General features: G+C 40.3%; 1 protein-coding gene across 1 annotated transcript; it reads left to right on the top strand.

The window, feature by feature from the left end:
* The first annotated feature begins 18502 nt into the window (after positions 1-18502).
* VGLL1 (vestigial like family member 1) lies at positions 18503-43066 on the top strand. Its single transcript, XM_004064938.3, has 5 exons — positions 18503-18584; positions 22252-22490; positions 34859-35278; positions 37035-37088; positions 42718-43066. Exons 2-5 carry the CDS (start codon positions 22277-22279, stop codon positions 42804-42806), a joined length of 777 nt encoding a protein of 258 aa, XP_004064986.1. The 5' UTR covers positions 18503-18584; positions 22252-22276; the 3' UTR covers positions 42807-43066.
* The last annotated feature ends 29023 nt before the right edge of the window (positions 43067-72089 follow it).

Below are 72089 nucleotides of genomic sequence, written 5' to 3' on the forward strand. Positions count from 1 at the left end.
TGGCCAGGGCAATCAGGCAGGAGAAGGAAATAAAGGGTATTCAATTAGGAAAAGAGGATGTCAAATTGTCCCTGTTTGCAGATGACATGATTGTATATCTAGAAAACCCCATTGTCTCAGCCCAAAATCTCCTTAAGCTGATAAGCAACTTCAGCAAAGTCTCAGGATACAAAATCAATGTACAAAAATCACAAGCATTCTTATACACCAACAACAGACAAACAGAGAGCCAAATCATGAGTGAACTCCCATTCACAATTGCTTCAAAGAGAATAAAATACCTAGGAATCCAACTTACAAGGGATGTGAAGGACCTCTTCAAGGAGAACTACAAACCACTGCTCAAGGAAATAAAAGAGGATACAAACAAATGGAAGAACATTCCATGCTCATGGGTAGGAAGAATCAATATCGTGAAAATAGCCATACTGCCCAAGGTAATTTACAGATTCAATGCCATCCCCATCAAGCTACCAATGACTTTCTTCACAGAATTGGAAAAAACTACTTTAAAGTTCATATGGAACCAAAAAAGAGCCCGCATCGCCAAGTCAATCCTAAGCCAAAAGAACAAAGCTGGAGGCATCACACTACCTGACTTCAAACTATACTACAAGGCTACAGTAACAAAAACAGCATGGTACTGGTACCAAAACAGAGATATAGATCAATGGAACAGAACAGAGCCCTCAGAAATAATGCCGCATACCTACAACTATCTGATCTTTGACAAACCTGAGAAAAACAAGCAATGGGGAAAGGATTCCCTATTTAATAAATGGTGCTGGGAAAACTGGCTAGCCATATGTAGAAAGCTGAAACTGGATCCCTTCCTTACATCTTATACAAAAATCAATTCAAGATGTCAGTTTTCTTATAGATTTTTCCTTATTGAGTCTCTTTCAGATACAAGCTGTATGCCTTTCTTTGGATGGTAACTTCATTTAAAATGAGTTTGCTTAAACGATTTTTGCCTCTTATCACACCTCGTTTACATGATGGGCTTTGTGTATATCTTCCTAGTACTTCCCTGATGGAAGAAAAAAATGTTAAAATTATTCCCTTCTAAAATCACAAATTGATACTGCAGATAGCCTAAATTCCTGGATGCCAGTTATTACAGGGGACGATTGCTTGAGAAAAAGACTCCATAGTATAAAGTTGACTTTTAGCTATTCAGAGCCCCACAGGTCTGTTTTACTTTCCATTCAAAACCAAGAAGATACTGCTCTTATGGTATGCCAGATGTGTTACACTCAAGTATCACAAACAGATTGGCTTATAAACATATTTGAGTTATCTGTGAAACTTCAAGTCTGTGCTATTAAGATGCGCCGGTCGTCCCAGGCTAAAGAAAGCTAGGCCAGCAGTGGAGCACAAAGGTGGCTTTTTTGCTTCCAGTGTTCTACTTTTTGCACCACTTCTTACTGTTAAATAGCAGTGAGAATTAGAAGAGTCAAGCTCTAAGAATAAAAGACCTTTTGATTTGCCTTCTTCCAGGTTTATAATAGAAATTAGGCTTAAATAATGATAAACCTGCAACATATTCATGTAAACATTTCTAGACTCAACTATGTGTCTGACTTTAAAGTTTGAAAATGTGATTATCTTGACCCCTTCTTTCTTTTTTCTTATTTTTATAATACCTTTTAAATAAACAGCATAAACTTTGTTTTTTTAGGTGATTCTTAAGAAATTAGAGAATAGGTTAATAAAAATGTATACAGCACTTGGATGCTTTTAATGTCACGTTTCACTGGGAATATATTGATTATCATATTGAAATACTAGTAGTGTTAGGCTATTGATTTATTATATTTACACTTACTATAGCATCTATTTAATGTGGTTCAATTAGCAAGTTATGTATTTGGCTAGTATGTACCCAATAATATGCTAGATGAAATGGGGCAGTGAAGAAAACGTGGGCCCTCCTCAAATGGCAGTTGTAATGTCTAGATTGAGACAGCCCAAAAAAAAAAAAACCAAAACAAAAGCCATCAATCCAGCAATAGTGCTTCTATAGCCTAGAACAGTGCCTGGCACATAGTGGGGGCTCAATAAATATTTGTTAAATGAATTAATTTATCCCATGGATAGACTTACACACTCATTCATTTGACGAGGTTCATTTATGTCACTACCACCTTGTCATTATTCTTGTTGATTTCAATATCAAGGTAATTGATTCTATTCTTCCACTAGTCTTTCTACCTCAGCAGCCCAACTCTTCAAACCAGAAATCTAGGAATCATCTTAGATTTTTTTCTCTCTCTTTCACCTCCCCCGCCCCACATTCATTTCCTTTTGGCTCAAACTCCAAATATATCCCACATCTGAATACTTCCCATGTCTACTCCCACCACATTAGTACGAACCACCATCATCTCTCACCTGCTTGCCTAAAAAAGCCTCCAAGATGGACTCCCCATTTGTTCTCTTGTCCTCTTCCAAATAATTTATACAACAGCCAGGGAGATTTAAAAAAATCACTGCCCCAAATGCCCTGATGTTTTTCTATTACAATGCTTTAATAGTACTTGAAATCCAAACTCCCTCCTATGGCCGGGCAACAAGGCCTTGAATGGTTTTGGCCTTGCCTGCCTCTCCAGACTCATCTCAAAACTTTGCCTAGTCTACCACTCTTCAATCATACAGGCATTATTTCAGTCTCTCATGCCTACTTCAGGACCTTTGCACATACCTCCACCTGGGATGCTCTTTTCCCAGCCAAGCTGGGCCTTTCTCATCTTTCAGACTGCTGAATTATTACTTACTTAGAAATCCTCACTATGGTAACCCATCACTCCTCCCCACCCAAATCTCCCTTGATGCTGTTACTGATGAACCTTCTCAGAGTAATTATTACACTCTCAGATTATCTTGTTTGTTTACTTGTCTTTCTCTTGCTCCTCCTTCCACCACCCTAGCGGCATGCCAGTTCAAACAGCAGGGCTTTGTCCCAGTCTCTGCTGTAACTCCAGTGCCTGGAATAGTGACTGACACATAATCGACAACCATTTTTTTAAAAAGGTTGAGAATAATCATCATGAATGTGTTGTATTCTTTTAGGAGCTCCACGTTCTTAGAAGAATGTGAATAACTTTGAGTAGGTCAAGGAAAAGGGAACAGTAACAGTTATTTCTAACATAAAACCAATGAGATAAGATTTTGAAAACACAAGGCTCACAAGTAGAGTTAGTCACTGAGGACAAAAAATTATATTATTACAGTTTTATTCTTCCTAGGGAACTGGATTTGAATAATAGCAAAATGTCTTGGCAAGATGTATTAAGCTTTTGAATAGCTAATCACTAGGGCTTCTCAGTGGGGAGCTTATGGAATTCCTCATTTCTCTTACTAGTTGTAAAAATGTCTTTCTTAAATGAACTATGTGAAATTTCTTTTGGAAAACCCCTTGGTTTGATTTCTAAAATGATTTGATTCTCTGATTTCCCCACACTCTTCTTCCCTGCCATTTTATTCTCTCTATCTGCTCTGTAGATGACAAGAAATTTTACCAAAATCATGTTATTTACAAATTTGTTTAGATCCCTTTCAGCCTGACAACATTTATTATCTCTAATCATTAGAAAAGTATCTACATGTTTGATTAAAATGAAGAAATAGGAGCTCAATTCAAATGCAAATGTTTTATTACTGCAGGAGAGTAGGGAGTTGGGCCAATTGGCAATAAGACTATATTTCACTTATTTATTTACCAATATTTCTGTTACAAACTTGGTGTTCTCAGTACCAAGGTACTGAGCTTCATTCTCCATTCCACTTGATATTGAAATCACCAAGAATGATGACAACAATGGTGAAGTCAACAAGCCACTTCCAATGAATGACTAGGAGTGCACATGAATATCCGTGTAGTACAAAAACAGACCTGCGAATCTTAGAACTGTAGCCTGTTTATATCTGAGTTTTTGGGAGTTTGCTTATGAAACTTTCAGAAGTGCTAGTTAGACTGTTCATTGATACAATGAATACAGGCTGTGAGCCAGGCATTGTTCTAGGTCTGGGCATACAAGAATCAATAAGGGGGAATTGAGAAAAGATAGACAATATGCATATATTTTTAAAAAGATAAATTCAGATGGTAAATTCTGGGAACAAATTCAATCAGAATGATGCACTAGAGACAACTTGTGGGGAGAAAATTCTTAAGCTGGGGAGATAGAGTGAAGGTTGCTGAGGAGGTGATATTTAAGCCAATACCCAAATGATAAGAAAGAACTTGCCTGGTGAAGAGCTGGGAGAAAATGATTCTAGGCAGAGAAAGCAAATGAAAAGACACTGAGGCAGGAAGAAGCTTGGTGTGTCCAAGATCCAAAACAGGCCAGTGTGGCTGGAGCAGAGTGAGTGATGGATAGAGCGGTGGAAGATGACGTTTAAGAGGTAATGCAGGCCAGACTGGGAAGAAGAGGGACTTGGAAGTCATAGAAAGAGGATGGTTTTTATTCGGAGTGTAATGGAAAGCCAACAGATGGTCTATTTTTAAACAAAGCAGTGATGCAATCTGATTTATGTTTTAAAGGGATCTTTTTAACTGCTGTGTGGAGAATGAACTGGAAGAAGGAGATTAGAAAGGAGGCTATTTCAGAAGTCCAGGCAAGCAAAGATGGTGGTTTCAATGAAGGTGGTAGCTATGGAAGTAGAGAGAAGGGATTGGATTCAGGACATATTTTGGAAGTAGATACAACATGAGGGGATGAGGATGTTAAGAAGTTTGGATTTTACAATAAGTACAGACGTTTCTATTATAATGATACCTCTGAAAAACTTTATAGTATGCAAAAGTGTGTGCTAAAAATAATAGGGCTTATAGGAAATGTAGGGTTAGGGCAAACCCTCAAAACCCATGGAAATTTGTAATAGAGCATTAAGAAGAACAATAGCAATTGCAATACTGTAAAAATGAAGTTTTCTCTCTGATGATGTTTGTACCCCACATCCCAGCCAGTTAATGCATCATAGACTTAAACTCTGGGTCAGCTTCCTCCTCCAAGATGTGAGTCCTAGAGGACATTCACTTCTAATAGAGACCATTTTCATCAAAGTTAAGAAAGTGATCTAGGACATCGCCTTTTTCATTTTTCATGGTTTAACAAGGGGTTTTAAATGTTAACATCATTTAACATTTATGGCTTTGCAGCATCTTCATCTGTACTCGCAGCCTTGTCAGATAGCTTAACATAGAAAAAACTATAGCCAATACTTAAACCATGTAATTAGCCACACTAGTACTAAAGAAAGGTCTCTTTGTAAATTTCCTGCTTTTTGCTCAAAGTCTCCATATATTACTAAGACCTTCTTTTTAATGGTGTGAAAGTTTGCCACAGATCATCTCAAAATGTTAACGTGCTAGAAAAATGATGTGTAAACCAACGCTTTCTATGTTATACCAATATTATTTCCCTAATGCTTATTAAGTAAAAAGAAAGCCTTTGGACCTGTTAAGCAGAGGAGTGATATGATCTGATTCGTGCTTCAGAAAGATCATTCTGACCGCTGAGAGGAGGACAAACAGTGAAGGGCTGGTGGGAAAAGGTGGCCGCAAGGGGTTGCTGCAGTAGTCCAGTTGAGAGGTGATGGTTAATAGATGGTTAGGCAAGGCTAACAGTGGAGATGGTGAGAAATGTCTGCATTCATTCTAGATATATTTTGGAGGTAGCAGTGATAGTATGTGCTAATGGAGTTAAAGTAGAAATTAAGGGAGACAGATTAAGGGAAAGGATTAAGGGTAAGAGATCAAGAATGACTTTCTAGGATTTTGTCCCGGGCAACTGAGTGACTGACGGGTGGTTTTAGTAACTGTGGTAGGGAAGACTGGGGAAGGAATAGGTTTGAGGAGTGGAGCAGCTGAAGGCTTCTGTCTTGGCTATGTGAAGTTTGGGATGTCTGTATGACATCTGAGGGAGATGCCAAATAGGCAATCAGACTTAGACTTGTAAGTCTAAAGCTCAAGGATGAAGTCAGAGCTGGAGATATAAACTTGGTGACATTAGCATGTTGCTCATATTTAAAGCAAGGGACTGAGGAGCTGTCCTCAGGAGAGAATATAGAGAGAGAAGAGGAGAGGACCAGACCACCCCTCTCACACTTGAGCATTTGGAGGTGAGACACAGGAGAAGGGGCCAGAAAAAGAGATCGAGAAGGAGTGCTCAGTGATGCAGGAGAAAAACATGAGAAGGTGAGTTTCTGGAAGGCTAGAGAAGAAAATATTTCAAGAAGGAATGGTCAAAAAAAAAAAAAAAGAAAAAAAAGGAAGGGTCAGCTGTGCCAAATGCTGCTAGAAGGTGAGACTGAGGACAGAAAGCTGGCCATTGCCTTTGTCAAGTGGGAGGTTGTTGGTGATCTTTGTTAAAAGTCATTTCAGATCAAGCGTGGTGGCTCATGCTTGTAATCCCAGCACTTTGGGAGGGCAAGGCGAGCGGATCACTTGAGGTCAGGAGTTCAAGACCAGCCTGGCCAACATGATGAAACCCAGTCTCTACTAAAAATACAAAAAACTAGCCAAGTATGGTGGCGTGTGCCTGTAATCCCAGCTACTCGGGAGGCTGAGGCAGGAGAATCACTTGAACCTGGGAGGCAAAGGTTGCAGTGAGCCAAGATTGCACCACTGCAGTCCATCCTAGGTGTCAGAGTGATTCCGTCTCAAAAAAATAAAAAAGAAAAAAAAGTCATTTCAGCAGAGTGCTGGGGATTCAACCCAAATGGAGGGAGTGGAGAAGAGAATGGGAGGCAAGGATGTAGAGGCAGCAAACATGGGCACCTATTTTGAGGAGTTTTGTTGTGAAAGAGAATAGACAATAGGGCAGATTCTGGAAGAGAATGTAAGGTTATGGGAAGGGTTTTTTTAAATGGGTATTTATTATTGAATCTGGTTGCATAATGATGGGATACTGCAGAATAGAGAAAGGGCTGTGCAAGAGAAGAGAGGACGATTACAGGGTTGGAGCCCTGGAGTAGACTGTTTCCATTGGAGAGATGCAACCAAATTGCTTTTGGTTGGGCAATTCAATTGATCAACGCAATTAGGGAGGCTAACATCATGTTTAGCCTTGCATTGTGTGCAGCAGTTTCTGCATCTCTCACTCCATCAAGCCATCAAACATTTTGTACTTCTGTTCAGTTGCAGAACTGGACTAAGTTTTAAGGGGATTCGTGCAGAACTATCTGCTTAAGTCACCTGTTGAACAGCAGTGGAGACTAGGCACGGCAGAGGTGAGCAGCAACCCTCATCAATTCAGGAGCATGTGTGAACACACCCTAGGGACTTCTAAAAATACTTTTCAGGAAGAAAATAGACCTTGAAAGGATTTGGAAGTCTTACAAATGTAGGTGATTAAGGGATCTAGTGGAATTTGCACACTGATATAGAGGTGACCTCACTTGTACCCAGAGATTCAGAGGCTCTGGTAAAGTGAAGTACCCTTAGGTCGGTGCTTCCTAAACTTTAGCATGCAAAATCCAAGGGGCTGTTAAAACACTGGGCTCAACCCCAGAAGTTTCGACTTAGTAGGTTTGAGGTGGGGCCTGAGAATCTGTATTTCTCACAATCTCCCAGGTGGTGCTGCTGCTGCAGCGCCAGAGACCACACTTTAAGAGCCACTGGCACAAAGAAGGGACTGATCCCTTCTTGATGGGGGAAGTGAGGAAAAGCTTCATAAGAAAGGCAAATGAGCTGCAAAGATGCATATATGTTGGACAAGCCAAGAACAGGAGGAGAGGAGGCTCTTATTTGTTCACTTTGGTGGCAGCTTAAGCTAAATTGATCATGTGGCAATCAACGTTGATTGTTAGCAAAACTAATGAACACATCTGCTGTGCTACCAACCATCACCTCCCGAAATTTCCTCTTGTCCCTTTTATTATTATTATTTGTTGTAGGAACACTTAACATCTACTCTCTTAGTGGATAGAACATGAGCTAAATTTTCTCAGCACACACTCACAGGTAACTTTGTAGATGTTAATAGATATGTTAATTAGTTTGATTGTGGTGATCATATCTACCTATATCAAAACACCAAGTTGTTGGCCGGGCACGGTGGCTCACGCCTGTAATCCCAGCACTTTGTGAGGCCGAGGCAGGCGGATCACCTGAGGTCAGGAGTTCGAGACCAGCCTGGCCAACGTGGTGAAATCCCATCTCTACTTAAAATACAAAAAATTAGCTGGGTGTGGTGGTACGCACCTGTAATCCCAGCTACTCGGGAGGCTGAGGCAGGAGAATTGCTTGAACCTGGGAGGCGGAGATTGCAGTGAGCCGAGATCACACCATTGCACTCCAGACTGGGGGACAAGAGCGAGACTTCATCTCAAAAAAAAGCAAAAAAACAAAACAAAACAAAAAACAACAACAACAAAACACCAAGTTGTACACCTTTTAAAAAAAATCTTATTTTAACAGAGATAGCTTATTACTTTCAACACATCACGAAGAGCCACACCAACCTCTCAATACCAAAAACTAAAGGGAGATGTCCTCCCTAAACAAGGAAATAATAGATTTGATGTTCTAAATTAGAAAATGAAAATGAAACAAAACTTCAGAGGACTCCATCTTCTTCTCCTAGCCATTACCAACTCAGGGTTATAAATATCCTCTTTAAATAAAACTCAAAACTGCAACTTTAAAAAAAGATCTACCCTTTTAGCAGATTTTAAGTATACAGTACAGTATCATTAGCTATGGGCACTATGCTGTATAATAGATCTCCAGAACTTATTTATCTTACATAACTGAAATTGTCTACTCTTTAATCATTAATGCTCAGGGGTTCTTAACCAAAGATTTGCCTTAATCTCTCTTGAGTGTGCAGCTTGGTATTTGCCCATTATTATGAGGAGTGAAGATTATGAAATACTGATTTTAAGTAATGCAGTCTTAATGGAGATGTTAGTTTTACCAATTAACTATGACGTAAAAAGATTTGGATGATGCTCGGCTATTTCTGCAAATTTAGATTCTGTGAATCTCAATTGATTTATAAAGGAGGAAAGAAGTGGGGATAGCCGGGCACGGTGGCTCATGCCTGTAATCCCAGCACTTTGGAAGGCCGAGGCGGGCGGATCACGAGGTCAGGAGATCGAGACCATCCTGGCTAACACAGTGAAACCCCCGTCTCCACTAAAAATACAAAAAAATTAGCCGGGCGTGGTGGTGGGCGCCTGTAGTCCCACGGCTACTCGGGAGGCTGAGGCAGGAGAATGGCATAAACCCGGGAGGCTGAGCTTGCTAGTGAGCCGAGATTGCGCCACTGCACTTGAGCCTGGGCAACAGGGCGAGACTCCGTCTCAAAAAAAAAAAAAAAAGAAAGAAAGAAAGAATAAAAGAAAAGGGGGACACATGTGTTTCATTTCCTACCATAAAATATAATAGATGATTAATAAACATTTCAGAAAAATAACCACTGTTCCCTTCCTCTTATTCCAGAAAACCTTTGCTTATTTAATAGCTTAAGGGTCTACCCATTCTATGAAGACACAGTTTTACTGTCCCTTGCTATAGACTGATATTCTTTTGTTTGGTTTAGTTAAGTTTAGTTTTTAAATTAAGCAAAGACCAGTAGCATTATTAGTGTCTTTGGAGGTTTGCACAGATGAACACTGTTCATGCTGAAACATCCTAGTTGACTTGCAGTTATCTTATTACAAATTAGAATTTTTTTATTAAATGCGAGTTTCTCTTAAAATATCTTTTAATATATTTAAAGAAATGGTATTTCTTTAAATTAGATTTCATAGAGTGGGTTTGCCGCATCATAACTCAAAATTTATGTATTTATGTAAAATTTATGTAAACAAACTTTAAATTATTTTAAATTTTGATAGATTTTGCCAAATTGCCCTCCAGAAATGTTGAATTAATTTACACTCACAAGTGTATGAGAGTGTTCTATTCCCATATTTTTGTTAATACTAGGTATTACTGACCTTCTAAGCTTTTGCCAATCTAATAGTTGAAAATGGTATCTTATTTTAATTTGTACTTTCCTGATAAGAAAGTTAAGTATTGTTTTAAATGTTTGTTGACTCTGTATTTCTTCCTTTTTGATTTGGTTGTTCATATCTTTTGCTCAGTTTTTTGATTTGGTTGTTCATATCTTTTGCTCAGTTTCCTGTTGGCTTATTTGCCTTTTTTAATGATTCATAGAAGCTTTTTATATTATGGATAGAAACCATATGGATAGGTACTGCAAGTAGATTCTCTCAGTCCGCTCTTTGTCTTGTAACTTTATATTGGTTTTAGGTACACAGAAGCTCACCTTGTGTCAACTGGTAAATCTTTCTCTTCATGACTCCTGAGCTTCATGTCAGAGTTGGAAAGACCTTCCCCACTTCAATATTACATTTATTGTGATATATTTCCCATACATACATTTCTATATATTATTTTAGCAGTTTAATAGTTTAATTTTTTATGTTTACATCTTTAACCTTATGGTATTTCCTTTCATGTGATGAGAAACAAATTTGGGTGTGGAGAATTAAGAGCTCAGTTTTAGACATATTAAATTTGAGATGCCTGGGCTGGGCGCAGTGGCTCACTCCTGTAATCCCAGCACTTTGGGACGCCAAGGCGGGCGGATCGCCTGAGGTTGGGAGTTCGAGACCAGCCTGACCAACGTGGAGAAACCCCGTCTCTACTAAAAATACAAAATTAGCTGGGTGTGGTGGCGCATGCCTGTAATCCCAGCTACTCGGGAGGCTGAGGCAGGAGAATCACTTGAACCCAGGAGGCAGAGGTTGCGGTGAGCCCAGATCGCGCCATTGCACTCCAGCCTGGGCAAAAAGAGCGAAACTCCATCTCAAAAAAAAAAAAAAAACAGTTTGAGATGCCTATTAGAGGAGATGTCTGGGCTGGAGATGTAAATTTGTGAGCCATAGTTACATAGAAGATACTTAAAACTTTGGGCTCGGATTGTCAAAAGAGAGATTACAGAATCAGAGGAGAGATCCCAGAACCAATCAATCCCTGAGGTAATCTGAGATTTAGGGTTTGAACAAAGGAGACTGAGAAGAAAGCTAGTGAGGTCAGAGAAAAACAGTACAAGGTGGTGCCATAAAGTGAATAAGAGAATGTTTGAAGAAGAAAGAAAACTGATCAACTCTGTTGAATGCCTCTAAGAGACTGAGTAGGATAAAGACAAAGAAGTAGGAATGGATTTAGTAACAGTGAGATGATTGGTGACTTTGACAAAAGTAGATACATTGGAAAATGGAAGTTTAATGGAGTGGGTTTAGGAGTGAATGGAAGTGAGAAGTAGAGATAGTGACCAACCATGGACAAGTTCAAGAAGTTTTGCTACAAAGGGGATCAGAAAAATGAAAATAGAGATGTGGGAGGGGTGTAAGAAGCGGGAGATACATGGGCATATTTGAATGAAGATGGGAATGATCCAATAGAGATGGAAAAATTGAGGGAGGAGAGAAAGGGGATAATCGAGTTTTAAGATAGGCCTTAAACCTGATGCTTTTCCCCAATGAATAGCCAGTTGTCTCGATATCATCATTTGATTAATCCATCTGTTCCTCGGTAATTTGAAACCTCTAAAAATATGAAATTCCCATATATATTTGTACTCTATATTCTGTTCCACTGATCTTCCATGACTTGGTCTTCCAAACTGCTAAGACAGTTTTCAAGTTATTTCCATTGCTATTTATCTATTTTATTGAGTTATTTTATTTCAGCAATTATGTTTTTAATTTGTAAGAACTCTGTCTTATTCTCTGATTACTTCTTTTTCATAGCACACCAATTTTGCCCTATGAATGCAATATTATCTTTGACATCTCTCAAGATACTAATTAGGATTTTTCAAACATATTTGCTTCTGTGTTCCACATTCACTTTTCCCTCAGAAGTCCACTGTTTTGCCTTGTCATCTTAGTGTTTCTGTATCATGCTGTCGGTTTTTCTTAAATGTCTGGTGACTGGCCATTGACACAGAGGTCTAGATTGCTATATTTTGGTAACTGGTTTGGGGTCCTCAGCAGTTATGGAGGTTACCATTCACCTGACAGGCCTCCTCTCTGAATGTGACAGAGTTGTGCAGGTGAATGGTTGGGGGTGAGCCAACAGGAGGGCTCCTATTTATGAAATGTGGATTGGATAGGCACATTTGTGTTGCAGTTTGGGTAGCTAGTAGCTTAGAGGTTGGGAAAGCCTCTTATTGGGTGTACACTGCTTTAGAGGACTTAACTGCTAGACCTAGATGGCTTTTGTCTCCATATCCTTATGATGGCCTCTAAATTACCTGGGCAGTCCCACTTCACTCTCCAACCACAAAGTCCCTGCTAGGCTCCCTCTCTATGCAAAAGAAGAGCTTTATTTAGAAAGCTATTCTCACTGGCTATAGCCAGGGGTGAATACTACAGCAAGACACTGTGCACAGAGTTGGAACATGGCCCAGAAGCTTTGGCAGACCTTCGACTCACTTCTCTGCTTTCTGCTCCATGACTCACTCTAGCTTCTAGCCCCTGCAAACTCTGAGCTTTTTCTGGTGCTTCATTTGGAAGATACATGATCATTTCTCCAATATGCTTCTCCTATTTCTATGTTAGCAGGGCACGGGTTCCACATTATAATTTTCAGACATTTCCTACTATTTCAGTGAGGTCACGTAACATAGCACAGACCCTGGAGGCCAGACTGCCTGGCTTGGACAAGCTATGTAACTTCTCTGTGGCTCTGTATACTCAATTTTTAAAAATGAGATAATAATAGTACCTGCCTTATAGAACTATCTAAATGCTTTAATACATGTCAATTGCTTAGTGTATTACCTAGCCCACTGTATTTTTCTGGTCTGCTGGTGATACCTTTTCTGGCTTTCCAGCACTGCTCTAGATTATTTTCTTCTTATTTTTATATTTATTTTGGCATTTTAGTGAGATTTTGGAACGAACATGAGATCAAATACAGTGGCTTCATTTATCTCCTTAAACTGGAAGCAAGCGCTTGTATTTGAAAACATAATGGAATGAACATTCTAAGTTAGTTTTCTAACATTTTGGACTTTACCCTCTCTTGATTTACTTAGAGTAGCTGTAAGAAACCTTAGAGATCATCTAACAGAGCACCCTCACTTAAAAAAATGGGCAAAGGAATGAGAAATAACTTTCCCAAGGTTGAAAATCTATTTAGGAAAAGATCTCAGACTAGAGTCAAGATCTCTTGCCTCCTAGTGCAATTTCCCTACCACTAAAAATAAGTAAATAAATAATGGCTAACACATTTGCCAAGATTAGAAACTCCATTATATCTGCGTGTGTCCTATGTCTTTCCTCCTCTTAGAACAGTGCCTCCTTCTATTGAAAGCCAATCCTTCCACCTGAACTTTGATCCCATCCTCTCCACCTGCTTTCTCCAGAATTTTATATTATTAATAACACCTTATTTCTGTGGTATATTCAACCTCTTGCTCTAACTGGATCCTTTCCATTGGCCTTTAATGATGTCAATACCTATCCCTTTAAGAAAAAGAAACAAAAAACTCATTTAGCCCCCCCAATCCCATCCCCAGATTCTCTTCTGTCTCTCCACTCTTCCACCTCCAAACTCCTACAAAGTACTCTCCGTATTGTCATTACTAGCTCTTCCTCTCCACTTCTCTCATCCCACTTCAATCTGCCTTTGGCCTCAACACTCCAGCAAAGACTTCTCACTAAGGTCACTTATGACCTCCATGCTGCTAAATCCAACAGACATTTTTATTAGACTGTTCTACTTCTCAGCAGCATTTGGTACAGGTGATCAGTTCCTCCATCTTCAAATACATTCTTCTTTAGGCTTTAGGATTCTAGCATCCCTCTGGTTTTTTTCCTACCTCCTTGCCCATTCTTTATCAGTAATGTTTGCTGGCTCATCACTTCCATGTGGCCAGTAAATGTTGGAGTTACACAAAGCTTGGTCTTATCCCTGTTTATGTTTCACCGTCTGCTCTCTCTGGGTAAGTTATAGCCCAAGGCTTTAACAGCCATCTATATACGGCTGGCCCCTAAATGTGTATCTCTAACTCAGATCCCTCTCCTGAATAACTGACTTCTGTTATCACTCAAAATCAACATGCTCAAAATGGAAGTCTTTATTCCCTCTCCTAAACATGACACTCTTCCAGTGTTTCATATCTCCGTGAAAGGCACACCCATCAATCAACTTATGTAACCCCCAAACCTAGGGATTATCCTGATACCCCTCCTTCCTTATGTCAAATTCAGTACCAAATGTGTCAATTTTCTCTTTTCTTTTATTATTTTCTTTTCTTTTTCCTTCCTTCCTTTCTTCCTTCCTTCCGTTCTCCTTCCCTCCCTCCCTCTCTCTCTCTCTCTCTTTCTTTCTTTCTTTCTTTTTTTGAGATAGGGTATGACTTTGTCACCCAGGCTAGAGTGCAGTGGCGTGATCATGGCTCACTACAGCCTCAAACTCCTGGGCTCAAGCAATCCTCCCACCTCAGTCTCCTGAGTAGCTGGGATTACAGGCATAAGCCACCATGCTCAGCTAATTTTTTAATTTTATATTTTGTAGAGATTGAAATCTCACTATGTTGCCCAGGCTGGTCTCAAACTCCTTATCTGAAGCCATTCTCCTGCCTTGGCCTCCCAAAGTGCTGGGATTACAGGTGTGAGCCACTGCATCCAGCCAATTTTATTTTCTAAATGTCTCTTGAATCCATCCACTTCTCTCTACTTCCAACTCCTTTTCCCCAACCTCCAGATGCAGCTACTGTCGTCTCTTCCCTTGACAATGAGAACAGTTCTCTAACTGGCCTACTCACATTCACTGACTCCTTCAATCTTTTCTGCCCACTGCAGCCAGACTGGTGTTTTTCAAAATGCACATCTGATTATTTCATTCCCACTCCCACCGCTTCCCCACACTCCTCAGCACATATATCTTTAAACCCCTTTAAAGGCTTCGTATTATTATTAGGAATAAGACAAAACTCTTCAACATGGCCTGCAAGGCCCTGCTTGCTCTGGCTCCTGCCTGCCTTCCCAGCTCTTCTCCCACTGGTTCCCTCTCATTGCCTCCACTCCAATCACATAGCTTCCTCTGCTCCTGTCACTCGGGTTTGCCACGCCCCTCCCATTACACTCCTCCCTCCCCTCTTTGCTTGGCTAACTCCTTGTCTTATCAGATCTGAGCTCAAGCATTACTTCCACAGAGAGGGTACCCTGTCTTCCCTGATGAAGTCAGGGATCCTTATCACAGGCTCTTCTTTTACCAGGCATTGAGTCCTCACCTTTGCAGTTGTACATTTACTTGTGTGAATACTGGGATAATTTTTCTCCCACTGCCACTTCTCATGTGTCCATTCAACAAATATTTACTGAGTCCTCACTACTTACCAGGCATTATTTTGGAAAGGGTGACAAACCGTAAACAAATAAATGTGTAATATGATACCAAGAGGTGAAAAGTGCTATGAAGAAACACGAAGTGGAGCAACAGGCCAGAGACGTTGAAAGGCTGCTACTTTGCATAGGATAGTTAGAGAAGGGGAGCTAAACACTGAGTACACATGGACACAAAGAAGGCGACAACAGGCCGGGCATGGTGGCTCACACCTATAATCCCAGCACTTTGGGAGGCTGAGGCAGGCAGATCACGAGGTCAGGAGTTCGAGACCAGCCTAGCCAATATGGTGGAATCTTGTCTCTACTAAAAATACAAAAATTAGCTGGGCGTGGTGGCACACACCTGTAGTCCCAGCTACTCGGGCATGGTGGCACACACCTGTAGTCCCAGCTACTCAGGAGGCTGAGGCAGAGGACTCGCTTGAACCCAGGAGGTGGAGGTTGCAGTGAGCCGAGATCATGCCACTGCACTCCAGCCTGGGTGACAGAGCAAGACTCTGTCTCAAAAAAAAAAAAAAAAAAAAAAAAGAAGGGGACAACAGACACCGGGACCTATTTGAAGGTGGAAGGAGGGAGAGGATAGAAAAACTACCTATCAGGTACTCTGCTGATTACCTGGGTGGTGAAATAATCTGTACACCAAACCCCCATGACACGCAGTTTACCTATATAACAAACCTGTACATGTACCTAAAGTAAAAGTTTTAAAAGAAAGGATAATTAAAGAAGGAAGACATGACTGAGCACAGATTTGAATGGAGTGAGAGAACTCATCACAGGGATGCCTGGGGGGTGGGCATTCTGGGAAGAGCAAATGGTGAGGGTAAAGACTAGAGGGTGTTTAGCCTGTTCAAGGAGGAGCCAGGAAGTCAGCGAAGGGGAGTGGAGTGAAGGGGAGAGTGGTAAAAGGTAAGAACAGAGATGGAGGCAGGGACCGGGTCAGGGAGGGCCTTGTAGGCCATGCTGTGGGAAGAGAAGCAACTAGAAGCTTTTTCTAATTGATACATAATATTTGTATGTATTTATGGTGTATATGTGATATTTTGCTACATGTATAGACTGTGTAATGGTCAAGTCAGGATATTTGGGATGTCAATCACTTCGAGCATTTTTGTTTGTTTGCTTTGTTTTGTTTTGTGTGTGTGTGTGTGTGTGTGTGTGTGTGTGTGTGTGTGTGTGTGTTTGAGACAGGATCTTGCTCTGTCACCCAGGCTGGAGTGCAGTGGCGTGATCTAGGCTCACTGCAGCCTTGACCACCTGAACTCAAGCGATCCTCACCCTCCCCAATAGCTGGGACAACAGGTGTGTGCCACCACACCCAGCTAATTTTTTTTATTATTTGTAGAAACGAGGTTTTGCCATGTCGCCCACGCTTGTCTCAAACTCCTGGGCTCATGCGATCCTCCCACCTCAGCCTCCCAAAGTGCTGGAATTATAGGCGGGAGCCACTGCACCCAGCCTCCACCTTGAGTATTTAGGTGTTGGGAACATTTCAAGTCTTCTCTTCTAGCTATTTTGAAATACATAATACATTGTTGCTAACTATAGACACTCTATTCTGCTACCAAACAGTAGAAGGTTTGTTTGAATATAGAAGAATACCTTCTATTTAACTGTAGTTTAGAGCCTCTGTTCTTCTTCCTGCTCCCACCCACACACCCTTCCCAGTGTTTGGTATCTATTCTCTACCCCCATGAGACAAACTTTTTTCATTATAATATTTTAAACAAGGAGTGACTGCATTCCATGTTCTAAAATGGTCACTATGGCTGTCTTGGGATGAATGGTTTAGAAAGGGATAAAGGTGGAGGTCAGGAGTCCAGTTAGGAGGCTGTGGTGGTGGTGGTCCTGGGGAAAAATGATGAGGGCTTGGACTACAGTGAATGTTGGAGAGGTAGTGAGAAAGCACAGATTGGAAAGCATCTGGAAGGTAGAACTTTCAGGATATGTGGATGTGTTCCTCCAACCCCTCTAGTGGGTTTCCTTCTCACTTACAGGAAAAGCCAAAAGCTGTAGCGTGGCCAATGAGGTCCTATGTTACCTGGTCCTCATCTTCTTTTCCCCTCACTCCCTCTCCTCTAGCCACACTGGCCTGCCTTTCTGTGAACAGATTAAGCACTATCTCACCTTTTGAATTTGATGTTCCCTCAGGTATCAGGAAAGCAGGTGTCCATGTGGTTTTTCCCCCTCAGGGTTCTGCTGAAGTGTCACCTTATCAGAAAATCCTTTTTTGGCCACCCTCTATAAATTAGCACCTAGCCTATCACTCCCTGTTCTTCTACCCTGCTTAATATCTCTTTATAGTACTTATCACCATCTGGCATTGTAGATATAACGTACATATGTGTATATATACACAAAAACATATAACATGTGTATGTATTTATTCCATGAGGACAGGGATTTGGTATGTTTTGTTCACTATAGAACACAACCCCCAGAACAGTGCCTGGCACACAGTTGGCATTCAATAAATATTTGTTGAATTAATATTGATGAAGTAGACAGAGGAGCAAACAATGGTTCCAGGATTTGGGGCCTGAATAATGGTGCCACTTACTGAGGTAATATTGAGGGGTTTTTAAAATGAGGATTAGGATCCCCTCCTCCAAACCTCCTGCCCTGAATTGCTTTGCGTATTGCAGATTGAGAGAAGTCCTTTCTCCCTCTTTGGCCAATGGAAGCCTGTGACAAGTCCAGACTCCTAGGGGTCTGAGCTCTCTTTTTCTTCCTATGGAGAGAGAGGGAAAAACTAGAGATAAACCAAACTGACTTTCAGTTCCTGAGACTGATGTGACATCGGCTTGATCTAAACCCCAAAGCTGATGTTTTATTTGTTGTTGACTCTGTGTATGGTTTTGGACAAACAATTGGCCTCCCATTTTAAGAGACAATCTCACAAAATGCTTTTTTTAAACCAAAAAGAAAGAAATGAAAAAAAAAAAAAAGAGCTACCATGTTCCTCATTCCTGCAGGTGCCCAACCAGGTTGACTTGTTGGAGTACATTTTCTGCATTCTTAATAGATAGCTAGCAGGAAACGCCTTGTACAGTCCCAGCTAGAGGGGCGGAAAGTAACAAGGAGGTGGGGGTACAAATCCTCAGCTCCTGCTTCCGCAAGCACTAACCTGCTCTGAAGTGAGCCAGGCAGCTCTGGCCATCTTTTCCCAGCCATAGAATCAGGTGATGGTCCAGAATTAAGAGGTAAGAGAATCTGGGGATTTTTTTTCTGGGGAGAAGGAAAGAAACTTAACTGGGAAGAAATGGGGGTAGTCATCAAATACTTTGCTCAATGAGATACAATCTGGTCCCCTTGGGGATTTCGTTCCAAGTGATTGGTTTGACAAACTAACCCCTCTGACTTCCCACCCTACCCCAGACTGCTAGGTACCATTTTGGAGAAGTGCGGTAAGTGCGTCCATGCAGGCAGATTGTGGTAGAGTTCTGGCCAAAATGCTGGTTTGGGATTCTGTGCTCAAATCTTTCTTTCTTTCTTTCTTTCTTTCTTTCTTTCTTTCTTTCTTTCTTTCTTTCTTTCTTTCTTTCTTTCTTTTTCTTTCTTTCTTTCACTTTTTGTTCTTTCTTTTTTTTTTCAGAAGTGTGGGCAATATTTGAGGGAGCACTTTCTGTCTTTGTATCTTGTGAGATGGGGAAGTTGCAAACTGCCTGTTGTTTAGTAATTATGCCGTTCTGGCGGTACCACTGGTAAAACTTGGCCTTGGGGTTTTGTCTAGTACGAGAGGCTTTTGCTATAAGCCAGGCACTGATATGGAAACATCTTCTCTGGGAGACAGCCACCCTTTCTTTAGCCTCACTGACATCCCCTTCTATCCAGCTTTGCAGCATCTCTTTCTCTTAGGCGAGACACACCCCAGCAATTAATTCATGAATGAAGAGACCTCTTATGGAGGGCTCATTTGAGGATGAAGCTCCTCATGTTTCTCCAGAGGTAGAGTGAGATGCAGTTCTTCATAGGACTAAGCCAATGACAGTTCTCAGAATTTTAATATTCCTCAAATACAGTTTCTCTCCACTTTGGTCCAAGTGCAGCCCAGGGAGTTGCTTGTGAGCCGATCCAGAGAAGTAGCCTATGGCTTTCCTTTTGATTATGTGCGGTGTGGTTGGGGAGGAAAAGAAGGGCATAGGTAGTACTTATTCAGTGAATACTGAATTTATTATTCAGGATGCCCAATTGCCCACGGACTGAGCTCTCTAAGGTGAAGGGGCTGAAACACCACCTCTGACTTTCTCCATCTCTAATATTTCCTGACTGTAGCCAGTTGGCCTGGGGCATCTGTGGATTCTACCCAAGGACACTAGGCACATGCTTCAGGGCCCTAATGTCTTCAGGGTCCTACCAGCTCCTTCCCTTGTGGCTTCAAGGGGAGTTAGCAAAGAGAGATTGCAAGCTGTGTCAAGCCTGAACCTTGAGCAGTGGCCACTGGAAATTCTGAGAATGAGAGGGTGAGTCCTCCAAAGTTGTTCACTGGCCCCTCCAGCAGCAGGCAGAGGCTTCAAGGAGAAGCCCTGAGGGAGCAGACAGAGTTGGGAGTTGCTGCCTGCGTTATCTGAAGGAAACCAGATGGCTGGTTTAGGGTTCTGGCTTGAGGCCCCCTAGGGATTAGGAGATAGATGGAGAGACTGAGGCCCATAGAGGAGAAGGGACTATTAGACCCAATGGGTAGTCCATAAGGAATGGTGAAGGTAGGACAGAAGTTAACGCCAGAAAGACCTAGGTTGAAATCCCAGCTCTGCCACTCCCCAGTTGTGTAGCCTAGGCAGTCTATTTCACCTTCTTTAAGACCCAAATTGCTCATCTGTAAAATGGGGATAACAATACCTAATTTGAGGGTTATGAAGATTGGAGAAGATAGGTGTGTAGTTTCTGGCACACAGTAGGTGTTCTGTAAACTGCAGCTTTAAAAAAGTACTGCCTCCATGCTTCTCATTGCTTTATAATTCATAACACCTTGGTTTTTATTTCTGTCCCTTCAAATATCAGAATAGATCATGAGCTTTTTCTCTAAATAAAGGAATAATTTACCTACAGTGAAATGCATAGGTCTTACGTGTAAAATTTGATGAGTTTTAACAAATTTATCCATTCATGTAGTAACCATCTCCCTCATCAAGATGTAGAACCTTTCCAACACCCCTGAGGGCTCCCTCATGCCCTTTCCTAGTCAATCTCTCAATCTCTACCCTACAGGCAACCACAGTTCTGAATTTCATCACCGCAGATTATTTGTGCTTGTTTCATGTATGTGAAATTGTATAATATGTGGCCTTTAGTGTCTGGATTCTTTCACTCAACATGTTTTTGAGATTCATACATGCTGTTGTGTAGATTGGTAGTTTGTTTGTTTGTTCTTTTGCTGAGTAACATTCCATTGTGTAAATATGTCACAGCTAATTTATTTATTCTCCTGGTGATAAACATGTGGGTACTTTCCATTTTTGGTTACTATGAAGAAAGCTGCTGTGAACATTCACGTACATGTCTTTGTGTGGACATAGTTTTTATTTCTCTTGGCTATGTGTACCTAGAAGTGAGATTGCTGGGTCACAAGATAAGAATATGTTTAACTTTATAAGAAACTACCAGTTTTTCAAAGCATTTGTTCACATGTTTTTGGAAAGTAAGCGTGAAATGGATTCGTTTTTGAGCTAGTACCTGGTTACGCTTAGCATGACTGTCAACCAGAGGAAACATTGGTTACTTAACACCTACATTATGCTAGGTGCTAGGAATAAAGAAATGAATATGAAATGCTGTTCTCAAGGATCTCATAAACTAGAGAGAGAGACAGTCTATTAAACTCTAGTCATTTTCACTAAATTGACAAGAATGAATAGGTCAAACCCATCTTTAGCCAGAGCACATGGCAAGTCAGATTCGGTGATCAAAGGTAAAGAAGCATCCTGACAGGCTACTTCCCTAGTAAAGAAAGGCCACAGCATGTCTTGAGGGCCCACTGTGTGCCAGGACCTGGTCTGAATGCAAATAGCCAGCCTCTGCCCACAAGGAACTCCCAAGGTGGGATATGATGATACCAATGATGGAACCCAAGCTTAGGGCAGTTCAATACACAGCTATTGAGCATCTACTCTATTCCAGGCACTGTTCTAGATACAAAAGATGTGCTGGGGAACAGAGCTGACAATCTTACAATCTTTCAGGAGGTTTCCACCAATGGTGACAACATTGGTATGAAAATGTTTTTTTGTACATCTGCATTTTGTTCAGAATATATCTGTTGGAGTCCTTAGAGATGGTGTTGTTTGTAATTGCTAGTTTCTAAGATGGGATGTGGGTAGGTGCAGGACACAGTCTTACATAGATTAAGGCGTCAGGGGAGTAGGAGAATTTGATGTGTTTACTCCTCTGCGTGCAAGTGGTCAAGATGGAAAGCAATGCCTACTATTGAAATTGTCAAGCACCAACTGGATTGCCTGGTCAAGCTCTCCATGGGAGCCCATGGTAGTTCTCGGCCAACCTTGGCTCATTCGTTTAGGAGAAAGGCACTTCCCCAGGAGGCAAGTTACTCTGCTATTTGGCCTCAATGTCCTCCCACCTCCCCATTTCCTGATGCTCTCTCTAGTCAGGTTGCCTGATCATTCTCATTTGTAAGAGAAGGCCCCTTCTCAGCACTTCATGGAGATTTGTCGTGTTGTCCCTTGAAGACTGATTAGACAAGGCTTCTCAACAGCATCGTCATTGACCTTTAGGAGCTATGTGGCTCCCTGGGGCCCCAGTGAGCACGTGTACCTGGTGGGAGCAAATTGCTTGCCCCCAAGGACACTGCTCACCCAAACCACAGCCAAGCCACTCGGTAAATAGTGCCAGTGACATTTTGCCTTTGGTCCACAGCTATCACCTGTGTCATTCACTCACAATGGAAGAAATGAAGAGGACTGCCATCCGGCTGCCCAAAGGCAAGCAGAAGCCTATAAAGACGGAATGGAATTCCCGGTGTGTCCTTTTCACCTACTTCCAAGGGGACATCAGCAGCGTAGTGGATGAACACTTCTCCAGAGCCCTGAGCAATATCAAGAGCCCCCAGGAATTGACCCCCTCAAGTCAGAGTGAAGGTGTGATGCTGAAAAACGGTGAGCATGTGGGGAGGGAGGGAGCTGGGATTCCCTATCAAGGCTGCCACGGATACACCAGTTCTTTGATGTACTTGACACACTTGGACACTTATATGTTTGCTAAAGGCAAGTTGCTCTGACTAGTGAGAAGCCACACCCCTTCCTAGAAGTTTAATGTCAAAATGGGGCTGCCATCTACTGCTCCAACCTCACCTCCCCAGCCCTGTCCTCCAGAAACTGGCTTCCTTCTGTCCTTCATGTTCGCTTTGATTTCTTCCTGGCCTTTGCACAAACTGTTCTTTGTCTGCAAAGCTCTTCCCTCCCTTCTCCTAATTAACCCACATTCATCCCAAGATCACTTCTTTAGGGCAGCTTTCCCTGACCACCCACACCCCCAAGCATTCAAATATCCTATTACAGATTCTCCTACCGTTCTTTAACTCTCCTTCACAGCCCTTGTCACAGTTGCAGTTTTTACACTTTTATAATTATTTGACTATTGCATACTCCTCCATTAAATGAAAGTTCTGTGAGGGCAAGGACCATTGCTGATTTTGCTTAATATTGTATTTCTAGCATCTAGAAACAGTGACTGTGACATAGGGGACAACCAACAAGGATTTGTTGAATGAGTAAATGAACATACAAATATGCAAATTTGTGAGCACTATATCTAGGTACAAAGAACCTTGAAATTTCCATAAAAGACTAAAACATAAGTTAGAATCTTGCTGAATAAGCCATTAGAGCAGAAGTATGTTATGATAGTTTTTAAATGTTGATAATATTTGCATTTTATATAATTTATTTCCATAAATGGAATGTTCCCAGTTGTAGAGAGGTGGTTTTGAAAAGTTTTAAAATCAAAGCTGGCTGGGTGTGATGGTTCACACCTGTAATTCCAGCACTTTGGGAGGCCAAGGCAGGAGGATCACTTGAGGTCAGGAGTTTGAGACCAACCTGGCCAACATAGTGAGACCCTGTCTCTACAAAAAAATTTAAAGAAATTATTCAGGTGTGGTGGCTCATACCTATATCTCCGGCTACTAAGGAGGGTGATGCAGAAGGATCACTTGAGCATGGGAGGTTGAGGCTGCAGTGGGCCATGATTGCACCACTGTACTCCAGCCTGAGTGGCAAAGCAAGACCCTGTCTCAAAAGAAAAAAAAAAGTAAAGCTACTGGAAAAAGAAAAAAAGAAGTTTAATGTAAAAATGGGTGCTGTTTAATCAAATCAGTTCACCTATTTTATTATTTCCTCAATCATGTTAAATGCTGGGTTTACTGCTCAGCACACAATGAAACTCCACAACTATTTACTGTAATCATTATCAGTATTTTTCCTCTTCTTCTGTTTTTTAGAGACAGGGTCTCACTCTGTTGCTTAGGCTGGAATGTGGTGGCGCGATCATAACTCACTGCAGCCACGAATTCCTGGGCTCATGAAATTTTCCCGCCTTAGCCTCGCAAGTAGCTAGAATTATAGGTATGCGCCACCACACCCAGCTAATTTAAATTTTTTTTTTTTTTTTGTAGAGACAGGATCTCGCTATGTTGCCCAGGCAGGTCTTAGATTCCTGACCTCGAGCGATCCTCCCACTTCAGCCTTCCAAAGTGCTGGTATTACAGGTGTGAACCACCACACCTAGCTAGTATTATTATCACTATTATTATTACTATAGGCCTGATGGGGCAGGAACACCAAAGCATCTATGAAAAGAAAACGCATGTCCCATGTAGGTGCTCCCAGCCTCTTCTCAACTAATAGTGCATGGTTTGGTGAGCAAGGGCAGGGGCCAGAGGGAAGTAGATGAATAGTCTTGCCACATCCCTTTCCCACCCTTCATAGGGCCAGGTGTGTCTATTTGGTAATTGTTAAGAAATAAACAGTCGTACATCTCAAAACAGTTACTTCAAGATAACTAAGTCAAAATGTGCACATCAAAATATCCAGGTTTGAAGGAAGCCTTAAACATCACACTAGCAGGGGCTGTAGTATGACTTTCACGGACCCTGGACACTTTTGTCTTCATGGACCTCCTTCCTCCACAAAAACATTAAAAGTTACATTTTATGACTGCATTGGTATAAAGATGAATATAATCCAAGCTGAGTTCATGTTTTAAATATATTCAGTATCATTGTCATATTCATTTTTTCTTCCGATTTTAAAATATTTTTGTGGGCCCCTAAAACTATTAATGGGTCCTAGGCACTGTGCCTCCTGTGCCTAATGGAGAAGTCACCCTCGCCAGCTGGATGTCACTCAATATGGCTCCCTTTACCTTTTTGGAAAGTGAGCAAATATATCAGGGTCTGGTGGATTTCAAGAGCTCTTTGTTGGTGTTGGTGAGTGCACATGTTGAACGACTTGCTCCCACTGGAAGACATACGTACCTCCAAGTGGGGGCTTTTGTGTAAAGTGGACAAGTGGGGCCTCTGCCTCCAGGCAAAGAGCTCCCCTGTTTCCAGATGCCATCATTCTGGCTTTGCTTTTTGGGACTGGAGAGGGAGTTGATGTGTATCTGATGTATTCACCTTTGCAGAATTTACTTCTCTCTTAGAATTTACTTTTGCAGTCAATCAATGTGGTTTTCTCAGAGAATCTTGTGGGTTAAATAAATATGTGGAAGGGCATAGGGTAGCAGCAGATACTAAATGAAATGATGTGGAGCTTGCTGTTAAAATGGGCAGGAGGGGGTGTGTGGGGAGCGGGGAGGTGATGTTTAAGAGTGTGCTGAATAATCACAACAGAAGCAGGAATGACCATGGTCTTGAATCATTTGGGGGATTGACATGTGGTAAGAGCTGAGAAATGTGGTGTGTGGGATTCAGAAGATCTAACTGACTCCTTGGAAGTGTCAAAATCTTGGGCAGTTAATACACAGACAAGTATACTGACTTCGGCTATTTGACTCTGATTTATTTCTGAACACATTGGCTTGGATTCATTATAATCATTCCCTTGTAAGCATCATCAAGCCATGGTCTCACTTTCTCTATTCTACTTGCCTGGTAAAACCCAAGCTGGGATAAAACCAACTCTTGGCCTATTGCCCCATTTCTCTGCTTCATTTTGCAGCAAAACTCAAAATTGGTATTTATGTGTACTCTGTCCTTTCCTCTCATGCTCTCTAAACTCCATTCCACTCATGCTTTCAACCTCATCACTCCTTGAAATCGCTCTTATCAAGGTTACCCAGTGACCTCCACTTTCCAAATCCAATGGTCCCTATCTGTCCTCATCTGATTTGACCTATCATAACATTTGCTACAGAAGATTGCTCTCTCCTCATGAAATACCTACTTCGCTTGCAGTCAGCCCATAACATTATGCTTTCTTGGTTTTCCTCCTGCCTCCCTGGTTACTATTTCTTCTCAGTCTCCTTTGCTATATGTCCTTCTCTCTCCAACTTCTAAACATTTCAGGGCCCCAGTACTCAGGTCCCAGACAACTCCTTTCTCTGTCTACACTTACTGTCTTGGTCTTAAATGCCATCTATATGTTGAGCAATTCCAACTGCATATCTGCAACCCAGAATGGATTTCAGACGTGCCTGTCTAACTGCCTACTTGATCTTCACTTAACATGCCTAATAGGAAACTCAAACAAAATAGCTCCCAAACTGAATAAACTCTTAATTTCCCCCTCAACCTGCTCTGCCCACAGTCTTTCCCATCTCAATAAATGGGAGCTGCACCCTTCCAATTCCTTGAAGTCATGCTTAACACCTCTCTGTCTCACACCCCACATCCAATCCTTTTGGAAATTGTGTAGGTTCTATCTTCAAAATATCCAAGATCTGACCGCATCTTCTCACCTCCGTTATCACCTGGGTCCTAGAAGCTATCATCGCCCCCCGCTGAATTGCTGCAGTCACCTCCTAATTGGTCTCATTGCTTCTTCCCTTCCTCTCCTTCAGTCTATTCTTAGGAGGGCAGTCAGAATGGTAGCATTAAAATGAAAGTCACACACTATCACTCTTTTGTTCAAAACCCTCTGACAGCTTCCCATGTCACTTGGAATCATATCCAAAGTCTATAATGGGGTCCTACCTCATCTGGGCCCCCGTTGTCTTTCTGATCTCATATCTTACCACTTTCTGCCTCACCCGCTCCAGTCTAGGCTCCTTGGTATTCATAAACTATGCCAAGGACAATCCTGCCTCAGGCCTGCCCTTTGCACATGGTCTCTCCTATCCCTGGAATGCTCTTTCCCCAGATACCTGCATGGCTTCACCTTTCTCCATTCAAGTCTCCACCTGGATGTCACCACTTCAAACAGTCCTTGTCTGAGCAATCTATTTAAAAAATGAAAGCCCCCACCCTCTCACGTCTGTCTTCTTACCCTGCTTCATTTTTCTTCTTAGCATTTGTCACCACCGGGCACATTATATGTTGTATTTCTTTCTCGACTCCTCTCTCCCTTTACCCTCTGAGCTGCGTGGCAGTAGGGACTCAATCTGTTAACTGCTGCTTTCTAAGTACCTACCACAATGCCTGACACATGGAGGCACTCAATACATACGGCTTGAACGAATGAAATTATGATTTTGATCACAAGGTGTTAACCCTACAGATGGGGGTCACCATAGAGAGGGAGTACGGTGTGGTGTACAGCTTTAGAACCACTCAGCATGGGGCCAAGCCAGCTCCATCACTTACTAACAGTGTGATCTCCAGACATATCACTTCTCCTCTCTGTGCCTCAGTTTCCTCATCTCTAAAATGGAATAATATTGAATTATAGGACAGTGCTTGCGAGGAGTCAATGAGATAATTCATGTCAAGTGGCACATAGTAAGTGCAATGTAGTCCAAAGCTTGAGTTGAGTTTTTGAACAGCTAAGATAGATGTGAGGACCTGTGTTCAAAACACCAGGTTCACAGAACAGCAGGCATCTCCCATAAGCCTCCAGGTTTTCAGGGGATTCTGTTTCATGGCTGCCATAGAGTTTCCTGTGCCTTCTGATTTCACCTTGACCTTCTGTGAAACCCCTGCCTGCTGAGGGAAGTTGGGCATGGCCCTGTTCCTTGCCCAAGCCAGCCTTCACAGGCCAGATAGAGAGGTGGCTTGGTTCTCCATCTTCCTTCTTGGTTGTTGCATTTTCCCTATAAGAACCCCACAAATCCCTTGACTGTGAAGATGTTGTCTCCCTCACAGAGTGTGGTGCGGGCTAGGCAAATATTTGTCCGCTGATTGAGCAAATGAAGGAAAAACTGCCTCCCTCAAAGCCTCTCTTATCACCACTAGGAGTCAAGTTTCTCATAAGCTCTGCTGCTTCAGGGGAGGACCCCATGAAAGGCTTCCAGTCCCACAGAGGTTCTCACTGGAGGTGTTATATGACATACATATGGCTTTGAAAATGGTGGGAAATCTTTCAAGTGGCCTTTCATTACTGATTGTTAGTATCCTCTCAAACCCTACAGACCAGCACCAGGCCGTCCAGCCCAGTTAGGCCATTCCAAGGAGAACAGGCTCCCATTCATGGGCTCCCATGGCCGACTCGCCCACATTCTAAGGGCTCTCTGTTGAGCCAAATATGCAAGACCCAAACACAGAGACCCGTGTGGCTAGGAAATGCCGTCAAATTTCCTGGCTTCTCTTCCCCAATCAGTGTTGTGTTTTTATTTACTTATGTATAATTTATACTGGCTGTACTTCAGAAAAGAAAATACAAGTTGAAGGTATCTTTGAATTATCTCCCTTTTAAAAGGACATTGGGAATTTTAGAATCAGTAACTAGAGAAGCTTCAGTAACTATAGTTTGTAGGGGGCATGGTCCTGGTACATATGCCACCCTGTGTTCTTCTTGTCCTGTCCCCAGCCCCAGTCCTGAGGCCGGCCTCAGGCCTGGCAACATTGCTCTAGGGCTGCTGAGAGAAGGTGAGAGGGTATATACATGGGCCTTTAGAAGTCTCAAAGGATCCAGCCTCCTTCTCTCTCCCCTCCCATCTGCCATAATCAGTAAGGGTAGGGAAGAAATGCTGGCTTTAAAAAAAAAAAAGTGTAAATATCTATGTGAGATATAGTCATGCTAGTTGTTTATGGCCCTTGTAAATACTGACAGTTTCCTGTCCTCTTTTCTCGTAAGGAAAAGGAATCTATCTGCACAAACATATATGGAGCTTCCAGCGAATACCAGACACCACACTAAAATTAGTGCATTTTACTTCAGTCCACGAAATCCACTGTGATTTATAAAGTTCAAAGACAGGCAAATCTAACCTATGGTGTCAGAAGACAGGATATGGTTACCTTTTGGGGGTGTTGTGACTGAGAGGGGTACGGTGTGCTTCTGGGGTGGTGATCAGGTTCTGTTACTCGAGCTGGGTGCTCATTACCCAGTTTATGAAAATTCCCCCAGCTGCACACTTCCATTTGTGCATTTTTCTGCATGTTGGTTGTGCTTCACAAAACTATTTTGCAATGGATATTATTATCCTTATTTTACAGAGCAGGAAACTGCAGCCCAGAGAAGGTAAGTGTCTAGAGATGGGTCACACAGCCAGTGAGTGATAAAGATTGAAACCCAAGTCCATCGATCTCCAGAGCCAGTCTCTTGAATACCCCATTGTCTTGCCTTTGTACACTCTGACAATGCCCCAGCAAGAGGATTTAATACCTATAAGGACTATCGCTAATAATGTATATAATGGCTAACACTTTTTGAACACTTTCTGTGTGCCAGGCCCTTTGCTAGGGTCTGTCACGTGGATTATCTCACTGAATCTTCACACCAACTCTACTGGTTAACTCTGACTATGTCCATTTTCCTGATGAGGAAACTGAGGCTCAGACAGTCAAGTGACTTGCCCAAGATCTCTCAGCTAATATGGGGAGTCTATAGTATTTGCCGGCAGATGGAATTGATTTCAGATCTTAGCCACTCAGCATTTCGAATACTAGCTCATATTCTGTGTTTGATCTCTATTTTCAGTTGGGAAAAGGAACCTGGATATTCATCCAAAGACTAGGTACCCCAAGGAGGCAGCTGTGAAAGAGGGGAAGGAACTGAGAGGCCCCTCTGGTGCCCTGGAACAGCACAATCTCCTCTAAGCTGTCCCTCCATCCCCAGTGTTATTTTGACCTCAGCTAATGCAAACAATATGCTTTTTGTACTTGGGGGTGAATGGATGAAGTGCAAGTGCCACCAGCAAAGAGGGCAGAGAGGGAAAGTCAATGCGTGCAGATCATGCAGGCCAAAGGTTGGACTTTCACAGTGCAAAGTGTGCATGTGTTCAGAGGGTTCTTGATTTCAACTTCATCATAAAATGAGATTTGTAGGCCAGGCATGGTGGCTCACTCCTGTAATCCCAGCACTTTGGGAGGGCCAGGCATTCAAAACCAGACTGGGCAACATAGAGAGACCCTGTCTCTACAAAAATATTTAAAAATTGTCCAGGTGTGGTGGCTCACACCTGTATTTCCAGCTACTCAGGAGGCTGAGGCTGAGGCGGGAGGATTGCTTGAGCTTGGGGAAACTGAGGCTACAGTGAGCTATGATCTTGTCAGTACACTCCAGCCTGGGAGACAGTGAGACCCTGTCAAAAAAAAAATCCCACAGAATTTGCATTAAAAGATGCAGAAAGAGGGAGAAGAGAAGGAAGGAAAGAAGAAAGGATAGATGGAAGGAAATCAGGCAATCATGGATTAGTCGTTCACAGCTGTGACTTGTTTTTTGGGAGCTTCACGTGTCAAGTGGTTTCTTACATTTTTGCTTAAAACATAATTTTTACTATTTACAAACATAAAATATACTCCTTTTTGGAAATTTAGAAAACACAGATAAGCATTCAGGAAACAAAAACCACATGTGCATCCATGGACATGTACTAATTTTTACAACGTGACATCATTTTGCACAGAATGGGTTGTAACCTGCTTTTTTAAAAAATTCAACAATGTCATATCCACTTCTCCATGCCATTAAATGTTCTACTACAACATCATTTTAATGGCTTAAGAGTATCATTTTATAGATGTACCAAATTAATTAAAATTTTTGGATATTTAGGTTGTTGCTAATCTTTCGCTATATTATACAAATCACTTTGAACATCCTTGTGGGTACATTTTTACATGCATCATTGACTATATCCTTAAAATAAATTGCTACAAGTGGAATGCTTGGGTCAAAGAGTACACACAAATTTTAGGGTTTTGATATTTACCGACAAATTTCTTCCTAGAAATGTTATGCCAATCTGCCAGCCCTCCAACCCAAGGAGAGTGTAAAAGTGCCCACCTCACTGCATTCTTTGCAATATTGGGGAGGCATAGTTGGTAAGAGCATAAGGTTTGGAATCAGACACCTCTACCACTTGCTAGCTGTGTGTCCTTAGACAAGTCACTTTAACCATTCTGGGTCTCGATTTTCTCATCTGGGTTGCTGTGAGGATCACATGAGATCATGTATGCAGAGTGCTAAGTAAAGTGCCTGGCCCATAGTGAGTACTCAATAAACAAAAACTACTATATATTTACAAATTGTTCCTGCCCACCTCTGATGTGTTATTCCCTGGGAATGGCCACAGACTGAGCAAAGACTTCTGAAATCCCTCTTTTATAACCAGTATCTACTCCAGCCTCCAAACCAGCCCTGAAGTGCTGCTGCTGCCTCTGCTGCTGCTGCCTCTGCTGCTGTTATGGGCCCCTTGGCTCAGTCCTTTCTGCCCCTCCCTTCTCCAGCACTAGGTGACTGTTGGCAGGGAGGGTTCTTAGGCCTCGTGCATTAATGACCATCTTGCTTTTTCTCACGTTGATTGTGCTGAGTGTTGCAAACCAGTAAAGAAACCCAGAGTGGCTTTTTAAACTGAAATGATGAATAATAACAACAGCAACAGCTACCACTTATTGAGTGCCAATTGTGTACCAGGCACTGTGCTAAACCTTTTACATGGATGGTCTCATTCAATCTCATAACAGTCTCAGAGGTGGGAGGGGACTTGCTCAGTGTCACATAGCTAGGAAGTGGCAGATCTGGGATTGGATTCCAAGCCTCTCTGACTTCAAAGTCTGTGCTTTTAACCACTTTCATCCTGCTCTCTTCGATTTAGAAAGGTTCAGTGGGGAAGGGTGTGTATGTGTGTGTGTGTGCATGTTTGTGTTTATGAGTGTGTACATGTTTGCAACTGTGCATATGTATGTGTGTTTGTGTGTAAATAAGTGTGTGCACTCATTAGAATAATACTTTTTCAGGGCCACTATGTGCTAGGCACTGTGCAAGTTCTTGGGGATATAATGGTGAACAAAAGAGAAATGATCTCAGCTCTCGCCAAGCTTACTGATGATAAAGAAGACCAATAGTGAATGAATGAATGTAAGAATTAAGAAATAAATAAATTACAGTATTACTGCCATGAAGGAAATAAACAGGGTGCAGTCACAGAAAGTAACAGGGTCACAAACTTTAGATTGGAAGTTGAGGGAAGGCCTTTCTGAAAGGGTGACATTTAAGTTTGTATGTTGAAAAACTAACCTGGAATAGGAAGTCAGGGCCTCCATGCAAGGATAAAGTGGAGGGAAGGTACTCTGGAATGGCGGCAAACTCATAAGTGCCTGAAGGTGTTTTCTAGAGTGTTCTGGGGCTCCCAAAAGTGTATATGGGTGGAAATGTGTGGTGCCTCTGGGTATGCATGGAAGGCAGGGGGAATGGCCTGCCAGTTTCACCGAAAAAGGGCAGTGCAGGAAATGGAGACCAGCTCTCTCTGGACAGGTTTTGTCTCAGGACCAACAGCATCAGGAATTCTAGAGGGATGAATGGGACTAAGAGGTAGGGTCTAGATGCCCAGGGTTGAAGTTAGTGGAGTGGAAGCCATTTGTACTCCTGCTGAAAGAAAAATCCTAGCCTGACCCATGTATGCCTGCATCAGGGTGTTTCTTACCTGCTCTCCACTCATTCATGTGGTCAGGGGCTTGAGAAGGCAGCAAATTCTGCCCTGGAGCTCCCTCTCTCACTTCTAGAGGTAATTAATAGGGGGCACTTGGATGAAAAAAATGTCACCAGGGTCACTTTTAGTAGCAGCAGCAGCCTTGAGCCAGTGCGGGTTTGTAGTTTAAGAGGTCTTTACCCATCCACAGGGTAGGTGGGAGTGGCTGCTGGAGCAGTTGGCCCAAGAGGCCTGAAAAAGAGAGGCCCACTCAAATCCAGGGTCTCCACTCCATGGGCCACTGACTTCCAAGCCTAATCTGGAATGATGTGTTTCCCCAGGCCACCCAAGGCCCGCTGTTGGATCACTGTGAATTTGGGGTTAGGACACCCTGTGCGTGCCCATAAGCTCCCATCCAAACTGTGCTCTGGGGCACCTGGTGACCATATATGACTTTGGACTGTGGCACACCAACCCACTTCCCTTAACATTTCAGAGAATTCTAGAAAGGAAGCAGTTAAGAGAAATACTCAAAACATTCTGGGGCTCTGCTTTCCACATTTCAAGCATTCAGCCCCTAAGTCATATGTATGAGATCTGTAAGGCCTGTTCAGATGGAAACTGCCTAGTTGTCAGGGGCTACGCTTTGTTTCTAATTTGTGCTTAGGACATGCAGTACCCTCATTCAATATGAAACACAGACTGTGATTACACCAAATTAGCTTAATCACTCTCTTTGTGCACTGAATTGCTTCTGGCCTGGAGATATCAATTTTCAGAAGTAGCATTCACCCTCACCAAAACAAATCTTAATATATTGTCTTGCCTTTGGTTTCATAAGAAGGGCCAACCATCCCCCATCACTCACTGTGAATGGTGTGAGATATTGGGGAGAATGTCTTTGCCTTGAGGGCTTGGACTTCTGTTCCTATCCTTTCTGTCACACTGAGTGACGGCACTCCAGTAACACTGGGCAGGCCTCTCAGAATTTTTTATCTTGTACACAATCCAGTCAAACCAAACATTCAATAGCGCTAGGAGAGGTTTGTATGGGAAAGAGGACCAGTGTCCCAGACATCCTCTCCAGCCGGCTAATCTTCCTTTGTCTCCACACCCACCCTCTCTCCATTATCTTGGATAGATGATAGGCTCCAGGCTTTAAGAACTGTCTGGAAGAACTCTTTCCCTCCTCCCTTCTTGCCTGAGTGGGTGTTGAGAATGGGGAAAACATTCATCCTTGTCCTAAGCTATCCTGGACATTTGAGATCTCAGATTCAGCGGCTATCATAGGCACAGTAAGAATAGTGTCTATGGGACCAAAGGACACTCCATCCCTCTTAACCAATCCACATGAACTTCACAAGAAGAAACTAAGTCACCTCTTGACCCTCAGAATTCTGCTTTTGCAAAATGGGGTCCAAGCAACTACTTCCCTCCCCATTACTTATCGTTCCAGCTCACTTCCCTTCTTGGCTAATCTGTTTTTGCTACCTTGGTTCAGTCTCTTAACATCCCTGTGCCTCATATTACTCTGGAAAATGTGGTTTTAGCTCCTAGAGTTGTGTGAGTGACCAGCACAGGTAAGTGTTAAGCCCTTTTTAAAGTTCTGTTGAGTCCCCCTATTTGGTGTATTTAAAACACCAGCTGTAAAATAAAGCTAGATGATAGCAGCAACCAAACACAAATCAAGCATGTTTACTTCCAGAAAAGTATCCTTAAGGAGCTGGTTGGATCCGGGAGCAAAGGTATCTATACAGAGATGCTCATTGTAATGCTGTTAACATAATAGAAAAAAATGGAAATAACCAAGCAGTGCACAAATATGACATTTGTTAATTACTGCCTTACCGTGGACTACTTACTGTACAGCACTTTAAAAAGCTGGTGTTTGGCTCTCCCCCTTCCCTTCCTTTCCCTTCCCTTCCTTTCTTTTTCTTTTTTTCTTTCTTACCGAGTCTTACTCTGTTGCCCAGGCTGGAGTGCAGTGGTGCAATCTCGGCCTACTGCAACATCCGCCTCCTGGGCACAAGCAACTCTCCTGCCTTAGCCTCCCGAGTAGCTGGGACTACAGGTGTGCACCAACACACCCAGCTAATTTTTGTATTTTTAGTAGAGATGTGGTTTCACAGTATTGGCCAGGCTGGTCTCGAACTCCTGGCTTCAAGTGATCTGCCCAACTCGGCCTCCCAAAGAGCTGGGATTACAGGCATGAGCCACTGTGCCTGGCCTATTCATTTCTATAGGAGGCTTTTCATGATATTTTAATGAAGCAAAAATGGCTTGAATAACAATATATGTTGTGAAAACAATGCATACATGAATAGAAACCAATCCTAGAAACAGTACACCTACGGAGGACAGTGGCTGTTTCTGGATATTATCATTAGGATGATTTTATTTTAGCTTTTCTGTATTTCCTTCAAGTTAAAAAAATAGAGTATGTATTAAAAAAAAAACTACATCCATTTTGAAAACAATAAACACCTAACATGTCTCCTAAATCTTTCCTTCTCAGATGATAGCATGTCTCCAAATCAGTGGCGTTACTCTTCTCCATGGACAAAGCCACAGCCAGAAGTACCTGTCACAAACCGTGCCGCCAACTGCAACTTGCATGTGCCTGGCCCCATGGCTGTGAATCAGTTCTCACCATCCCTGGCTAGGAGGGCCTCTGTTCGGCCTGGGGAGCTGTGGCATTTCTCCTCCCTGGCCGGCACCAGCTCCTTAGAGCCTGGCTACTCTCATGCCTTCCCCGCTCGGCACCTGGTTCCAGAGCCCCAGCCTGATGGGAAACGTGAGCCTCTCCTAAGTCTCCTCCAGCAAGACAGATGCCTAGCCCGTCCTCAGGAATCTGCCGCCAGGGAGAATGGCAACCCTGGCCAGATAGCTGGAAGCACAGGGTTGCTCTTCAACCTGCCTCCCGGCTCAGTTCACTGTAAGGAAATCCTACAGATACTTGGAGGGGTGCCTCTGATTGGTTGTGGTTGAGAGTGAGTTGGCATGAGATGAGGTGCCAAGACTAATTGCTGCCACTCTGGACATAGGGCTGCTGAGGGAAGGGATGTTCTGCTTAAATGTTCCATATATCTTCACTAGGCTTCATTGACATTCACAGTTTAATAGCTAAAGGGTTACATAGATAGCCAGCCAGATGGACTTGGCCCGAAGTACTCACCCTAGCCTGTCAACTTGGCCTTACCTTAGAAAAATGATGGGCTGCTGCGTAATATCGCAGGGTCCTGTGTTTACCTCATTGGGAGCAATTAAATAAGCCATTTGCAGAACAGAGCTCTGTGACGTACCTACAGGCTCAAACTGTAGCCTCCAAACAGGTTGGCAACTTGCAGTGATGTCAGGCTCCAGGCAAACAACAAGGGCAATCTATACCAACCATCTGCTCCACACATTAAAATTCAAAGCGACTGTAGAGGCAGCCCCATTGCTGCTTGGAGACCTAACAGTGCCTGGCTGTCCTTGGCTTGCTCCTGCACTCTGGGATCCTCCTGCTTGGTTTCCCTTGGGTTCCTGCTCCCTGACCACCACCCCTCCCCTGAACTAAAAACACCCTTAAGGCTCACTCACCTCTTCATTCACTCATTCACCCAGCAAATATTTAATTTGCGCCTACCAGATGCAAAATATCCATCAGAAAACAAGGCTCCCTTCTTTGTAAAAGGACGGGGAAGAATTGGCATTAATTATACTTCCACCAAAAAATCAACCTACTCTGTTGCAAGATTTGCCTTTCATATGAAACACTTATAAATATATATTTTATAGTCTCATGGAACCAAGTCTGCATCCTCTGTCATTCTGTACTCTGGACGAATTTTCTTTTGCAGCTTCCTTGTCCATACATAGTGTGGTTCTAGTGTTCCATGCCTGAAAGAAATTACTAGAAGCCATCTTTACACTGAACTAAGCATATAGTAAACAAAGGGCCTGTTCAGCATAGCCTACCTAAGTCAGGCACTGTGGTCTATTCTAATGTGGAAAACAAATTTCCCATTAAAATACCACTCTGTCATTTCCAGAATTTGATTAGGAATGTACTTAAGGAGTAAATCATAGAAGTGTCATGTTTGGGAAACCTGTGAAATTTCCTACCCCTCTACTCTTTTTCAAAAGTCCTTTCCTACTGGATTCACAGGGAAAATTAGGCCAACTGTGCTTGTATATATGCCTGTGCATACACACAGCAGAGCCCTGTTTCGACAGTAGGTTAGAACACAGATGGCTGAAATCATCACCTTCCAAACTTAGCAACTCTTTACAGTTCAAGTCCAATTCAGCAAATATTTAGTGAGCATCTACTGTAAGCCAGGCACATCATGGTGAAACTAATGCAGGCATTGTCCTATTCCTGAAATCTCAAGACACATTCACAAACAAATGGTTATCACCAAAGTCTTCATGCTCTACTCATGTTGACATGAGTTGTATTAATTGGTGACTGAAGTCCAGGATCTGTTGAGGAAGTCAGTGACCCTTAATCAGGAACACTGCCTTGGAAGGTAGTGGACCTTTAAAACAGAAGCTTCTCAGTTTTTGTAGCATCTGATACGAGAGAATATGCTAGATATTCATAAACTTACGGCCAGGCAATGTGGGGCCCCTGGAATGCTACTGGGCACTCTCTAACCTAGTCCTAGAAATTTCAGTTCCAATAATGTTTTCTTCTTCTTTTCTAGATAAGAAACTATATGTATCTCGTGGATCTGCCAGTACCAGCCTTCCAAATGAAAGTAGGTATCTGGTCCAGCCTTTGATGGTGTGTGTCTGTATCCTGAGAACGAACTTGAGAAATAAGGCTTCTGTCTACTACTGGAGACACTGGTAGTATAAAACCCAGAGTCTCCAGTAATGGACGGGAGCCTTATTTCTATCACTCAGTGTTTTCATAGATAGAATTTGTTTCATTTTAGCCTCAAAAAAGAGTATATTCACTTCCTATCTTGTAAAATTTTATTTTGCTATAGAAGCAACTCTCCTTAGTTTCTTTTTTCTTTTCTTTCTTTCTTTTTTTTTAACCTGAGTTTGACTTAACTGAAGTAGCCAAGGTGACTCAGAAAAATTAAGAAATTCATGAGGATGAGGATTAGCTTGCTGTGTCCCAGATGTTCAGTTTTCAGCCTAGTATTCTTTTATTTATTTCTTTTTTTTTAACCTGAGCTGGACTTAACTGAAGTAGCCAAGGTGACTCAGAAAAATTAAGAAATTCACGAGGATGAGGATTAGCTTGCTGTGTCCCAGATGTTCAGTTTTCAGCCTAGTACATAGGGCCACCCCAGGACTCTGCAGTCAGTGAAAATGTCAACTGAGGCGTGACGCCAGGACTCTGAGCTCCACACTCGATTTGAAAGTGGTGTCAGTGGGAACTTACAAAAGAGGACAATCTGGGTGGAATGACAGGAGGATCTTCATGACCTGGGTTCAGGGTTCAATTGCCAGCTTTATTATTTACTTGCTTCAGGAACCTGGTCACATTTCTTAACCACTTCATGCCTCAGTTGCTTCATTTTTGTCAAATAAGCATAAAATAGTGCCCACCTCATTGGGTGAGGTGTGAGGAGTAAATGAAATAATGTATACCAATGCTTAGAATAATGGCTGGCACATTATTCTAAGCATTGGCATACATTGAACCATCAAGAAGTCTTTTTGGAGGGCATCCTGTGTTCCCCAAGCTGTGCTCTGTGTGCTGTGTTTAAGAGAGGACTCAAGCTGGGTGTGGTGCCTCACACATGTAATCCCAGCACTTTGTGAGGCCAAGGCGGGAGGAACACTTGAGCCCAGGAGTTAGAGACGAGCCTGGGCAACATAGCAAGACCCTCATCTCCATAAAAAATAAAAATAGAGAGGATCCAAAGGAAGACCCACTACCACAGCCCCTGATCTCAGGCATTTGACAGTCTGGTGTGAAGTAGGGGTGAGGGCAATCTATAGACCCCACTAGAATGTCAACCCCATGAGGACTGAGACTTTGAGAGGTATACCACTGTATCCCTAGCACCTTGCACAGTGGTATACAAATTTGTTGAATAAATGAATGAGTGAATGCTGGAAACAATAAAAGAGCATTTAACAAGGAAACGGTAAGAAAATGTAGTAATGTAGTAAAAATTATTCCAGTGTAGTAAAAATTATTCTGTTTGATGTCTTTGTGTGAGAGACAAACAAAACAAAAACCAACCCTGGTGATTAATTGGCCATGCCTCCGTGAGGAGATTCATTTAGAGCTGGTTCAAAAGCCTTAGCATGGCCAAGGCAGGCATCACATAAGTCCCTGCCCAAGGAAATGAGTTCTGTTGGCCTTCTAACTTATGAAAGGCAAGGATTGTAGTGTTTCCTGAGTACTTGTTACTAGTTTCTACATTTGTTTATTGTGAGTCTCAGAATTACTGATAACTTGATGCTTAAAATTGTTCATAGACTAAAACTAACAGCAACAACAACATGTATTGGGTGTTGACTATGAGCCACATACCACTTACTCCATCTTGCTCAGTCCCCACCATGACCTTGTGAGGTGTATGTGAATATGTCCTAGGTGCTTTACTCAACTGATATTCAGTAAATAGTGATTGAATGAATGAATATCCCCATTTTATAGATGAAGAAACTTGATCTCAAAAAGGTGAAAGGACTTGCCTTAAGTCACACAGCAGCAAGTGGCAGATGCAGTATTACCTCCTTGCTCTCACAGCGTCATAAAATTATCAGAAACAATTCCAAGTTAAATCAAGTATACAACAGTGAAAATTAGTCACTGGTGAGATTATTTTACCACACATGAGTTCACTGTCTATCTGGGACCAGGGCACTATCCTAAAATAAAGGAAGGGGGATGCAGAAGGCTCAGAAAGCAAGCAAAAGAGCAAAGAAAAATATACCTTTGGGAAAGAAGGTGGGGGATGTTCTTTCCTTGCAGAGAGTAGTTGAGGAAAGGTGGCTATGCCAACAGGCCCAAGTCCGCCTTTCTAACACTGTGGCCCTGGGCAGAGGGAGGTAACATGGAGCTGAGAGGAAGAGAAGGGACTTCCTAGGGCTCCAAGTAAAAGGACAATGGAACCCAGCAAAGCCCATGCTCTTAAACATGACACCAGTCTCCCAATCTTGCCTGATGGTACGAACCACCTGGGGAGCTTGTTCACTGCCCAGATCCTGCTCCCCCACTTCCTGGGGGAGTAGATTTGGCATGAGACTCAGTTGCCTCTTCCTGTTTTATTCTTTTTTTGTTGTTTGTTTTTTTGAGACGAAGTTTTGCTCTTGTTGCCCAGGCTAGAGTGCAATGGCGCAATCTCGGCTCACTGCAACCTCTGCCTCCTGGGTTCAAGTGATTCTCCTGCCTCAGCCTCCCAAATAGCTGGGATTACAGGCACCCGCCACAATGCCCGGCTAATTTTTTGTATTTTTAGTAGAGATGGGGTTTCACCATGTTGATCAGGCTGGTCTTGAACTCCTGACTTCAGGTGATCAGCCCGCCTTGGCCTCCCAAAGTGCTGGGATTACAGGCATGAGCCACCGTGCCCGGCCTCATGTTTTATTCTTTATATAATTTATATTAACCTCATTTCAAAGTGAACTACATGAACCTTTCAGTGGAAATTTAGGTTGTTCTGAAGGATTTCCTATGTGAGGCTCCAGAAAAATATTTGTCAAGGAAGGGAGGCAGAGTCTCCTCCTGCCCCGCCGATACGGCCCTAGTCCCCTCATGTGGGCTGTCACGCATCTATGAAGCAGGGGCATGTGGAGCAGAAGAGTCATCAGAGCCAAAAGGGTAGTCAGAGAGACCTTGGAGAAAGACATTCTGGAGGTTAGTCTCACAAACGTTGGTCAAAAGTTTTAGTGAATTTGATTTTATCTTTTGGTCGGTAGAAATAGATATACTGGTTATATATTGCTTCAATGGCTACAAATAATAATAACAGTTGATATTGCTAATTGCCAGACACAGAACTATAATATACATTGGAGATATAACAGTGAATAAAATTGTCTTGGTCCCTGCCCTCATAGAGTTAATAGTTTCGTGGGGAAGACATGCCCACCCCCAAAGGGAAAATACAAAATATTTGCAAGTTATGATAAGTGGAGTGAGGAAAACACATGAGGTGTTGAAATAGGGAAAAATGGGGGCCAACTTTAGATAAAGTGTTCAAGGGAGGCCTTTCTGAGGAAGTGACGTGTGATCAGGGTCCTGAATGAAGTGAGAGAGCCAGCTCTGGGAAGAATTAGGGCAGAGATGGAGGGAGGTGGAGGAAATTGTCCCTGCAAAAGCCCGAGATGTGTGTGAAGAATGGAAAAAAAAAAAAAGACCAGGGTGACAGGAGTGGAGTAAGAAAGGAGAGAGTGTGGTACAAGACAAGGCTGGAGAGGTAGGCAGGGGCCAGGTGGTGCAGGGGCCTTATGGGTCACATTGGGAGTTGAGATTTCATATTCTAAGTGACATTGTGAGCCATGGAAGGATTTTATGTGTGATCCAATTTGCATCTGATAAGATCACAAAAGCTGTTCTGTAGAGGACACATTGGAGAAAGGGAAGAATGAAAACAAAGAGGCAAGAAGCATGAGAGGATGATAGCCTGGATTAGGTGGCAACAGCAGAGATAGGGGTATTTGAGATCTATGTGGGAGGGTTAGCTCTTAGGACTTGGTAATGGATTAAATAGGAATGGCAAACAAACGGGAAGAATCCAGGTTATCTCCTAGGTTTCCTGTTTCAACAAATGGATAGGAGAATACAACCGTTTTGGCCATGTCAATTCTGAGGTGCCTATAAGACATCCAAGTGTATATACCTTTTAAACAGTTGTATATGTAAGTGAAGAAAGTCTGGGTAAACATTTGGGATGTATATTAGTCCTGTACATAAGTGGTATTTAAGGCCATTGGATGTGATCACCTAGGCAGAGGACATAGACATAGAAGAGAGGAGAGCTGCAGAAAGAGGCCTGGAGGGTGACAATATTTAGACTGGGGACATGAGGAACCAACGGAGGAGACTGAAAAGGTGTAGCCAGTGTGATAAGAGAAGAACCGGGGCAGTGTGGTACATAACAGAAGCTAAAAGAGGTAAATGTTTCAAAACAGAAGGAGTGATCAACTGTGTTAAAGGCTGTGGAGAGATCAAATAAGAGAAGGTCAAATAAGAAGAAATTCCTATTGGATGTGGCATCAGAGATTTTTGTAGATTTGTTAAGAGCAGTTTTCATTATGTGATGTGGACAGGAGCCAGACTGAAGTGGGCTGAAGAGTGAACCAGAGATGAGAAAGTGGAGATAGTAAATTCAAGGAGCTTCTTAGAGAAATTTAACATTGAAATGATAAAGAGAAAAAGGGTGTTAGCTAAAGAGGCTAATGGGGTTTGAGAAGGTCTTTTTTTAAGAGGCAAATATTAGAGCCTCTTTGCATGATAATGGGAATGATCCAATATAGGAGGATGAAGGTAACTTGAAGGGTGAAGTCATTGAGAAGACAGAAGGGACATGTAGAAGCATTGACCTTTCATAAGAACAGGGGCTGTTCTGCCATTGAAAGTATACAAAAGAAAGCCAATAAGGACACAGATGCAAATTGATTTTCAGGCTTGCTTGTGAGGAGACTAAAAAGTACTAATCTAACGATTTCTATTTTCTCAATCAACTGTGGAGCAAGACAGCAAGAGTGTGGGATATTTAAAGAGAGTGAGAAAGTATGAAGAAGTCTTCTTGGGCATTGGGAAAGCAAAGCCTGATAGTAGACAAACATAAGTAGGATTTCTGGGTGGTGATCTGAAGTCTGAGCTCATGAATTTTAAGTGCGAACTCTCAGTTGGGTTGTGCAATTTTCATCAGTGATGTTAGCTTAGCGTAATGTGCAGAGAAGGCAAATGGGGACGCTCATCTAGGGGTGAGGTTGTGGCAAGTGAGTATGAAGGACAGAGAATAAGGAAAAGGAGTTGAGGGTGGGCAAGACCCATTGAGAATAGGTTGAGGCTGTGGGTTTCCTACGTTTTCAAAGTTTGAAAAGAAGCTGAAAAGTCTCAGTCTGGTCCTGATGAATGACATACTTTCACTTGAAAACTTTGGTTTCTCAATCCTAACAAAGTGACCCCCAAATGCAATTGTTGAGAAATCTGATAACTTGCTTATTAGAAATTGAGTAAACTGCCCGTCACAAGTTGAATAAATTCTGTTGTGGCTGCAATAGAATTTATTCTGTATCCAGAGCATTTCTTGGATGCAGTTTCATGAGTTTCTGTCTTCCCTTCCTCTGAGGTTGAGGACTCTGGTATCTGACATCCCACAGGTGTTCATCTGGACCCTGGAGGAGACTTACAGCCTTCCATAGGGGCCTAACTGGCTTTCATTAACCATGTAACTTCTCCTTTAGCTCTTTCAGAGTTAGAGACACCTGGGAAATACTCACTTACACCACCAAACCACTGGGGCCACCCACATCGATACCTGCAGCATCTTTAGTCAAGTTGGAGGAGAAAGACAACACTTGGTCTAAGACATGGCAGCAAGACATCCCTGCATATTGTTCCAGATAAAAATGAAAGCTGCTCACACCCACTTGCCTCCCCAATTTGTTAAACAGCTTCGTGTCTAGTATGAGCTCAGTACTTGCCCTGTGAAAATCCCAGAAGCCCCCGCTGTCAATGTTCCCCATCCACACCCTGCTTGCTCCTGTGTAACAGCTCAGATGATGAATAATAATAAAACTGTACTTTTTTGGATGGTGCTATGCCGGGTTCTAATTTCTTTCACATCCATCATTTCATTCAAATTTTCCAGCAACCCTAACATTGGCATTATTGTCTTCATTTAATATATGTGGACACTGAGGCTTAGAGAAGCTAAATGACCTGCCTAAGATCACATGGCCAGTATCAGGGCCAACACTGAAATCCAGGCCTCTGAACTCAGTGGTCTTTTCTCACCACTGGAATACTTAATATCAGGATATTAAGTTAATGTCGGGATGGCTCTTAGATATTTTCCCCTCCCATCTGCTATGTAAATAAAGAGCACAACTCTTTTGTGAGTGGATTGGCGATCTTGGCATTAATACAGTAATTCTCCTGTCTCAAGAACAGTTTTTCCAGTGTATTACATATGTTTCCTAGATTCAGTAAGAGGAAAAAAGGCTTAAGGAGTACATTTTCTTTGAAAGTTATTTACTTTCAAAATCCATGTTCTTCTTTAGGTGATGGTTGGAAAAATTCAGGGTGGAGGCTGATTCTAGAGCACTTGTAGCACATAATTATAGAAGTGTGTGTTTATCTTGGCTGACTCTAGAAAGATTCATCTGTGTTAGAAGATAATATATACCATCAGAAGTGAACTCTTAACATGCAGTTTAGGGAAAAGAAGAAATGATTCCAATAGAGTTGCCATATTATGTAGGTTGGAGGATCTAATAACATTTCCCTGCAAACCCCTGGAAGCTCTCTCTTGAATAAAACTGAAGGCAGTAATAATTTTTCTACTTTAATAAAGAGGAAAGAAAAGACTCCCTGTTCCTAAGAGACAAATGCTCGCTCCTCTGACATAAGCAGGTAAATTCCTGCTCACATCAACTGATAATAATCTCAGACTCAGATTTCTGGCTTTTCATATCTATCTTGTTTTTCCTTTCCCACCTTACTTCCAAAGAGCTAAGGGGAAAATTATTTCTTTGTATCACTTTGGCATTTTACTCTTGCAATTAAAAAAATACTCTCTCCCCTTGCAAACAAGGTGTATACCACCCTTTACACACAAAGGTGGGGTAATTGACCTCTGTGTGTTGTCCATGTGACTTCATCTACATGCTAGTTAATAATTTTGTGAGATGCTAACTTGGGCAGAGAGTAGGGGAGGTGGGATTTTTTTTTCCACCAGGTCAATCAAGGTCTTGAAACTGTGGAAAGTCAGGGCCCCATAGGGCTAGAGCCTATAAACCTCATTCACCTCTTTCTCTACAGTTTTGAGAAATTTACAAGTGGCCCGATTGGCTTTGACTTAGCAGCTGCCTCTGCCCTCCACACCACCCACCCATCACACCCCCAACACGCACCCATTCCTGACTTTACAATCTGGAAGAACTGAAATTGCTTCAAATGGACTGGACACTCACATACTCAAATGATGCCTGTCTCTGAAAAAGCAAAAAGGTGGCAATTCCCTTTTTCTGTTAGCAAAGATTATCCTTTAAAAATCTCAGCTAAGACTGTTGTTTCAGATCCAAATGAGACTTGTGTTTAAGAACATTTCCATTCTAAAAATCAGTGATCATGTTCAACACTGAAAATAAAATCAGTCCTCCACAAATAAATGCTAAATAGAATATGTTATTTTTTCCTATGTAAACAATGAACACTGACCTTTCCCTAATTATTTCCCTAGCTTAACATAATTAATTGAAAATAATTTTGTAACCCATTTGTGTATACAATGGTTTCTTTCAATTAATTTAATGTGTAAGATTTTAAAATAGCATGTTACTATGAATTTTTATAGATTAGTGATTATAGAAATGAACTAGGCTATAGCATTCTCATAAGGATTACAGTTTTATCACTATTTATATTTTTATTTTTTGTGGTTACATAGTGGATGTATATATTTATGGGTTGCATGAGACATTTTGATACAGGCATGCCATGTATAATAATAACGTTAGGATAAATGGGGTATCCATCACCTCAAGCATTTATCCTTTGTGTTGCAAACAATCCTCTTACACTCTTTTAGTTATTTTAAATTATTTTTGACTATAGTCACCTTGTTGTGCTAGCAAATACTAGGTCTTTCACATTCTTTCTAACTATTTGTTTGTATCCATTAACCATCCCCATTCCCTCCCACCCACCACCAACTCTCCACTATCCTTCCCAGGCTCTGGTAACCATCCTTCTATTCTCTGTCTCCATGAGTTCAATTGTTTTGATTTTTAAATTCCACAAATAAGTGAGAACATAAGATGTATGTCTTTCTGTGCCTGGCTTATTTCACTTAACATAATAATCTCCAGTTCCACCCATATTGCTGTAAATGACAGGATCTCATTCTTTTTACGGCCGAATAGTACTCTATTGTGTATATATACACATTTTCTTTATCCATTCATCTGTTGATGGACACTTAGGTTGCTTCCAAATCTTGACTATTGTGACTAGTGCTGCAATAAACATGGGAGTGCAGATATCTCATCGATAGACTGATTCCTTTTCTTTGGGGTATATACCCAGAAGTGGGAATGCTGGATTTTATGGTAGCTCCATTTTTAGTTTATTGAGGAACCACCAAACTGTTATCCATAGCGATTGTACTAATTTACATTCCTGCCAGCAGTGTACGAAGGTTCCCTTTTCTCCACATCCTCACCAGCATTTGTTACTACCTGACTTTTTGATAAAAGTCATTTTAACTGGAGTGAGATGATATCTCATTGTAGTTTTGATTTGCATTTCTCTGATGATCAATGTTGAGCACCTTTTCATATACCTGTTTGCCATTTGTATTTCTTCTTTTGAGAAATGTCTATTCAGGTCTTTTGCCCATTTTTAATCAGCTTATTAGATTTTTTCCTATACAGTTGTTTGAACTCCTTATATATTCTAGTTATTAATCCCTTGTCAGATGGGTGGTTTGGAAACATTTTCTCCCATTCTGTGTGTTGCCGCTTCACTTTGTTGATTGTTTCCTTTGTTGTGCAGATGTTTTTTAATTTAATATGATCATATTTGTCCATTTTTGCTTTGGTTGACTGTGCTTATGGGGTATTACTTAAGAAATCTTTGCACAATCCAATGTCCCAAAGTTTCCCCAATGTTTTCTTTAGTAGTTCCATAGTTTGAGGTCTTAGATTTAAGTCTTTAATCTATTTTGATTTGCTTTTTGTATATGGTTTTGCGGGGTCTAGTTTCATTCTTTTGCATATGGATATCCAGTTTTCCCAGCACCATTTATTGAAGAGACTGTCCTTTCCTCAGTGTAAGTTCTTGGCACCTTTGTAAAAAACGAGTTCACTGTAGATGTAGGGATTATCTCTGGGTTCTCTATTCTGTACCCTTGGTCTATGTGTCTGTTTTTATCTCGGTATCATGCCATTTTTTTGTTACTATAGCTCTGTAGTATAATTTAAAGTCAGGTAATGTAATTTTTCCAGTTTTGTTCTTTTTGCTTAGGATAGCTTTGGCTATTCTGGATCTTTTGTGGTTCCATATAAATTTTAGGATTGGCTTTTCTAGTTCTGTGAAAAATGTCCTTAGTATTTTGATAGGGATTGCATTGAATTTGTAGATTGCTTTGGGTAATATGGACATTTTAACAATATTGATTCTTCCAATCCATAAACATGGAATATCTTTCCGTTTTTTTGTGTGTCTTCTTCAACTTCTTGCATCAGTATTTTATAGCTTTCATTGGAGACATCTTTCAATTCTTTGGTTAATTCCTAGGTATTTTATTTTATTTGTACCTATTGTAAATGGGATTACTTTCTTGATTTCTTTTTCAAATTGTTTGCTGTTGGCAAATTGTTTGCTGTTGCTACTGGCCAGGCGCGGTGGCTCACGCCTGTAATCCCAGCATTTTGGGAGGCCGAGGCGGGTGGATCACGAGGTCAGGAGATCGAGACCACGGTGAAACCCCGTCTCTACTAAAAATACAAAAAAAAAATTAGCCGGGCGCGGTGGCGGGTGCCTGTAGTCCCAGCTACTCCGGAGGTTGAGGCAGGAGAATGGCGTGAACCCGGGAGGCGGAGCTTGCAGTGAGCCAAGATCGCGCCACTGCACTCCAGCCTGGGCGACAGAGCGAGACTTCGTCTCAAAAAAAAAAAAAAAAAAGAAAAAGAAAAAAATAAATGCTACTGATTTTTGTATGTTGATTTTATATCCTACAACTTTACTAAATTTGCTTATCAGTTTTAATAGTTTTTTGGTGGAGTCTTTAGGTTTTTCCAAATACAAGACCATACCATCTGCAAACAAAGATAGTTTGACTTCTTTCTTTCCAATTTGGATGTTCGTTACTTTTTTCTCTTATTTGATTGCTCTAGCTAGGACTTGCAGTACCATGTTGAATAACACTGGTGAAAATGGACATTCTTGTCATGTTCCTTCTTAGAGGAAAGGCTTTCAGTTTTTCCCCATTCGGTATTATACTATTTACGGATCTGTCATATATGATGTTATTATGTCAAGGTATGTTCCTTCTATACCCAACTTTTTAGGGGTTTTACCATGAAGAGATGTTAAATTTCATCAAATGCTTTCTCAGCATTTGAAATGATTATATGGTTTTTGTCCTTCATTCTGTTGATATGAGATATTGCATTAATTGTTTTGCGTGTATTGAACCATTCTTGCATCGCTGGGACAAACCCCACTTGGTCATGATGAATGATTTTCTAATGTATTGTTGAATTTGGTTTGATAGTATTTTGTTTAGGATTTTTGCATCAATATTCATCAGTGATATTGGCCTGTAATTTTCTTTTTTGTTGTGTTTTTGTCTGGTTTTGGTATCAGGGTTAATACTGATCTCATAGAATAAGTTTGAAAGTATTCCATCCTCTTCTATTGGAGTAGTTTGAGTAGAATTGGTATTAGTTCTTCTTTAAATGTTTGGTCAAATTTAGCAGTGAAGCCATCAGGTTCCAGGCTTTTCTTTGCTGGGAGACTTTTTATTATGGCTTCAATCCCAGTACTTGCTATTGCTCTGCTCAGGTTTTGGATTTCTTCCTGGTTCAATCTTAGTAGGTTGTATGTGTCTAGGAATTTATACGTTTCTTCTAGATTTTCCTACTTAATGATAGATAGTTGCTTATAGTAGCCACTAATGATCCTTTGAATTTCTGCAGTATCATTTGCAATGTCTCCTTGTTCATGTCTGATTTTATTTATTTAGGTCTTATTTCTTTTTTTCTTAGTCTGGCGAAGGGTTTAACAATTTTGTTTACCTTTTCAAAAAGTTGACTTTTTGTTTCTTTGGTCTTTTGTATTATTTTCTCAATTTCAAATTCCTCTATTTCTGCTCTGATCTTTATTGTTTATTTTCTTCTACTAATTTTGGGTTTGGTTTGCTCTTGCTTTTCTAGTTCTTTAAGATGCATCTTTAGGTTATTTGAAGTTTTTCCTTTTTTGACGTAGGCACTTACAGCTATAAGCTTTCCTCTTAGTACTGCTTTTACTGGATCTCATTGGTTTTGTTATTTTGTGTTTCCATATCATTTGTTTCAAGAATTTTAACATTTCCTTCTTAAGTTCTTCATTTGCCATTTTGTTATTTGTTTTCTGGCTGTTTTGTGGCTTTCTCTCCTTTCTTTCCTTCCTTCCTGTTTTCCTTTCCATGAAAGGTGATTTTCTCTGGTGGTATGATTTAGTTCCTTGCTTTGATTTTTTGTGTATCTATTGTATGTTTTTTGATTTGAGGTTACCATGAGGCTTGCAAATGGTATCTTATGACCCATTATTTTAAGCTAATAACAACACCGTTTGCATAAACACACAAGCAAAACGAAAACTAATAAAAACTCTACAACTTAACTTTGTCCCCTCTGCCCCCTGACCTTTAAACTTTTTGTTGTTTCTATTTATATCTTATTGTATGGTCTATGTTTTCATAGTTATTATTTTTGTTTGGTTCATTTTTTAGTCTTTCTACTTAAGCTAAGAATAGTTTGCACACCACAATTACAGTGTTATCATATTCTGTGTTTTTCTGTGTACTTACTATTACCATTGAGTTTTGTACCTTCAGACTTCTTATTGCTCGTTAATGTCTTTTACTTTCTGGTTGAAATACTCCCTTTAGCATTTCTTGCAGGACAGGTCTGGTGTTGATGAAATTTCTCAGCTTTTGTTTGTCTGGGAAATTATTTCTCCTTCATGTTTGAAGGATATTTTCACTGAATATCCTATTCTAGGGTAAAGGTTTTTTCCTTCAGCACTTTAAATATGTCATACTACTCTCTCCTGGCCTGTGAAGTTTCCACTGAAAAGTCTGCTGCCACACATATTGGAGCTCCATTGCATGTTATTTTCTTATTTTCTCTTGCTGCTTTTAGGATCCTCTCTTTATCCTTTACCTTTGGGAGTTTGATTACTAAATGCCTTGAGGTAGTTTTCTTTGTGTTAAATCTGCTTGGTGTTCTACAATCTTCTTGTATTTGAATATCATTATCTTTCTTGAGGTTTGGGAAGTTCTTTGTTATTATCCCTTTAAATAAACTTTCTACCCCATCTCCCTTTCTACCTCCTCTTTAAGGCCAATAACTCTTAGATTAGCCCTTTTGGGGCTATTTTCTAGAACTTGTAGGTATGCTTTATTGTTTTTTATTCTTTTTTCTTTTCTGATTGTGTATTTTCAAAAAGCCTGTCTTCAAGTGCATTAATTCTTTCTTCTGATTGATCAATTCTGCTATTAAAATATTCTGATGCATTCTTCAGTATGCCAATTGCAGTTTTCCGCTCCAGAATTTCTGCTTGATTCTTTTTAATTATTTTAGTCTCTTTGTTAATTTATCTGATAGAATTCTGAATTCCTTCTCTGTGTTATCTTGAATTTCTTTGAGCTTCCTCAAAACAGCTATTTTTGAATTCTCTGTCTGAAAGATCACATATCTCTCTGTTTCTGTAGGAATGATCCGTGGCACCTTATTTAGTTTATTTGGTGAGGTCATGTTTTCCTGGATGGTCCTGGTACTTGTAGATATTCATCTGTGTCTGGGCATTGAAGAGTTAGGCACTTATTGTAGTCTTCACAGTATGGACTTGTTTATATCCATCCGTCTTGGGAAGGCTTCCCAGGTATTATACCACAATTGGTATTGTGTTGTGATCTTGGTGTTGTGATCTAGGCCATATCTGCGTTAGGGGCAACTCAAGACCAGTAACACTGTGATTCTTGCATACTCATAGAGGTATCACCTTGATGACCTTGGATAAAATCCAGAAGAATCGTCTGGATTACCAGGCAAAGACTATTGTTCTCTTTCCTTACTTTCTCTCAAACAAATGTAGTCTCTCTGGTTCTGAGCTGGCTGAGGCTGGAGGTGGAATGACACAAGAACCCCTGTGGCCACCACCATTGGGACTGCACTGGTTCAGACCTGTAGTCAGTACTGCACTGGGTCTTGCCCAAGGCCTGCTGTAACTACTACCTGGCTACTGCCTATGTTCACTCAAAGCCCTGGGGCTCTACAGTCAGCAGGTAGAGAAGTTAGCCAGGCTTGTATCCTTCCCTTCAAGGTGGTGAGTTTCCCTAGGCCCTTGGCAGGTCCAGAGGTGCCATCTGGGAACCAGGGACTTGAATCACAAACCTTAAAAGTCTCCCTAGTGTTCTATTGTACTGTGGCTAAGCTGGTACTCACACTATGAGATGTAGTCCTTCCCACTCTTCCCTCCCCTTTCTACATGCAAAGGAGCCACACCCCATGGCTGCCACCAGCACAGGCCCATGGGGAGTACTGCCAGGTTACCACCGATGTCCTCTTAAGGCCCAAGGGCTCTTCAGTCATCTTGTGGTAAATGCTTCCTGGCCTGGGACTCACTCTTCTGGACAACGGGCTCTCCTATGGCCCAGGGCAGGTCCAGCAATGCCACCCAAGAGCTAAGGCATAGAATTAGGGACCCCAAGAGCCCACTTGGTGCTCTATGCCCTTGTGGCTGAGCTGTTACCTAACGTTCAGGACAGAGTCTCCTATACTTTTCCCTCTGCTTTTCTGAAGCAGAAGGAGTCTTACAACATAGCCACCATAGCTTGGAATGTGCTGAGTCTCACTTGAGGCCAGCTAGTTTCAGAATGTCACCCAAGGCCATGGCATCCTACCTGGGTATTGCTGCTGGTTTTCAGGGCCCAAGGGCTTTTTAGTCAGCAGGTGATTGGTCCTGCCAGGACTGGGTCCTTCCCTTCAAGGCAGTGGGTTCTCTTCTGGCCCAGGGTGTGTCTAGAAATGCTGTCTGGGAGCTAGGGCCTGAAAAGAGGGCCTCATGATGCTGCGTAGTGCTCTATCCTGCTGTGGCTGAGTTGGTATCCAAAATGCAAGACAAAGCCCTCTTTACTCTTCCCTCTCCTCTCAAGTGGAAGGAAAGTGTCTCTTATGGAGCCATGGGCTATACAGCCTGGGGTTAGGAGAGGAGTAATGCCAGCACTACCTTAGCCACCCCAGGTGGTGTTTCAGTAGATCATGTGTCCTTCACATCCACTGGCTTTGAGCCCAGTTCAGCACTAGGAGTTGCAGTCATTTTGGCCTAGGCTACCTTTCAAGTTTATTTAGGGTTCCAGAGCCCTTGAGCCTATGGTTGGGAGGCTTGCCAGAACTCAAGTTCCAGTTGCTGGGATAGGTGATTGCCCTCCAGCTAGGGCTGGTTAAATATACCCTCCATGGGCAGTTGTCAGTTGACTTCAGTCTGATTTTGCTTTCTGCTGTGACAGGGCAGCACAGAGTTCAATCCAATATCTCACAATCCCTGTGCTCTTCCTCTCCCAAGTGCACAGATTCTCTCTCCACACCACACAGCTGCTCCATGGGGATGGGGAAGGGGTAGCATCAGCGATTCAAGACTGTCTTCCCTACCCTCTTCCAGTGCCTCTTTCAGCCATATGAAGTTAAAACCAGGTACGGTGAGTGCTCGTTTGATTTTTGGTTCTTATGAAGATTTGTATGTGTGTGTATATAGATAGTTGTTAAATTGGTGTCCTTGCAGGGGGTGGGAATGATTGGTGGAGCCTTCTATTCAGCCATCTTTCTCCACCCTCTATCACTATTTGTTTTCTCTTTTTATTTAGATTCAATGGGTACATGTCCAGGTTTGTTAAATGGGTATATTGCATGATTTTGAGGCTTGGGCCTCTAATGATTCCATTGCTCAAGTAGTGAACATAGCAGCTGATAGGTAGTTTTTCAACCCTTGTCCCTCTCCCTCCTTTCCCTTCTTTGGAATACTCAGTTTTTATTGTTCCTAGCTTTGTGTCTGTGTGTAGCCAACATTTAGTTCCCAGTTATAAGTAAGAACATGCCATATTTGGTTTTCTGTTCCTGATAATGGGATAATGGTTTCCAGCTGAATTCATGTTGCTGCATAGGACATGATTTCATTACTTTTATGGCTGTGTAGTATTCCACGGTTTATATGTACCATATTTTCTTTATCCAATCCACTGTTGATGGGTACCTGGATTGATTTCATGTCTTTGGTATTGTGAATAGTGTTTGGATGAACATATGGGTGCATGTGTCTTTTTGGTAGAACGATTTATTTTCCTTTGGGCATATATCCAGTAATGGGATTGCTGGGTCAAATGGTAGTTCAACCCTTAGTTCTTAGAGAAATCTCCAAACTGCTCTCCACAGTGGCTGACCTAATTTACATTCCCACAAACAGTAAAGACATACACAAACATTGTATGTGTTTATATATTTATAAATTGTCTCAAAGTTCTACTCAAATACGTTTAGTTATATTATTCTTCATTTTAATGATTCTGTATGCTTAGGAGTAAGTCAATGAGCCTATTTATTATATTTACAGGAGTTATACTTACCTTTTGGTTGAAAGCTGTGACCTTCCACTAATCTTTAAAGATGAGAAGCCTTTTCCTAATGCTACTGCGAACCTGAACTGAGAGTTACGACAGCTGGGTTCTGGCCCTGGCTCTTCCACTAGCTAGCTGTGTCATCTTGAATCAGTCACAGCCCCTCTTCCCTGTTTCTCCAAGTCTCAGTTTCTGTATGTATAAAATAAGTTGATCCCTAAGGTCATTTTCAACTATGTGAGCCTGTATTTTGAAATAAATGTTGTAGCTATGAGAAAACCCATCAACAATTGCCATATTGTGTCTCGAAGAAGAAGACAGGGTCTGGATAACTGAGGAGCAGAAGAGAGAACTGTGGAAGCCATTGAGGGCGCTGCCAGGAACTCCCTTCAAGAAAGAATTTGCCATTCAGTTGCAAGAAGTGTCGTTAGTTGAGTACTTCCACCTATTAGCACCTTAGGATCTGTTTCAGCTATGCTGTTTGTGGGCTTTCCCAGCCAATGGTTGAGCATTATATGGGTACTAGGGCCTGGCCATTTCTGCCCCAATGTGGGACTCCTCCAAGGGGCAATATTTGTTCCAGAGCCCCTATTAATTTGGCTGAACTTTTGTCAGATCTGCATCTTGGTCTGAGTCTCTCCCTGCTCAATTCTTCTTCTTCCTTTTCTCTTTTGCAGGTGTTACTTACCAGGCCCCATAAACCCCTCACACCTTTAACTCCTCAGCTCCTGCTTTCTGGAGGACCTGCTGATACAAGGATATAGCAGCATTTTAAGAGAAAATATAAAGGGAGAAATCCCGAGACTTATTGAATAGATGGTGATTAGACTAGTCTGGCTTAAGCAGAGTATTTGGGTTGATGAACAGTTGAAAATTAAGCTGGCAAGATAGATTAAGGTCAAATTGATGGGTTGAATGACAGTGTCACTTAGGAGGCAGAGTTAAGGTTGGTGCCAGATTGGAGCCCTGGGCCAGCCCCAGACACATCTTTAATCACCTACCAAGATCATCTTCCAGACCAGCAAGTGACTGTCTCCATATCAAGAGATGGTTACTCTTGCAAACCTATGTAGTCTATATCAGTGGTTCCCCAAATCCCCACTAGACACATCAGTATCACCTGAGGAGCTTGCTGAAAATAAATGCCCCCTGACTCTTCCCTAGACTACTGAATCAGCATCTCTGTGACCACCCCCTACTCCTGCCATTAGTCACATGTGCAACCAGTTGTATCAGTTTTCTAACCTGCTCTAACAAATTACCACAACCTTGGTGGCTTAAAGCAACACATATTTATTATCTTACAATTCTGGAGATCAGAAATCCTCCTACATGAATCTCACTGAGCTAAAATCAAGGTGACCTCAAGGCTGCATTTCTTCTGGATCCTCTAGGGATGATTTGTTTCATTACCTTTTCCAGCTTCTAGAGGCTGCCCATATTCCTTGTCTCATGGCCTCTGGCCTCCATCTTCAAAGCCAGAAACGTGCATCTCATTCTTCCATAATCACACCTCCCTAGGAATCACTTATTTTGCCTTCCTCACCCATTTTTTAAAAACCCTTGTAATTACATTGGGCCCCAGATGATCCTTCTGTTTTAAAGTCAGCAACCTTAATTCCATTTGCACTCTTGGTTCCTCTTGCCATGTAACATAACATATTCACGGGTTTTGGGGGGATTACGATATAGAAATCATTTGGGCTATTCTGCCTACCATATCAGGTTTGGAAACCAGCAATCTATGTGGTATAAATGTTTCTTCCCAAGGCTATCATATCTGAAGACATTTGTTCAGCCAATCTGCATAAATGTATTGACAACCTTTTCCTTTAAATGAAGTGACTACTCTTAAAAGTATGCATGCCCTTTGAGCTGACAACTTCACCTCTACGGATGTATCTAAAGAAAATAAATTTGACAAATGCACAAAGATTTAAATACACAGATGTTCAACACTGCAGTGTTTATAATAGTGAAAAATCAAGAACAATGTGAATGTCTAACAGAAGGGCATTCATTAAACAAACTATGTTTCATCCCTCTGATATAATATACAGCCATTAAAAATGATGCTATAGATCTATATTTATTCATTAAAATGCAGATTAAGTATAAAAAGTTATATACACATATACTGCACACGCACATGCACTTTAAGCTCATTGTAAAAATATATATATATAATTTGAATAGGCATAATTATTTATTACAACATTGTTAGTAGTAGCAAAAAAACACTGTAAATGACCCCAATTTTTATCAAAAATAAATTGTTTAAATAAATTATGATACATCTATACAACTGAACACTATGGAGCAGGTAAAAAAAATCAGGTAGATTTGTATACACTGATATGGAAAAACATCTAAGATATATCATTAATTGAGAAAAGCAAGTTATGAAAGTCTATTTAATATTACTGCATTTGTGTTTTTTTTAAAGGGAGATGTTAATGTGTGTGTGTTTGTGTGTGTGTGGAGTTCTTGTTTTGTGCAATGCTGCACAATTCCAAGGGAGACCATTCACATTCTATCACATGATAGTCTGTGTGGCAAAGACTTTATGAAACACAGGGTGTATGTATATATATGCATGCATGTACATATGTTTATGTGTGTATACATACACACCATATGTGTATACAGTATATGTGTATAGGAAACTCATAGCTAATTCCAAAAAATCTGTTCACAGTGGTTTCCTTTGGGGAATGTGATTGGGGAGACTGTGTGTGTGTGTGTATGTATGTGTGTGTTTGTGTGGTGGTATTGGTCAGGCAAATTTTACTTTCACATTATATCCTTCTGTGCTGTTAGAAATTTTTTACAATCCTGTGTCACTTTCATGAGAATATATATATATATATTTATATATATATATAAATATATATACATATATTTGTGTGTGTGTGTGTGACAGAGTCTTGCTCTGTCGCCCAGGCTTGAGTGAAGTGGCACGATCTCGGCTTACTGCAACCTCCGTCTCCTGGGTTCAAGTGATTCTCATCTCAGCCTCCGCAGTAGTTGGGATTACAGGCGCCCGCCACCACACCTGGCTAATTTTGTGTAGTTTTAGTAGAGACAGGGTTTCGTCATATTGCCCAGGCTGGTCTCGAACTCCTAAGCTCAGGCAATCCACCCACCTCAGCCACCCAAAATGTTAGGATTAACAGGTGGGAACCACTGCACCCAGACGAGAAAATCATTTAAATATGTATCTTATTCAGAAAATTTTTAGAAAAATGAGCAGTGGCTATCTCTAAGTAGTTGTAATAATTGTGAGGCAGTAAAATATGCTCCGTTCTCTCCACGTTTCTCTGATAACCCAGACCACTTCATTTTTCCTGTCCTGGTCCTTTGGTAAGACTGGAAGAGAATCATACACTCCTGGGGGCAGCTACAGCCTCAAGAGATTATCTAGGCCAGGCTGCTGCCTTTGTATGGATAAATTATTTAAATGATCCAGGAAAAATCATTGCCTATCAGGAAAATGTCAATAACTTTCTTTGGAAAATACTAATCAAATACTAATTACCTGTATTCAGTGATTATTTTCTTTCTTGATTAGTTATAACTTTTGTAGAAATAAACTTGAATTAAAAAAATTTATTAAGTGTCCATTATGAAGTTATTTTCACATACATTGTCACAATTTAAACCTCACAGTGACCCTGTGCAATTGGCTGATGAGGAAACTGAGGCCCAGGCCTCAAGGAGATGTGTATATACTGCTAAACTGGGGATAGAAGATGGAACCAACATTTATTTAGCACCTACTATATACTAGTTACAGTATAAAACTTACTTCGTTTTCTCTTAACAGCATATAGAAGTTATTGTTCCCACCTTGCTGATGAGGAAACCGAGGTTGTGAGAGGCTCAGTAACTTCCCCCAAGGTCACACAGCTTGAAACTTGGCAGAGCCAGAATTCCAAGCCAGCTCTTTCCTCCACCCCCTACCCCCATTTTTTGTTTTGTTTTGTTTTTTTAGGCAGGTTCTTGCTCTGTCACCCCAGGTTGGAGTGCAGTGGTGCAATCATGGCTCACTGCAGCCTCAATCTCCTGGGCTCAAGCAATCCTCCTGCCTCAGCCTCCCAAGTAGCTGGTACTACAGGTGCATGCTATCATGCTTGGCTATTTTTTAAAAAAATTTTTGTAGAGACAAGGTTTCACTATATTGCACAGGCTCGTCTAGAACTCCTGGGCTCAAGCAATCCTCCTGCCTCTGCCTCCCAAAATGTTGGGATTACAGACATGAGCCACTGTGCCTGGCCCAGCTCTTCCTCTTCTGAGAAAAGTGTTCTCCCCATTAGCTTGATGGGATATCTCTGCAATTTTCCCCTGGGGGGCCTTGAATCCCCTTGATATAATCCTGCAATCTTAAAAAAATCAATTTTTAAATTTCACAGATTACAGAATCCTGCATTTGAGGATCTCAAAACTTCTGCTCCTAAGCCTTGTGAGCAATGATGGTTACAAAAATAAACTCAACTCTGAGATTTTAGTTAACAAAAGATAAAAGCATTACTATTTCAAAATCGTTTTTTTGTCCCTGAGGTGGTGGGCAGGGAAAAAGAGAGAGCTGTTTATTTTTGTGGTAATTACTGCTTTGGGTAAAAATACTGACCCGTATAGGAATGTCTGTGAGTGATCCCTTGATATAACCATCAGAGTAGGGAAAGGAAAATAAGGAGCTGCTGTTTAATAAATATAGAGTTTCGGTTTTGCAAGATGAAAACGTTCTGGAGGTCTGTGCTGCATAATAATGTGAATATCCTTAACACTACTTAACTTGACACTTAAAAATAGTTAAGACTGTAAAATGTATTTTTTTATTTTTTTTTTTAGAAACAGGGTCTTCTCTGTCACCCAGGCTAGAGTGCTGTGATGTGATCATGGCTTACTACAGCCTTGAATTCCTGGGCTCAAGCCATCCTCCTGCCTCAGCCTCCTGAGTTGCTGAGACTACAGGCATGCGTTACCACATCTGGCTAATTTTTTAGTTTTCTGTAGAGATGGGGTCTCACTATGTTGCCCAGACTGGTCTCAAATTTCTGGAATCAAGTGAACCTCCACCTCGGCTTCCCATAGTGATGGAATTACAGGCATGATTTTTTTTTTTAAAGACTAGTCAAGTGCAGTAGTGAGAAGGGATGGGTGGAAGTAGAACAAGGAGTTCAATCTGCAATTGTGAACAATCAATTGGGATAACCCACTACCTTCGGACGAGCCAAGATGGCAAATTTTATGTTATGTGTTTGTTACCTCAATTTAAAATTAAAAACAAAATATATTAGAGATTTCTGGGAACTTTTAAACAATGTCCAAGAAAGAGAAATATGAGAAAGAGAGGTGATAAGCATGTTATTTTCTTCATTTTAACAGTCTAAGTTTATTGCTTGCCCTTACCCTTGTAATAAATGAAGATCTAGAATCTTCAAATTTCAGACCTGAATCTATGTCAAGGTGAGGAATCAAGACACAGAGCTCATGGTTATAGCGAAGAGTAAGGGAGCTGACCATTTCTTTGCACCTATAATCTATATGTGAAACAATCCACAATGACCTGAGCCCTCAAGGATTCTCTTAAAGAATTATTAACTTAAAAAATATTTACATGTCAGCTATATTTTGCCATACCACTAGATGGTACAAAAACCTAGTTTTCTGGTAATGATTCGCTCATGTTGTGAAGGCAATGGCAGAGTATTTAATGTGAAATACTCCGAATATGTTCTTTGTGATGTTGAAAAGTAAAACATGTTGGAGTAACACCTGGAAAAAGTAGCATTACACTCTCATTTTCTGTTAGTTTGCTTCCAGCTTGCTAATGACAGAAAAGGCACATTTGGGAAGATAGTTTATACACGTCTTTTATATCTCCCAACCCTTTGACTGGGATTTTGTATCTCAGATCTAGTTTTGATGGTGATATGTCTACTCTGTCTGGCTTAATCTCAGTAACTTCTAGAATTGTTAAAATTATGGTAGAAACATCTCCAATTTTAGGTCACAAGTGCTTGATACTTTGAGAATGTATTGGCTTTTCTGAAAAGAGAAATGCTTTGAAGTTCCAAAAGAGGATGTAGCAGTTTTTTGTTTAGATAAAGATCAAAAACAGGTTAAACAAATCCGTGTGTTAAACATCAAGGTTCTAAATGAAATAAAACTGGAATTTTAAAGTAAAAACTAAAAAGGCCCTTCAATCTGGAAGTTTTAAAAACTCTTGAGTGAAAGGGGGGAAATCAGAAATTATAGATTTTCTGAAAAATAATGGTAATGAAAACACTACACATCAGAATTTATGGGATTTAAAGCAGTGGCCAGAGGAAAATTCATAGCCCTGGACATCTACAACAATGAAAGGAATAAAAACAAATGAATTAAATTCTCAACTCAAAAAAAAAAAAACTGGAAAAAGAACAAAGCAAACCAAAAGAGAGTACAGCAAAGGACATAACCAAGATAAAAATAAAAGTGGAGGTTTCCTTTGGAGGGAGTGGGCAGTGGCTTGAAAGGAGGCCTTGGGGAGGAGTGCCTCGGCGGTGCTGGTAATGCTCTATATCCTGAGCTGGCTGTTGATTACACAATTGTTTTCACTTTCTCACAGTCCACTGAGCTGGAATTCACTCTCTCTAGAGAAAGAAAGTTTAAAAGGGCACAAATATTAACTGGCCATCTCAGTGAATATATATATGTATAATATATAATATATATTATATAATATATACATATACAATATATAATATTATATATTATATAATATATACATATACAATATATAATATTATATATTATATAATATATACATATACAATATATAATATTATATATTATATAATATATACATATACATATTATATGTATATATACACATATATACATATACATATTACATGTATATATACACATATACACATATACATATTATATGTATATATACACATATATACATATTATATGTATATATACACATATATACATATTATATGTATATATACACATATATACATATTATATGTATATATACACATATATACATACACATATTATATGTATATATACGCATATATACATACACATATATGTATATATGCGCATATATACATACACATATTATATGTATATATGCGCATATACACATACACATATATGTATGTATGCGCATATACACATACACATATTATATGTATGTATGCGCATATACACATACACATATTATATGTATGTATGCGCATATACACATACACATATTATATGTATGTATGCGCATATACACATACACATATTATATGTATGTATGCGCATATACACATACACATATTATATGTATGTATGCGCATATACACATACACATATTATATGTATGTATGCGCATATACACATACACATATTATATGTATGTATGCGCATATACACATACACATATTATATGTATGTATGCGCATATACACATACACATATTATATGTATGTATGCGCATATACACATACACATATTATATGTATGTATGCGCATATACACATATATACATATTATATGTATGTATGCGCATATACACATATATACATATTATATGTATGTATACACATATATACATATTATATGTATGTATACACATATATACATATTATATGTATGTATACACATATATACATATTATATGTATGTATACACATATATACATATTATATGTATGTATACACATATATACATATTATATGTATGTATACACATATATACATATTATATGTATGTATACACATATATACATATTATATGTATGTATACACATATATACATATTATATGTATGTATACACATATATACATATTATATGTATGTATACACATATATACATATTATATGTATGTATACACATATATACATATTATATGTATGTATACACATATATACATATTATATGTATGTATACACATATATACATATACATATTATATGTATATATACACATATATACATATTATATGTATATATACACATATATACATATTATATGTATATATACACATATATACATATTATATGTATATATACACATATATACATATTATATGTATATATACACATATATACATATTATATGTATATATACACATATATACATATACATATTATATGTATATATACACATATATACATATTATATGTATATATACACATATATACATATTATATGTATGTATACACATATATACATATTATATGTATGTATACACATATATACATATTATATGTATGTATACACATATATACATATTATATGTATGTATACACATACATACATATTATATGTATGTATACACATATATACATATTATATGTATGTATACACATATATACATATTATATGTATGTATACACATATATACATATTATATGTATGTATACACATATATACATATTATATGTATGTATACACATATATACATATTATATGTATGTATACACATATATACATATTATATGTATGTATACACATATATACATATTATATGTATGTATACACATATATACATATTATATGTATGTATACACATATATACATATTATATGTATGTATACACATATATACATATTATATGTATGTATACACATATATACATATTATATGTATGTATACACATATATACATATTATATGTATGTATACACATATATACATATTATATGTATGTATACACATATATACATATTATATGTATATATACACATATATACATATTATATGTATATATACACATATATACATATTATATGTATATATACACATATATACATATTATATGTATATATACACATATATACATATTATATGTATATATACACATATATACATATTATATGTATATATACACATATATACATATTATATGTATATATACACATATATACATATTATATGTATATATACACATATATACATATTATATGTATATATACACATATATACATATTATATGTATATATACACATATATACATATTATATGTATATATACACATATATACATATTATATGTATATATACACATATATACATATACATATTATATGTATGTATACACATATATACATATACATATTATATGTATATATACACATATATACATATTATATGTATGTATACACATATATACATATTATATGTATGTATACACATATATACATATACATATTATATGTATATATACACATATATACATATACATATTATATGTATATATACACATATATACATATACATATTATATGTATATATACACATATATACATATACATATATGTATATATACACATATATACATATACATATTATATGTATATATACACATATATACATATACATATATGTATATATACACATATATACATGTAAATATATACATAGATGCATGTATATATACATATTATATATAAATATATATAATATGTATAATATATAATATATAATATATTTTTTAAATTTTTTTAACAGAGAAGGCCCTGTTTCTAAAAAAATTTTAAAAATTATAATATATATTATAAATAATAATATATAATATTATATATTATAATATTATATTATACAATATTTATTATATAATATTTATAGTATATAATATTATATATTATAAATATTATATAATAAATATTATATATTACATTATATATTATATATAATTTTATATTCTATATTTATATATTATATATTATTTATATTATATTATATATTTTATATATATTATATATATTCTCTCTATATATTCTCTATATATAGAGAGGGAGGGAGGGAGATATTTACATTTTTATGGGTACATAGTAGGCATATATATTTATGGGGTATGTAAGATGGGGTACATAAGATATTTTGATATAGGCATGCAATGTGAAATAAGCACATCATGAAGAATGGCATGGTACTGGCATAAAAACAGACACATAGACCAATGGAACAGAATAGAGAACCCAGAAACAAATCCACACACCTACAGTGAACTCATTTTCAACAAAGGTGCCAAGAACATACGCTGTGACCTTTTAAACTTCATTGAAGAATTTCCCCAAAAAGAGACATTGTAAGTTTATTATTCTGTTTCCCCCAGTACATTGTTCTCTCTCTGATGCTTAGCACGGTATCTTTCACAGAGCAGGCACTCAATAAATGTGGAATTGCCTTTAATGGCTTTATATGTTTCACCATTGAACCTGCCATTATTGGAATGTGAGGCCATAGATAATGAGAGTAATAGTAATGGTTTAAACACATACAGCACTTTATAATTCAAAGCTCTGAATCCCTGACTTTCATGTAAGTGGAACAGGTTGCCTGGATCCATTAATTATGTGGATCAGATGTACATGTGGAGGTCTCCTGACCTGGAAAAGGTGGCTATTCCAGTGATAACGACAAAGTAGGGTAACAACGTACTTACACTCATCTAGGTTGACCATCCATCCTGGTTTGCATGGGACTACCCTGCTTTTAGCATTAAAAGTCCCATGTCCCAGGAAATTCCTCATTCCCAGGCAAACCAGGACAGTTGGTCACATTATATGACTTTACGTGCATGATCTCATTAGCCTTCACAATAACCTTATCAGGGAGGGACTATTATTATTTTTATTTTACTGATGAGAGACTGGAGGCTCAGAGGGGTGAAGTCACCTGTGTAAGGTCATGCAGCTAGAAAGTAGTGGAGTCTCGACTTTAGCCCTCTTTGGACTGAATCCAAAGTCAACATTCTTTCCACTCTTCTGCAGCTGCAGAGAGCCAAAAGAGATAGACGACCGCAGTCAGTGGGGACTGAATTACTGAAGTTCTCCTATTGGAAAGGACATTCTTCAACTTGTCCAGAGAATGATAGAGAGATTCAAGACCAGTTGGGAGAAGTACAAATTGGGATAGCTCCCTTGGCCCAGAGCCAAAAGCTATGGTTTAGTGCAGTCATTCTGGACAAGGGGTTGATTAAAACGTTCAAATGTGAACAAATGTTGCAGAGTTCTCCCTAGGTAGAGAAGCAAATCCCAATGACCTATTAAATTCATTAGCAAAGAGCTAAATTCCCTAAGGACTTGGAGCAGCTCCTCTGAGTACAGTTTCTAGATAACTTACCAAGCAGGGTGGCCAACTCCACCCAGAGTGGAAATTCAGAATCACAGTTACGGTTTGAGCTAATTGATGTCAGTTTTTTCCAAATGACCCACAAAGACTGTTTTCTGATCTTTCAAGTTCATTAAGTCCAGGTTCCTATTATAGACCCAAAGATTCAGGAGGAAATGCAGGGTTGGAAGCTCCAGGATGGAACTTTCAGGAAGCACCTGGACAGAAATAGCGAAAGATGAAGATGATAACAAGTAAACAAAGGGCACAGAAGCAGCAATGCCTTCCCAAACCAGCGAAAGAGCATAGAAAATTATATTCAAGAGCTGCCCTGGTGGGATATTCTGAGGTGTGCAATAAGCACATCATTTGAACCTCATTAGTTTCCCAGAAGCACAGCTGGGAATATCTCAACTCTCCATTAATGCAATTTAGCATGTCCTACCTAAGTGCTCTGCCCCCTGGCAGGTAGAGCAAATCTCAGTATTAACATGCGTGTTCATATCACTGACATTAAGTTTCATTTCACCCTCAAAAGCCAAAGGACGATCAGTCTTCGATATTGTTAGCTAATCCCGTAACATATAATCATGCAGAAGGTTTCAGAAATTCAGGTGTGCTTTCCTGCTTATAAGCCAACACACTTTGTGACACAAATAATAACAAATAATCAACAGATATTTTAACCAGGCAGAAATCCATCCAATGGATTATTCAGCCTTGGTTATTATTCTCTGTTACCTGAAGCTGATGGAGTTGGTAATTCTGAATAAACTGAAGAGCACCATTGTCACCCACTTCCTAAAGGAAAGTACCAGCTTTCAGAAGGACAATGCCCATGTCTGAGCCATCTCTGTATTTTATCATGCCTAGCACAGCAACCTAGTTCAGTAAAATTTTTCCCCAAAAAATAAATGAATGAAAATAGCATTGTGTCACTGACCAATTGATATTACTCTTGGCCAACAAATAAAACAAATGAACTTTACAGATTGTTTTTGGACCTTCTCAAGACTGGAATAGCTAACCTCCTCTGATATCCCATGGCTCCCTGGGCTTCCCCTATCTCCTTGACACCAAGTCACAGCACAGGTCACTTTGTGTTTATCCCAGGTGACTATTTCTTTGTCTGTCTTCCCCACTAGACTATGAGCTAGGTCTGCCGTGATCATCACTGCATCCCCAATGCTATGCTTGTGAATGACTGGTTGCGTGAAATATTAATTCTACTCTATGTTCCAGAAGCACTAGTTTGAGGCTAAGGAATAATCAATTTACCACTCTTTCCCCAGGTGCCCTTGCTCATCCAACTGTGTGACCTTGGGTAAACAGCTCAGCTTCCTGGGAGCCAGTGTCAGTTAGAGTAGTGGGCTCGGGGATGGACCTGCAAGGGGGTGCAGGACATTCCCTGATACTAGGGCTCTGAGGGGGGACCTAAGGCTGGAGGCAAGAGTAGATTGCTCCTCCCGAACAAAGTTGAAAGGGGGAGGCTTGGTTTTCTGGTGATAAGGTATAGAGCCTTTGGCTTCAGATAAATGAAGGCTTAAGGTATATCTCCAGCACTTATGACTAACTTTGGACAATTAACCCCATCCGTCTGAGCTTTATTTCTTTATCACGGCTCATTTTGGCATCTTACCCTAACCATTGTGTATCCTCAAGGTGAATTCATAATTTTGTGTGCATGCGTATTTGGAATTTTAAAATAATATTTGAACAATAAAGGCTACCATTTACTGAGCACTCAAGATGGGGTGGGCTCTGGGCTAAGTGCCTTAGATGCATCATCTCATTATATCAGCAAAATAACCCTTGGAGGCAAGAATTAGTGTGCTATTTGACAGATAAAGAAATTAATTCTTGGAGTGGTTTAGTAAGTGGTCCAGCCCATGCAGCTGGATAAGTTGAAGAGCAGGGATGCAAGCCTGGTTTTGTCTGACTCCAAAAGCTCATCCTCTTAACTGGTACACTAACTGCTGTAATTAAAAGATATTAAAACGGAAACATGTAAAAGCCAAAGTACAAAGTAAATAAATAGGAGAGCTTTTGCTTTCTGTTGAAGGGCCATTAGTTCCAGGCCCATTCTGATGTCAAATGGAAAAAATAATAAGGTTGGTCCATCAGTTAGCAGAAGCAAACAGACCACTTTTCCAGTATGCTGGTCCTTTCTCCCCATTACTAGCTAAAATGATTACCATCCACTCAACCACTTCAATGACTCCTGACTCAGAGCTTTCATTTGACTCTCTTTTTACCCATAAGATATCAAAATATTATGTAGCTAAAAAGTTCTCTCTGAAAGAACTTTGCAAACTTTTTTTTTTTAAAGCAGAAGTCATCAGTTATCAGTCTTCTAAAGCCAGGAATTCTTTCAAAATTCTATAAGATCTTTTGTCAAATGAATTTAGCTCTGAATGAAGGAAATACTAAGCGCCCTTCACACTGTCCTTCCCCGGAGAGTTTCAGACCTCATGGACACTGTGTAACACTGGGAATGACTTTGGTGACTAAAACTGGTCCTGTTGCCCTAGTTTCAGGACAAAATTTGCAAACTGCTTAGGTGTCAGGGGAAGCACATTTTAGTCAAACCAAGCACAATTTCCATCCTGTTAGAGACAAGCCAATTACTGTGCCAGGTTAGAGAAGAAAGGAGACAGGCCACAGGCACAGGGGCTTGCATCGTCTATGCACAGGTCTGTGCTTTGGGGGCTCTGCTGCTCTCTGCTGGCCACAGGCTGTTGCTGTAGTCGCCGAGAAAGTGATTCATTCAAAGTGCTGCTTCTGGGGTTTCTCCTACTATTGTCACTACCACTAAATAGTACCTTTTATTGAGTGCCCTTTTGGTGCCAGGTTCTGAGCTAGGTGCCACGGAGTCAGAGATGACAAGTCTTGGTCCTCATCCTTGGCAAGCTCAGTCTAGTGGGGAAGATAGATTCTCAAACAGAGAATTATAATAAAGTGCAGCAAATGTCGAAAAAGAGTGTGAGAAAAATCCTTGCTTTCCCTCAATCAGCAGTACTGAGTTCCTACTCTGTGTCAACTGTCTAGTGAGTTTCTGGGAAAATAAGCACAGAGCTTTATAGTTGTAGCTGTCCACTCAGTACACGTCTCATCTCATTTCATCATCACAACAAATCCGTGAGGTTTGCAGGGCAGATAGTAATAGCCCTATTATATAGATTAGGAAGCTGAGACTCAGAGAGGTTGCATGAGTTGCCAAATGTAACACAGCTAGGTGCTAGGTTATAGAGGCTTGGACTCAATGGACTTCAAATTCACTCTCTTTACTGCTGCACCACACTGCTTGGTGCTGCTTACTGAGAGGTTGGTAGGGTAATGGTTAAGACTAAGTGCTCCTAGAGTCAGGCTGCCTGGGTCCACTCTGACTGTACCACTCTCTTGCATCAGGCAAGTTAGTTACCTTCTCTGTGCCTCATTTTCTCCATCTTTTAAATGAGAAGAATAACTACTTAACTTACGAGATTATTTTGAGGACCAAATAAGTAAATGCTTATGTCAGTCATATAATAAACAATAAATGTCAGCTCTTTTATTATTATTATTATAAAGATGGGGGTCTCACTATGCTGCCCAGGCTGGCCTTGAACTACTGGGCTCAAACTACCCTCCCACCTCAGCCTCCCAAAATGCTGGGATTACAGGCATTAGCCACTGCACCCAGCGGTCAGCTGTTAATATTACTGTCAACACGTGAGGCAGAACAACTTGGGGCAAGTAGGAAGAAGAGATGTAGATCAAGGAAGGTGCTAAGTGCTGCTAAAGTAACATCTGATTAGTTATTCTTGCTTGATTAACAGGAAAAACCCTTCCAGCTCTCTATACAGAGTCCACTCTGATAGCTCATTTTTTCAGTCCTCCAGGGACAGCCCCTCTTCTCCTTGTCTCCAAGAGTACCCGCACAAGTAATGGGGCTACAGAAAGTGGAAGAATTAATTCTGCCCTGGATAGGTGACCTCTGCCTTTGTAGGGTTGGGGGTAGAATAAAACTGCCAGAAGGACCAGGATTTGTAAAAGCGTCTATTGTAGAGGATTTATAATTGAATGAGTCATCTTATCCATACCTTTAAAACAGGGCCAGCATGGGTTAGTACTAGAAATATGAGCAGAGACTTAATTATATAGTGATATTTAAATTGGATCTTCCTTCTATCTCAATACTCTGGGATGCCATGGCAATCCCCTTCTCCCACTTGGCTGCTTTTCCTCAGTTCGCTCTGACAGCTCCTCTTTTGGCTCCTCCATGAGCTCTTCTACCATCCCTTAAATGCTAGTGTTCCCCAGGGATCTTTGCTTGGCCTCCAGTCCTCACACACTACACTCTTTTTCTAAGTAATTGCATCATTTCCCACAACATGAATGACCATCTATTTCCAAGTTGATAACTCCAAAATCTCTGTCTCCTGCCAAGACATCTGCCCAAGTTCCAACCTCATAATCTACCTGTCTGCTAGATATCAGCACCTAGAGGCCCCACAGGCAACAGTCCCTGCCAAATGTGTTTCTTCACTTGTGTTCTCTACATTATTTTCTGACATCAGCATTAACCTAGCCAGTCAACGTAGGCACTTGGAAGTCATTCTTTTTTATTGAGATATCACATACCATAATATTTGCCTTTTTAAACTGTACAATTCAGTGCTTTTTAGTAAATTTACAAAGTTTCTCAACCAGTCCCACAATCTTGTTTTAGGACATTTCATCACATCCGAAAAAGTTCTGCTTGTCCGTTAACAGTCACTCCCCATCGTCCCCTCTCCCAGTCTCTGGAAACAATGAATCTGTGTTCTGTCTCCTTGGATTTGCCTATTCTGTATATTTTACATAAATGCAATTGTACAATATATGTTATTTTGTGATGGCTTCTTTCACTTAGCATAATGTTTTCATGGTTCATCTATGTTGTAGCATGTATCAGTCCTTCATTCCTTTATGTGGCTGAAAAATATTCCATTGCATAGATTTATCACATTTTCTTTATTTATCAGGCAACTGACATTTGAGCTGTTTCCACTTTTGGGCTACTATGAATAATGCTGCTATGAACATCCACATACAAGTTTTTGTGTGGACATATGTTTTACTTAGTTTTAGAGTTGCTGAGTATATACCCCAGATTAGAATTGCTGGGTCATTTGGTAACTGTATGTTTAAGCTTTTGAGGAACTGCCAAACTATTTTTCAAAGTGAGCACACCATTTTACAACCCTACCAGCAATGTATGATGGTTCAAATTTCTGTAGGAGTCATTCTTGACTCCTCCCTCTCTCTCAGTCCACACAGATAGTCAATCACCCAAGTCTTGCCAATTTAACAACCTAAACCTCTCTCAGTACTGCAACTGCTGCTCTTGGTCAGTTCTACATCATCTTTCACCTGGACTATTGTAATAGCCTTCAAGCTGGTTCTTGCCTCTGGCTACTCATCCACCTGTACCAGCATGAGCTTTCTAAAAACAAGCCCCAAAGAATGTCAATTCCCTGTTTGAAACCCTTTAATGCAGTGACTCTCAACCCTGCCTGCACAGTAGAATCACCTGGACAGATTTCAGATATCCTGATGCCAGGGCTGCACCCCAAGCTGATTAAATCAGAATATCCAGGTTTGGCATCCAGACATCAGTATTGCTAAAGCTCCTGAAGAGATTTCAATATGTAGCCAAAAACAGAAACATTGCTTTAGTGACTCCCTACTGCCCATAAGATGAAGTTCAAGCTCCCTAGCATGACCCACGGGTCCTTCATCATCTGACTCCTGCCCAGCTATTTATCTGCATCTTGTACCCCTCCCTGCATCACACGTAATACCCCAGCTGTACTGATCTGCATGTGGCCTCCAGCAGAAACATATCTTTCTTCCCTGTCTTCTCTGTCTGGAATGTCCTTCTCAGCTCTCTTTGCCTCGGGAGCTCCCTCCTACTCATTCCTTAGGATTCAACATCTCTAGAAACTCTTCCTTTATCATGTCCTTTTTGTCCTGTGTACTCCTTCAGCGCTATTGGAATTGTTTGTCTTCCCTAGAAGACTGGGAACCACCCCATCCCCCACCCACAGTTTAGCACCTGAAATTTATCATGCCCTCTAAGTAAGAGCTTTTGGGTAAGTGAATGAATTAATTAATGTCCTCGAAAGAGTTGCAACACAGCATTTTGTTGTGTACCATCTTAACAATCAGACCCTGAAGGCATCTGGGCCAGAGTAGACAAGGACCTCAACCATGAAGAAATGGCCTGGTGTACCCAACCCCACCATACCAGCACACAGCTTCCCTAGCCAGGGGAATCTCAGGTGCCACAGAAATTGGACCTCAACCAGAGAAGTTGGCTCTTGACTAGAAAACACTGAAGATGAAATAAATTAGGACCTAACATGAAGTGGATAGCTTAGCAGACCCTTCCTGTAAAATTTGAAAACTCCTGCCCAAGGGAAGAGGGACCACTGCCTGCGCTTGAATAAAGGACTCAAGTGTAGCCAAATCGAAGCACCTTCCTTCCCTGAGCCCATTCCAATGCTCATCTGATCTCTGGAGCTTTCATGTTGTACACCTCTCCACCCTATCTTAACCTTGAATCCCAGGTACACTCTGCCTGCTCTGACAACTCTACCTACCTGTCTGCCTACCTGACTCTCATACCTTAGCTCCACTTTGATCACCTGGTAGCAATGGATTGTCCAACTACACCAAGTGTCAAGCCTACAGGCTCTCAGGAACCCATCTCTGAGAAAGGCATCAGCTTTGCCAGCCAACTGCCTACCCAATGTCCGGCCCCAGACTTGGCCCCTTGATGAGGTATTCTCCTTACACATATCTCAATACTAAAATGACTTACCAACACTGCTATAGACTAAATGTTTGTGTCCCTCCAAATTCACATGTTAAAACGTAATCTCCAATGTGATGGTATTTAGGATGTGGGGCATTTGGGAGGTGAATAGGTCATGAAGGTGAAGGCCTCATAAATGGAATTAGTGCTCTTATAAAAGAGGCCCCAGAGAGCTCATTTGACTCTTCTGTCATGTGAGAACACAGAGAACACCACCATGTATGAACTAGAAAGTGGGCCCTCACTAGACACTGAATCTGTTGGCATATTGATCTTGAGCTTCCTAGGCTTCAAAACTGGAAGAAATAAATTTCTGTTGTTTATAAGCCACCCAGTCTATAGAATTCTGTTATAGCAGTCCAAATGGACTAAGACGAACACTAACACTAATTGCCCATATTGCATGCCAGCTGTAAGAGAAAGTACCATTTGAGGAAGCATAAAACTAAACACACATTAGAGTCCTTTTTACAACTCTGCTTTGTTGCTGTTTAATTCATGGTTCTCAACCTTGACTGCACATTGAAATACTGTGTGTTTCGAATGTTTCGAGAATACTGACAGCTATAAGTAGGTAAATCAATCAATCGAATTACCTAGTTTTGAAAATAAATAAATAAAAATACCAATTCCTGGGTCTCACACCCAAATATTCTGATTTAATTAGTTCAGACGGCAGCCCAGACAGCAAAAGTTTTATAAGCTCTCCAGGTGATTCTAATATGCAGGCAGGATTGAGACCCACTTGCCCAAAAGCTACAGTCATGTGCCCCATAACGATGTTTTGCTCAATCACAGGACCACATGTACAGTGGTGGTCCTATAAGATTACAATGGAATTAAAAATTTCCTATTGCCTAGTGGCATTGTAGTCATAGTAACGTTGCAGCCCTAACACCATAATGCAATGCAATGCATTACTCGTGTTTGTGATACTAGTGTTAACAAGCTATTGCTCTGCCAGTCATATAAAAGACTAGCAATACGACTACGTATAGAACATATACTTGATAATGACAATAAACAACTATGTTACTGGTTTAGATATTTACAATACCATACCTTTTATCATTATTTTCAAGCGGACTCCTTCTACTTATTAAAAAAAACAGTTAAGTGTAAAACAAGCTCAGGCAGGTCCTTCAGGAAGTATTCCAGAAGAAAAAATTGTTAGCGTAGGAGATGACAGCTTCGTGAATGTTACTGTCCCTAAAGACCTTCCAGAGGGGGACAAGATGTGGAGATGGAAGACCATGATACTGACGATCCTGACCCTGTGTAGGCCTAGGC

The sequence above is a fragment of the Gorilla gorilla genome, chromosome X, assembly GCF_029281585.2.
Source record: "Gorilla gorilla gorilla isolate KB3781 chromosome X, NHGRI_mGorGor1-v2.1_pri, whole genome shotgun sequence".
Taxonomy (NCBI): Eukaryota; Metazoa; Chordata; class Mammalia; order Primates; family Hominidae; genus Gorilla; species Gorilla gorilla.

What these genes read in the sequence shown, in the direction of transcription:
- VGLL1 (XM_004064938.3), top strand. Translation starts at nt 22,277, where the DNA reads ATGGAAGAAATGAAGAGGACTGCCATCCGGCTGCCCAAAGGCAAGCAG. An exon ending in AGGTGTGATGCTGAAAAACG is followed by an intron (nt 22,491 to 34,858) that starts GTGAGCATGTGG and finishes TTTCCTTCTCAG; the next exon opens with ATGATAGCATGTCTCCAAAT. An exon ending in GCCTCCCGGCTCAGTTCACT is followed by an intron (nt 35,279 to 37,034) that starts GTAAGGAAATCC and finishes CTTCTTTTCTAG; the next exon opens with ATAAGAAACTATATGTATCT.